Below are 72,089 nucleotides of genomic sequence, written 5' to 3' on the forward strand. Positions count from 1 at the left end.
CAGGAAAGTTTCCAGGCGCTCAAAGACAAGTTGACTTCTGCCCCCAGTGCTTGCTCCACTTGATACTAAGAAAGACTTCGTCATTTACTAAAGCGCTTCCCGTCAAGGATTAGGCTGTGTCCTAATGCAAGAGCGCAGAGTGATTGCTTATGCCTCTCGTCAACTACGCCCTCATGAAGAAAACTACCTAGTTCACAACCTCGAGCTTGCTACTATCATTCATGCACTGAAGCAGTGGCGACATTACCTTCTCGGTAATCATTGCGAGATCTTCACCGACCACCAAAGTCTGAAGTATCTGTTTACTTAGCCAGATCTGAACCTCCGTCAGCAGAGATGGATGGAGACTGTTGCACACTTTGACTGAAGGAAATATGCCCTAGAGGCAATAATAAAGTTATTATTTATTTCCTTATATCATGATAAATGTTTATTATTCATGCTAGAATTGTATTAACCGGAAACATAATACATGTGTGAATACATAGACAAACAGAGTGTCACTAGTATGCCTCTACTTGACTAGCTCGTTAATCGAAGATGGTTATGTTTCCTAACCATAAACAAAAGAGTTGTTATTTTATTAACGGGATCACATCATTAGGAGAATGATGTGATTGACATGACCCATTCCATTAGCTTAGCACCCGATCGTTTAGTATGTTGCTATTGCTTTCTTCATGACTTATACATGTTCCTATGACTATGAGATTATGCAACTCCCGTTTGCCGGAGGAACACTTTGTGTGCTACCAAACGTCACAATGTAACTGGGTGATTATAAAGGAGCTCTACAGGTGTCTCCAAAGATACATGTTGGGTTGGCGTATTTCGAGATTAGGATTTGTCACTCCGATTGTCAGAGAGGTATCTCTGGGCCCTCTCGATAATGCACATCACACAAGCCTTGCAAGCATTGCAACTAATGAGTTAGTTGTGAGATGATGTATTATGGAACGAGTAAAGAGACTTGCCGGTAACGATATTGAACTAGGTATTAAGATACCGACGATCGATCTCGGGCAAGTAACATACCGATGACAAAGGGAACAACGTATGTTGTTTTGCGGTCTGACCGATAAAGATCTTCGTAGAATATGTAGGAGCCAATATGGGCATCCAGGTCCTGCTATTGGTTATTGACCGGAGACGTGTCTCGGTCATGTCTACATTGTTCTCGAACCGTAGGGTCCGCACGCTTAAGGTTTCGATGACAGTTATATTATGAGTTTATGAGTTTTGATGTACCGAAGGAGTTCGGAGTCCCGAATGAGATCGGGGACATGACGAGGAGTCTCGAAATGGTCGAGACGTAAAGATAAATATATTGGACGACTATATTCGGACATCGGAAAGGTTCCGAGTAATTCGGGTATTTTTCGGAGTACCGAAGAGTTACGGGAATTCGCCGGGGAGTATATGGGCCTTATTGGGCCATACGGGAATAGAGGAGAGAGGCCAAAAGGAAGGAGGCCTGCGCCCCCCCTCTGGTTCGAATTGGACAAGGGGCGCAGCCCCCTTTTCCTTCTTCCTCTCCCCCTCTTTCCCCTTCTCCTACTCCAACAAGGTGGGAGTAGGACTCCCCTTGGCGCGCCCCCTCCTAAGCCGGCCGCCCCCTCTCCCTTGCTCCTTTATATACGGGGGCAGGGGGGCACCTCTAGACACACAAGTTGATCTTCGTGATCGTTCCTTAGCCGTGTGCGGTGCCCCCTCCACCATATTCCACGTCGGTCATATTGTAGCGGTGCTTAGGCGAAGCCCTGCGACGGTAGAACATCAAGATCGTCACCACGCCGTCGTGCTGATGGAACTCCTCCCCGACGCTTTGCTGGATCAGAGCCCGGGGATCGTCATCGAGCTGAACATGTGCCAAGAACTCGGAGGTGCCGGATTAACGGTGCTTGGATCGGTCGGATCGTGAAGACGTACGACTACATCAACCGCGTTGTCACAACGCTTCCGCTGTCGGTATACAAGGGTACGTAGATCACACTCTCCCCTCTCGTTGCTATGCATCACCATGATCTTGCGTGTGTGTAGGAAAATTTTGAAATTACTACGTTCCCCAATAGTGGCATCCGAGCCTAGGTTTTATGTGTTGACGTTATATGCACGAGTAGAACACAAGTGAGTTGTGGGCGATATAAGTCATACTGCTTACCAGCATGTCATACTTTGGTTCGGCGGTATTGTTGGACGAAGCGGCCCGGACCGACATTACGCGTATGCTTACGCGAGACCGATTCTCCCGACGTGCTTTGCACAAAGGTGGCTAGCAGGTGACAGTTTCTCCAACTTTAGTTGAACCGAGTGTGGCTACGCCCGGTCCTTGCGAAGGTTAAAACATCACCAACTTGACAAACTATCGTTGTGGTTTTTGATGCGTAGGTAAGATTGGTTCTTGCTTAAGCCCGTAGCAGCCATGTAAAACTTGCAACAACAAAGTAGAGGACGTCTAACTTGTTTTTGCAGGGCATGTTGTGATGTGATATGGTCAAGACATGATGCTAAATTTTATTGTATGAGATGATCATGTTTTGTAACCGAGTTATCGGCAACTGGCAGGAGCCATATGGTTGTCGCTTTATTGTATGCAATGCAATCGCCCTGTAATGCTTTACTTTATCACTAAGCGGTAGCGATAGTCGTAGAAGCATAAGATTGGCGAGACGACAACGATGCTACGATGGAGATCAAGGTGTCGCGCCAGTGACGATGGTGATCACGACGGTGCTTCGAGGATGGAGATCACAAGCACAAGATGATGATGGCCATATCATATCACTTATATTGATTGCATGTGATGTTTATCTTTTATGCATCTTATCTTGCTTTGATTGACGGTAGCATTATAAGATGATCTCTCACTAAATTTCAAGATAAAAGTGTTCTCCCTGAGTATGCACCGTTGCCAAAGTTCGTCGTGCTGAGACACCACGTGATGATCGGGTGTGATAAGCTCTACGTCCATCTACAATGGGTGCAAGCCAGTTTTGCACACGCAGAATACTCAGGTTAAACTTGACGAGCCTAGCATATGCAGATATGGCCTCGAAACACTAAGACCGAAAGGTCGAGCATGAATCATATAGTAGATATGATCAACATTGCGATGTTCACCAATGAAACTACTCCATCTCACGTGATGATCGGACATGGTTTAGTTGATTTGGATCACGTAATCACTTAGAGGATTAGAGGGATGTCTATCTAAGTGGGAGTTCTTAAGTAATATGATTAATTAAACTTAAATTTATCATGAACTTAGTCCTGGTAGTATTTTGCAAATTATGTTGTAGATCAATAGCTCGCGTTGTTGCTTCCCTGTGTTTATTTTGATATGTTCCTAGAGAAAATTGTGTTGAAAGATGTTAGTAGCAATGATGCGGATTGGATCCGTGATCTGAGGTTTATCCTCATTGCTGCACAGAAGAATTATGTCCTTAATGCACCGCTAGGTGACGGACCTATTGCAGGAGCAGATGCAGACGTTATGAACGTTTGGCTAGCTCAATATGATGACTACTTGATAGTTTAGTGCACCATGCTTAATGGCTTAGAATCGGGACTTCAAAGACGTTTTGAACGTCATGGAGCATATGAGATGTTCCAGGAGTTGAAGTTAATATTTCAAGCAAATACCCTAGTTGAGAGATATGAAGTCTCCAACAAGTTCTATAGCTAAAAGATGGAGGAGAATCGCTCAACTAGTGAGCATGTGCCCAGATTGTCTGAGTACTACAATCGCTTGAATCAAGTGGGAGTTAATCTTCCAGATAAGATAGTGATTGACAGAATTCTCTAGTCACCATCACCAAGTTAGTAGAACTTCGTGATGAACTATGATATGCAAGGGATAACAGAAACGATTCCCAAGCTCTTCGTAATGCAGAAATTGACGAAGGTAGAAATCGAGAAAAACATCAAGTGTTGATGGTAGACAAGACCACTAGTTTCAAGAAAAGGGCAGAGGGAAGAAGGGGAACTTCAAGAATAACAGCAAGCAAGTTGCTGCTCAAGTGAAGAAGCCCAAGTCTAGTCCTAAGCCTGAGACTAAGTGTTTCTACTGCAAAGGGACTGGTCACTGGAAGCGGAACTACCCCAAGTGATTGGCAGATAAGAAGGATGGCAAAGTGAACATAAGTATATTTGATATACATGTTATTGATGTGTACTTTACTAGTGTTTATAGCAACCCCTCAGTATTTGATACTAGTTCAGTTGCTAAGATTAGTAACTCGAAACGGGAGTTGCAGAATAAACAGAGACTAGTTAAGGGTGAAGTGATGATGTGTGTTGGAAGTGGTTCCAAGATTGATATGATCATCATCGCAGACTCCCTATACTTTCGAGATTAGTGTTGAACCTAAATAAGTGTTATTTGATGTTTGCGTTGAGCATGAATATGATTTGATCATGTTTATTGCAATACGGTTATTCATTTAAGTTAGAGAACAATTGTTGTTCTGTTTACATGAATAAAACCTTCTATGGTCATACACACCAACGAAAATGGTTTGTTGGATCTCGATTGTAGTGATACACATATTCATAATATTGAAGCCAAAAGATGCAAAGTTAATAATGATAGTGCAACTTATTTGTAGCACTGCCGTTTAGGTCATATTGGTGTAAAGCGCATGAAGAAACTCCATGCTGATGGGATTTTGGAATCACTTGATTATGAATCACTTGATGCTTGCGAACCATGCCTCATGGGCAAGATGACTAAGACTCCGTTCTCCGGAGCGAGCAACTGACTTATTGGAAATAATACATACTGATGTATGCGGTCCGATGAGTGTTAAAGCTCACAGCAAGTATCGTTATTTTCTGAACTTCACAGATGATTTGAGCAGATATGGGTATATCTACTTGATGAGACATAAGTCTGAAACATTTGAAAAGTTCAAAGAATTTCAGAGTGAAGTGGAAAATCATCGTGACAAGAAAATAAAGTTTCTACGATCTGATCACGGAGACAAATATTTGAGTTACGAGTTTGGTCTTCAATTAAAACAATGTGGAATAGTTTCACAAACTCATGCCACATGGAACACCTCAGCATAATGGTGTGTCCGAACGTCATAACCGTACTTTATTGGATATAGTGCAATCTATGATGTCTCTTACCGTTTTACCACTATAGTTTTGGGGTTATGCATTAGAGACAGCTGCATTCACGTTAAAAAGGGCACCATCTAAATCCGTTGAGACGACGCCTTATGAACTATGGTTTGGCAAGAAACCGAAGTTGTCGTTTCTTAAAGTTTGGGGTTGCGATGCTTATATGAAAAAGTTTCATCCTGATAAACTCAAACCCAAATCGGAGAAGTGCGTCTTCATAGGATACCCAAAACAAAATGTTGGGTACACCTTCTATCACAGATCCGAAGGCAAGATATTCGTTGCTAAGAATAGATCCTTTCCAGAGAAGGAGTTTCTCTCGAAAGAAGTGAGTGGGAGGAAAGTAGAACTTGACAAGGTAATTGTACCTTCTCCCTTATTGGAAAGTAGTTCGTCACAGAAATCTGTTCCTGTGACTACTACACCAATTAGTGAGGAAGCTAATGATGATGATCATGTAACTTCAGATCAAGTTATTACCGAATCTCGTAGGTAAACCAGAGTGAGATCCGCACCAGAGTGCTACGATAATCCTGTTCTGAAGGTCATGCTACTTGACCATGACGAACCTACGAACTATGAAGAAGCGATGGTGAGCCCAGATTCCGCAAAATGGCTTGAGGCCATGAAATCTGAGATGGGATCCATGTATGAGAACAAAGTATGGACTTTGGTTGACTTGTCCACTGATCGGCAAGCAATTGAGAATAAATGGATCTTCAAGAGGAAGACGGACGCTGATAGTAGTGTTACTATCTACAAAGCTAGAATTGTCGCAAAAGGTTTTCGACAAATTCAAGGTGTTTGACTATGATGAGAGTTTCTCACTCGTATCTATGCTTAAGTCTGTCCGAATCATGTTAGCAATTCCCGCATTTTATGAAATCTGGCAAATGGATAAACAAAACTGCATTCCTTAATAGATTTATCAAAGAAGAGTTGTATATGATACAATCAGAAGGTTTTGTCAATCCTAAAGGTGCTAACAAAATATGCAAGCTCCAGCGATCCATCTATGGACTAGTGCAAACATCTCGGAGTTGGAATATATGCTTTGATAAGTTGATCAAAGCATATAGTTTTATACAGACTTGCGATGAAGCCTGTATTTACAAGAAAGTGAGTGGGAGCACTACAGCATTTCTGATAAGTATATGTGAATGACATATTGTTGATCGGAAATAATGTAGAATTAATCTGCAAAGCATAAAGGAGTGTTCTTAAAGAAGTTTTTCAAAGAAAGACCTCAGTGAAGCTGCTTACATATTAAGCATCAAAATCTACATAGATAGATCAAGACGCTTGATAAGTTTTTTCAATGAGTACATACCTTGACAATATTTTGAAGTAGTTCAAAAATGGAACAGTCAAAGAAAGAGTTCTTGCCTGTGTTGCAAGGTGTGAAATTGAGTAAGACTCAAAGCCCGACCACGGCAGAAGATAGAAATAGAATGAAAGTCATTCCCTATGCCTCAGCCATAGGTTCTATAAAGTATGCCATGTTGTGTACCAGATCTATTGTATACCCTACACTGTGTTAAGCAAGGGAGTACAATAGTGATCTAAGAGTAGATCACTGGACAGCGGTCAAAATTATCCTTAGTGGAATAAGGAAATATTTCTCAATTATGGAGGTCACAAAAAGGTTCGTCGTAAAAACTTATGTCGATGCAAGTTTTGACACAGATCTGGATGACTCTAAGTCTCGATCTAGATACATATTGAAAGTGGGAGCAATAAGCTAGAGTAGCTCCGTGCAGAGCATTGTTGACATAGAAATTCGCAAAATACTTACGGATCTGAATGTGACAGACCCGTTGACTAAAATTATCTCACAAGCAAAACATGATCACACCTTAGTACTCTTTGGGTGTTAATCACATAGCGATGTGAACTAGATTACTAACTCTAGTAAACCCTTTGGGTGTTGATCACATATCGATGTGAACTATGGGTGTTAATCACATGGTGATGTGAACTATTGCTGTTAAATCACATGGCGATGTGAACTAGATTATTGACTCTAGTGCAAGTGGGAGACTGAAGGAAATATGCCCTAGAGGCAATAATAAAGTTATTATTTATTTCCTTATATCATGATAAATGTTTATTATTCATGCTAGAATTGTATTAACCGGAAACATAATACATGTGTGAATACATAGACAAACAGAGTGTCACTAGTATGCCTCTACTTGACTAGCTCGTTAATCGAAGATGGTTATGTTTCCTAACCATAAACAAAAGAGTTTTTATTTGATTAACGGGATCACATCATTAGGAGAATGATGTGATTGACATGACCCATTCCATTAGCTTAGCACCCGATCGTTTAGTATGTTGCTATTTCTTTCTTCATGACTTATACATGTTCCTATGACTATGAGATTATGCAACTCCCGTTTACCAAACGTCACAACGTAACTACGTGATTATAAAGGAGCTCTACAGGTGTCTCCAAAGGTACATGTTGGGTTGGCGTATTTCGAGATTAGGATTTGTCACTCCGATTGTCGGAGAGGTATCTCTGGGCCCTCTCGGTAATGCACATCACACAAGCCTTGCAAGCATTGCAACTAATGAGTTAGTTGTGAGATGATGTATTACGGAACGAGTAAAGAGACTTGCCGGTAACGATATTGAACTAGGTATTAAGATACCGACGATCGATCTCGGGCAAGTAACATACCGATGACAAAGGGAACAACGTATGTTGTTATGCGGTCTGACCGATAAAGATCTTCGTAGAATATGTAGGAGCCAATATGGGCATCCAGGTCCTGCTATTGGTTATTGACCGGAGACGTGTCTCGGTCATGTCTACATTATTCTCGAACCATAGGGTCCACACGCTTAAGGTTTCGATGACAGTTATATTATGAGTTTATGAGTTTTGATGTACCGAAGGAGTTCGGAGTCCTGGATGAGATCGGGGACATGACGAGGAGTCTCGAAATGGTCGAGACGTAAAGACCGATATATTGGATGACTATATTCGGATATCGAAAAGGTTCCGAGTGATTCGGGTATTTTACGGAGTACCGGAGAGTTACGGGAATTCGCCGGGGAGTATATGGGCCTTATTGGGCCATACGGGAATAGAGGAGAGAGGCCAAAAGGAAGGAGGCCTGCACCCCCCCTCTGGTCCGAATTGGACAAGGGTCGCAGCCCCCTTTTCCTTCTTCCTCTCCCCCTCTTTCCCCTTCTCCTAGTCCAACAAGGAAGGAAGGAGTCCTACTCCCGGTGGGAGTAGGACTCCCCTTGGCGCGCCCCCTCCTAGGCCGGCCGCCCCCTCCCCCCTGCTCCTTTATATACGGAGGCAGGGGGGCACCTCTAGACACACAAGTTGATCTTCGTGATCATTCCTTAGCCGTGTGCGGTGCCCCCCTCCACCATATTTCACCTCGGTCATATTGTAGTGGTGCTTAGGCGAAGCCCTACGACAGTAGAACATCAAGATCGTCACCACGCCGTCGTGCTGACGGAACTCCTCCCCGACACTTTGCTGGATTGGAGCCCGGGGATCGTCATCGAGCTGAACGTGTGCCAAGAACTCGGAGGTGCCGGAGTAACAGTGCTTGGATCGGTCGGATCGTGAAGACGTACGACTACATCAACCGCGTTGTCACAACGCTTCAGCTGTCGGTCTACAAGGATACGTAGATCACACTCTCCCCTCTCGTTGCTATGCATCACCATTATCTTGCGTGTGCGTAGGGAAATTTTGAAATTACTACGTTCCCCAACAGATCGTATCTTCTATACGACTAATGGTCGACCTTTCGGTCTTCCGTGTTCCGAGGCCATGTCTGTACATGCTAGGCTCGTCAAGTCAACCTAAGTGTTTTTGCTGTGTAAATCTGGCTTACACCCGTTGTATTCGAACGTTAGAATCTATCACACCCGATCATCACGTGGTGCTTCGAAACAACGAACCTTCGCAACGGTGCACAGTTAGGGGGAACACCTTTCTTGAAATTTTAGTGAGGGATCATCTTATTTAAGCTACCGTCATTCTAAGCAAATAAGATGTAAAACATGATAAACATCACATGCAATCAAATAGTGACATGATATGGCCAATATCATTTTGCTCCTTTTGATCTCCATCTTCGGGGCTCCATGATCATCATTGTCACCGGCATGACACCATGATCTCCATCATCATGATCTCCATCATCGTGTCTTCTTGAAGTTGTCTCATCATCTATTACTTCTACTACTATGGCTAACGCTTTAGCAATAAAGTAAAGTAATTACATGACGTTTATGTTGACATGCAGGTCATAAATAAATAAAGACAACTCTTATGGCTCCTGCCGGTTGTCATACTCATCGACTTGCAAGTCGTGATTCCTATTACAAGAACATGATCAATCTCATACATCACATATATCATTCATCACATCCTTTTGGCCATATCACATCCAAGGCATATGTTGCAAAAACAAGTTAGACGTCCTCTAATTGTTGTTGCAAGTTTTTACGTGGCTGCTATAGGTTTCTAGCAAGAACGTTTCTTACCTACGCGAAAACCACAACGTGATATGCCAATTTCTATTTACCCTTCATAAGGACCCTTTTCATCAAATCCGATCCGACTAAAGTAGGAGAGACAGACACCCGCTAGCCACCTTATGCAACTAGTGCATGTCAGTCGGTGGAACCAGTCTCACGTAAGAGTACGTCTAAGGTCAGTCCGGGCCGCTTCATCCCACGATGCCGCCGAATCAAGATAAGACTAGTAACTGCAAGCAAATTGACAAAATCGACGCCCACAACAACTTGTGTTCTACTCGTGCATAGAAACTACGCATAGACCTGGCTCTGATACCACTGTTGGGGATTGTAGCAGAAATTCAAAATTTTCTACGCATCACGAAGATCAATCTATGGAGTAATCAAGCAACGAGGGAAGGAGAGTGCATCTACATACCCTTGTAGATCGCTAAGCGGAAGCGTTCAAGTGAACGGGGTTGATGGAGTCGTACTCATCGTGATCCAAATCACCGATGATCCTAGTGCCGAATGGACGGCACCTCCGTGTTCAATACACGTACAGCCCGGTGACGTCTCCTACACCTTGATCCAGCAAGGGGAGAAGGAGAGGTTGGGGAAGACTCCATCCAGCAGCAGCACGACGGCGTGGTGGTGGTGGAGGAGTGCGGGACTCCAACAGGGCTTCGCCAAGCACTACGAGAGACGAGGAGGGATAGGGGTAGGGCTGCGCTAAGAAGGAGATGTTTTCGTGTGTATGGCAGCCCAAAACCTCAAGTATATATAGGGGGAGGGGAGGGGCTGCGCCCCACCTAGGTTTCCACCCCTAGGGGTGGCGGCCAGCCCTAGATCCCATCTAGGGGGCGGCCAAGGGGGGAGAGAGGGGGGGCGCACCACTAGGTGGGCCTTAGGCCCATCTGAGCCTAGGGTTTCCCCTTTTTCCTTTCTCTATTCGCCTTGGGCCCTGGTGGGGGGGCGCACCAGCCCACCTGGGGCTGGTCCCATCTCACACTTGGCCCACGCAGCCCTCTGGGGCAGGTAGCCCCACCTGGTGGACCCCCGGGACCCTCCCGGTGGTCCCGGTACGTTACCAATAGCACCCGAAACTTTTCCGGTGACCAAAACAGGACTTCCCATATATAAATCTTTACCTTCGGACCATTCCGGAACTCCTCGTGATGTCCGGGATCTCATCCGGGACTCCGAACAACATTCGGTAACCGCATACAAACTTTCCCTATAACCCTAGCGTCATCGAACCTTAAGTGTGTAGACCCTATGGGTTCGGGAGTCATGCAGACATGGCCGAGACATCTCTCCGGTCAATAACCAATAGCGGGATCTAGATACCCATGTTGGCTCTAACATGCTCCACGATGATCTCATCGGATGAACCACGATGTCAAGGATTCAATCAATCCCGTATACAATTCCCTTTGTCTAGCGGTACGATACTTGCCCGAGATTCGATCGTCGGTATCCCGATACCTTGTTCAATCTCGTTACCGGCAAGTCTCTTTACTCGTTCCATAACACATCATCCCATGATCAACTCCTTGGTCACATTGTGCACATTATGATGATGTCCTACCGACTGGGCCCAGAGATACCTCTCCGTTTACACGGAGTGACAAATCCCAGTCTCGATTCGTGCCAACCCAACAAACACTTTCGGAGATACCTGTAGTGAACCTTTATAGCCACCCAGTTACGTTGTGATGTTTGGCACACCTAAAGCACTCCTACGGTATCCGGGAGTTGCACAATCTCATGGTCTAAGGAAATGATACTTGACATTAGAAAAGCTTTAGCAAACAAACTACACGATCTTTGTGCTAGGCTTAGGATTGGGTCTTGTCCATCACATCATTCTCCTAATGATGTGATCCCGTTATCAACGACATCCAATGTCCATGGTCAGGAAACCGTAACCATCTATTGATCAACGAGCTAGTCAACTAGAGGCTTACTAGGGACATGGTGTTGTCTATGTATCCACACATGTATCTGAGTTTCCTATCAATACAATTCTAGCATGGATAATAAACGATTATCATGAACAAGGAAATATAATAATAACCAATTTATTATTGCCTCTAGGGCATATTTCCAACATTAAGGTGTCATCAGCATATTGGACAATAAGGTATGACATGGAAGCAGGTTGCTCAATGGGAGTATTGGTGTGGCCATTGTGCCAAGCTTGGTTAATCAAGATCGGTAGCAATTCTGCAGCAATAACAAATAAAAGAGGGGAGAGAGGGTCCCCTTGTCTTACTCCACATTTGCATTTGATTTTCTTCCTAGGTACACCATTTAAAATTACAGAAGCAGAGGCAGTCTATAGGATATTATTGATCCATCTAATCCATTTGTATCCAAACCCCAGGTGCTTGAGCATGAAAATAATGGCCCGATAGTTGATTTTCTCAAATGCTTTCTCAAAGTCCACTTTGAAAATGAAAATTTCTTTCTTAGACTTGTGGCACATATGGATGTACTCAAAAGACCATGCAAGACAATCCTGAATATTCTTGATTTTGATGAAACCATATTGATTCTTGCTTATCACAGGAATGATGCATTTTTGCACTTTGTTTGCAAGCAGCTTAGTAAGGATTTTGATAGGCATACTTACCAAGGAGATGGGCCTGAAGTCATTGGGGGTTTCTGGGTTTTCTTTCTTAGGGATCAGGGCAATATAAGCTGTATTAACTGGAGCAAGATCCACACTCTTAGATTGGAAATCCTGAAGAAATTTATAGATACTCTCTTTAATAATATGCCAGCATTTCATCATGAAAATTCCATTAAAACTACCAGGTCTAGGGTATTTTTCATTAGGCATAGAATTAATGACATCATCCACTTCTTTCACACAGAAAGGTTGTTCCAACTCCTCTTGATTAATTGATTTGGATAGATGATCAATGTTGAAGTACATCTGGGATGTGCCAGCAGTGCCAATCTTATTTTTGAATGAGTTCCATAAAATAGCTGCTTTCTGCTCATGATCATTAACAATCAGGTTATCAGTGTTGAGTAGGAAAGTGATATAATTACTTGTGAAAACATGTGTGGCAATAGCATGGAAAAATTTGGTGTTTTCATCACCCAGCTGAGCCCATCTAATATTGGCTCTAATTCTCCAATATTTTCTTTTGGCCTCAAGAAGTTTGTTAGTGTGCTTGATCAATAACTTCCTGAAGTTCTTCTCATGTTGAAAGAGATCTCTTTGATCTTCAATACCATCTAGGAGCTTAACATAGAAGCAGCAATTTTCAATGGTTTTATTGAGCTATGAAAGTTGTTTGCTCCAAATCTTCAGTCCTTTTCTAATGGATTTAAACCTAGCCACCAAGTTCTTTGCTGAGTAAGCATAGAAAATGCAATTATTTCAACAATTAGTGACAGTGTCAATAAAACCTTCAAAGTCCAACCAAAATTCCTCAAACCTGAATATGTGGCACTTGGGGATCATGCTGTCAATCTGAATATTTATGGGGACATGATGAGATGAGAGTTTGGCCATGGGGGTTGCAAGAGTATTTGGGAACTTGCTAGTCCAATCAGCACTGGTGAAAATCCAATCAAGCTTTTCCAGAAGAGGAGTATCCTACATATTACTCTAGGTGAACTGCCTGCCTTGCAGTGGGATCTCAACTAGATCAAGATTGATAATGATGTTGTTGAAATGGATCATATCATTGTGGTCACCCCCTCCTCTATTCCTATTCTCAGGACCTCTGATATAATTAAAATCTCTAACAATGAGCAACAATTGCATAGGTTGGATATTAACATTCAGTAGCCAATTAGAAAATTCAGTTTTGCCCTCCATAGAGTTTGGCCCATAAACATTAGTTATGAAGTAAACAGTATTATCCAGTTTTGATGTGATCTCAATAGTAATCTGAAAGACATCTTTGGATATTTCTCTGCCTTTGAAAAGGTTACCATTCCAGATGGTAATCCGACCACCTGAATTACCAGTAGAGGGCATGAAACTGTATTGGTTGAACCTTTAGGACAAAAATTCCTAATATATGCCAGGTCAAATTGTTCTCTCTTAGTTTCTTGGAAAGTCATAACACAACATGAGCTTTCATCAATTTTCAGCCTGATATCATCCCATCTATCATTTGAGTAAATCCCTCTAACATTCCAATTAAGAATATTCCAGCTTCTACTCATTATACATGTGTAAAGGAATGTAAGACATAGCATGGCTAGCATTACATGGGGGATTACTTCTTTTGTTATCTTCATTGGGAGGTAAGGACACATATGAGGTGGCATATAAATCAACATGCAGGTGAAGCAAGAAACAACAAAACAGCAGGCATAACTAGCATTACAGATCACATAAGATGGTCTATCTGAAGAGGTACATAACCACATGCCAAAGTACTTATTACAGCCCAAAATAAGCAAAGGTGCACATAGGCACATAACATAATAGACCATAAAGTAGGAAGTTTGATGATAACTGGAATTAAACCAAAGAAGACAGCAGTTAGGGGAGATGTCAAAACCCCCATAGCAGAGCAGGCATACTAATCATCAGAACTATCGTAGTTCAGGGCTGAGGATGACACTTCATGAGGTGCCATCTTTCATGGACCTGTCCCAATAGACTGGATAGTTTCCAGTGGTAGCACAGGAGGTGGAGGAGCATTTTTGTCCGTCACAACAGCCTCAAATCTTGCCCCAAGATTGATAGCATCCTCTGTTTTTTTATTTTCTCAGATGCTTTGTTCTACTTGGTTGCCTGCATGTTGGAGGTGCCAGCCTTGCCGATTGCAGCTACAGCAGCATCTTTGTCTTTGAAACCCATCTTGATTTGTGCAATTCTATTGCTCCTTCTACAAAAGGCCTCATCAACAATTTCTTTCTTCTTTCTCTTTGTGACGCCCGCAATTTAATCGTACACTAATCATAAACGCAAACGTGTACGATCAAGATCACGGACTCACGGGAAGATATCACAACACAACTCTACAAATAAAAATAAGTCATGCAAGCATCATATTACAAGCCAGGGGCCTCGAGGGCTCGAATACAAGAGCTCGATCATAGATGAGTCAGCGGAAGCAACAATATCTGGGTACAAACATAAGTTAAACAAGTTTGCCTTAAGAAGGCTAGCACAAACTGGGATACAGATCGAAAGAGGCGCAGGCCTCCTGCCTGGGATCCTCCTAAACTACTCCTGGTCGCCGTCAGCGGGCTGCACGTAGTAGTAGGCACCTCCCGAGTAGTAGTAGTTGTCGTCGACGGTGGCGTCTGGCTCCTGGACTCCAACGTCTGGTCGCAGCAATCGGGTGTAGGAAAGGGGAAAAGGGGGAGAAAAGCAGCCGTGAGTACTCATCCAAAGTACTCGCAAGCAAGGAGCTACACCACATATGTATGCGTTGGTATCAACTGGAATAAGGCTATCATATGTGGACTGAACTGCAGAATGCCAGAATAAGAGGGGGATAGCTAGTCCTTTCGAAGACTATGCTTTTGGTAACCTCCATCTTGCAGCAGGGGAAGAGAGTAGATGGTAAGTTCACCAAGTAGCATCGCATAGCATAATCCTAACCGATGATCCTCTCCTCGTCGCCCTGTTAGAGAGCGACCACCGGTTGTATCTGGCACTTGGAAGGGTGTGTTTTATTAAGTATCCGGTTCTAGTTGTCATAAGGTCAAGGTACAACTCCAAGTCGTCCTGTTACCGAAGATCACGGCTATTCGAATAGATTAACTTCCCTGCAGGGGTGCACCACATAACCCAACACGCTCGATCCCATTTGGCCGGACACACTTTCCTGGGTCATGCTCGGCCTCGGAAGATCAACACGTCGCAGCCCTACTTAGGCACAACAGAGAGGTCAGCACGCCGGTCTAAATCCTATGGCGCAGGGGTCTGGGCCCATCGCCCATTGCACACCAGCATGTTGCGAGGGCGGCCGGAAGCAGAACTAGCCCCCTTAATACAAGAGCAGGCTTACGTTCCAATCCAGCGCGCGCCGCTCAGTCGCTGACGTCACGAAGGCTTCGGCTGATACCACGACGTCGAGTGCCCATAACTGTCCCCGCGTAGATGGTTAGTGTGTATAGGCTAGTAGCCAGACTCAGCTCAAATACCAAGATCTCGTTAAACGTGTTATCTTGAAATAACCACGAACGCCGACCAGGGCCAGGCCCACCTCTCTCCTAGGTGGTCTCAACCTGCCCTGTCGCTTCGCCACAAAGATCCACTCGCGGGTACTCCTACGAGCTGACCCGTCTTTGGTCACCACAAGTATCATATATTATGTACAGATATATACCCGTGATCAACTCCCGAGTGATCACGGCCCGATAGTATAGCATGGCAGACGGACAAGAATGTATGGCTACTGATGATAAACTAGCATCCTATACTAAGCATTAGGATTGCATGTAAAGGTAACAACAGTAGTAGTAAGGATAGGCTATGCATCAGGATAGGATTAACGGAAAGCAGTAACATGCTACACTACTCTAATGCAAGCAGTATAGAGGAGAGTAGGCGATATCTGGTGATCAAGGGGGGGCTTTCCTGGTTGCTCTGGCAAGAGAGAGGGGTCGTCAACACCGTAGTCGTACTGGGTAGCAGCGGCGTCGGTCTCGGTGTCTAGCGAGAGAAGAGGGGGAAGAAACAATAAATATAATGCAAACTAATGCATGACGATGCATGACATGACAAAGCGTGATGCTAGGTGTGCCCTAACATGGTACGAGGTGGTACCGGTGAATGGGGAAAACATCCGGGAAAGTATTCCCGGTGTTTCGTGTTTTCGGACAGATGAACCGGAGGGGGAAAGTTGCGTGTTTGCTATGATAGGGATGCGTGGTGGACGAACGGGCTGCGTATCCGGATTCGTCTCGTCGTTCTGAGCAACTTTCATGTTGAAAATATTTTAATCCGAGTTCTGATTAAAAGATATGATTTTCTAAAGATTTTATTAATTTGTGGAATTTAATTAATTATTTAAATTAATTCAAAATTGGATTTATGACATCAGCATGATGTCATGCTGACATCAGCAGTCAACAGGGTTGACTGGTCAACCTGACCAGTGGGTCCCACTGGTCAGAGACACATGTTAATTATCCAAATTTAATTAATCTAATTAGAATTAATTATGGGTGGGCCCCACTGTCATTGACTGATTAATTAATTAATTAACAGTTTAATTAGTTTAGATAATTTATTAGTTTAATTAATCAAAACTAATTAAGTTAATTAATTATATTTATTTTTATTCTTTTTTTAAACGTTCTGTGGGTGGGGCCCATACGTCATAGGCCCTCGGGGCCTTTAGCGGCAATGGCCTTAGCGGGCAGAGGGCGTGCGGGCTCATGGGCGCGGCCACGAGCGCCCACCGGGGCAAGCCCAGGCACTGGCCTCGGGCGCGGCCGCCGGCGACAAGGAGGCAGCTAGGGGCGGCGAGGCAGCGAGCAGCGGCGAGTGGGAGCGGCCGGCGATGTGGCAGAGGCCAGGGAGAGGAACGGGGCACGGGGCGCGAGCAGCCGAGGCCCGGCGAGGCGCATGCCGCCGACCATGGCGCGGGCGCGGTGAGCGCGGGCGCGGTGAGCGCGTCAAGGGGAAGAAGGGGGCGGCCACGCGCGCGTGCAGCAGCGACGCGAGGCGAGCACGGCGCGGGGCACATGGTGAGCACGGGTGGGCGCGGTGGCGGTGACCGAGCGCGTACGCTACACGCGGCCAGAGCGGGAGAGGGCGGAGCTGCGCGGGCGTAGTGGGGCGCCGACGAGCCAGACGGGGTCGAGCGGGCGCAGGCAGAGGGGCGCGGCAGCTGCGGGCGCGTTCAGGCAGACGGAGGTGACGACGCCGGCGGGCAGAGGCGGCCAGTGGGCGAGACGAAGCAGCGGGCAGCCACGGTGCACGCGCGGGTGCGGTCCAGGGCGGAGAGAGGAGGGGCGCTCACGAGGGGGGGTAGGGTCCGGGGCAACGGTGCTCGAGGTGGGTGTCGGGGACGAGCGGCGGAGAGGAGGCAGGCCGGCGGGGCAGCTCCGGCGAGTGCATCGAGTGGCAGGGGCGAGGCGGTGATGGACGGCGACGGCGATCCGGGCGGCGGCGTCCTGGCACGGCGAGCCCCGATCCGATCTGGATCGGGGGGAGGAGAGTGGGCGGCGTGGGGGTGAGTGTGCGGTCTGGGTGGGGCTAGGGTTTGGGGACGGGGAGGATAAGGGAGAGTGGGGGCGGGTCGGCATGGGCCGGTGGGGAAAGTGGGCCAAGCAGCCCAGGAGGGGTCTTCCCCCTTCCCCCCATTTGCTTTGTTTTGTTTTGTTTTTATTTATTTATTTATTTACTTTTCTTTATTTATTCCATTTTAAATCATTTGGGCATTTTCTAAAAATATGTTTGCTGCACTATAATTACCCTCGTAATATTCGGCAACCACCGAACATTTATGTTTCAACTTTTTTTAAAAACTTTTGTTGTTTGCCATTTTTTCTTTTGAATTGATTTTGAATCGGTTTGAACTAACGAAAGCTTAGCAACAATAATCGAGGTGGCGTGGCATGATTAGCGTGGAATTACTGTAGCAAGATTATCCAGGCGTTACAAATCTCCTCCACTACAAGAAATCTCGTCCCGAGATTTAGGAGGTAGAAGGAAACAGTGTGGGGTATTCATCTCGCAGGCTGTCCTCGCGTTCCCAAGTGGCTTCATCTTCAGAGTGATTCGACCACTGGACTTTGAGGAACTTGATCGCCTTCTGACGTGTGTGGCGTTCAGCTTGGTCGAGAATGCGGACCGGATGCTCTTTATAGGAGAGGTCCTGTTGCAATTCGAGCACTTCATGATCCACTGCTCGGATTGGATCCTTGAAGCAACGGCGGAGTTGTGACACGTGGAACACATCGTGAACCTGAGAAAGGTTCGGCGGAAGCTCCAGTTGATATGCCACTTTTCCACGCCTTTCGAGAATAGTGAAGGGACCGATATAGCGAGGAGCTAGCTTGCCCTTGACCCCGAAGCGGTGAGCACCCTTCATTGGTGTAACTCGAAGATAAGCCTTTTCAGCAGGTTGATAGACCATGTCTTGGTGATGACGGTCATACTGACTTTTCTGACGTGACTGAGCAGTCTTGAGATTCCCGCGAATAATGCGAACTTGTTCTTCGGCCTGTTGGATAATATCCGGACTGAAGAGTGGACGCTCCCCAGTTTCTGACCAGTTCGGAGGGGTTTGACACTTTCGTCCATATAGCACTTCGAAGGGGGACATCTTCAGACTAGCTTGATAGCTATTATTATAAGAGAACTCGGCATATGGAAGAGACTCCTCCCATTTCTTGCCGAAGGAAATTACACAAGCTCGAAGCATGTCTTCGAGAACTTGGTTGACATGTTCAACCTGTCCTTGCGACTGAGGATGAAACGCCGTACTGAACGACAGGTGCGTTCCCATAGCTTCTTGGAAACTTGCCCAAAATCTTGAAGTGAATAAACTGCCATGGTCTGAACTGATAACAAGTGGAATACCGTGAAGTGAAACAATTCTGGACATGTAGAGAGTAGCAAGCTGACTAGCAGTGATTGTCTCTTTGACCGCCAGAAAATGTGCAACTTTAGAAAGTCGGTCAATGACGACAAGAATAGCATCATTACCTTTCTGCGATTTGGGAAATCCAGTGACGAAGTCCACTTCAACATGGTCCCATTTCCATTCAGGAATAGAGATAGGTTGCAGAGTTCCAGCGGGCCTTTGATGCTCTGCTTTGATATGGCGGCAAACGTCACACTCAGCAACATAACGAGCAATGTCCTGCTTCATATTAGACCACCAGAATCTTTGACGGATGTCTTGGTACATCTTTGTACTACTAGGATGAATAGACAAAGGCATATCATGAGCTTCTTTCATAACCCCTTTAGTCTGATCCAGGTTTTTCCTCGAACGTGGTACCACTAGGCGGCCTTTGAAGTACAAGGCGCCATCATCGGCGATAGAGAAGAAGGAGGGCTTTCCTTCTGCTAGATGACGTTTAATCTTATGGACTTCAGAGTCACAACCTTGAATAGTCTTTATACCAGCTACGAGATCTGGTACGACAGCCAGGGTATTTAGAGAACCCTTAGTAACAACAAGAAGATTCATCTTCTGAAACTCTGGGGGAGGGGGGCGAGTGCTCCAGGAGGAACAATATGAAGGTTCAGCTTTCTAAATTCTTCGACAAGCAAGGGCTGAACTTTGTGAACCCGGAGGTGATTGCAGTAAGACTTGCAGCTCAAGGCATCATCCATTACATTATCCTTGCCGGGGGTATAGGATATACCCACGTCAATGTTGGGGAACGTAGTAATTTCAAAATTTCCCTACGCACACGCAAGATAATGGTGATGCATAGCAACGAGAGGGGAGAGTGTGATCTACGTATCCTTGTAGACCGACAGCTGAAGCGTTGTGACAACGCGGTTGATGTAGTCGTACGTCTTCACGATCCGACCGATCCAAGCACTGTTACTCCGGCACCTCCGAGTTCTTGGCACACGTTCAGCTCGATGACGATCCCCGGGCTCCAATCCAGCAAAGTGTCGGGGAGGAGTTCCGTCAGCACGACGGCGTGGTGACGATCTTGATGTTCTACTGTCGTAGGGCTTCGCCTAAGCACCACTACAATATGACCGAGGTGAAATATGGTGGAGGGGGGCACCGCACACGGCTAAGGAATGATCACGAAGATCAACTTGTGTGTCTAGAGGTGCCCCCCTGCCTCCGTATATAAAGGAGCAGGGGGGAGGGGGCGGCCGGCCTAGGAGGGGGCGCGCCAAGGGGAGTCCTACTCCCACCGGGAGTAGGACTCCTTCCTTCCTTGTTGGACTAGGAGAAGGGGAAAGAGGGGGAGAGGAAGAAGGAAAAGGGGGCTGCGACCCTTGTCCAATTCGGACCAGAGGGGGGGTGCAGGCCTCCTTCCTTTTGGCCTCTCTCCTCTATTCCCGTATGGCCCAATAAGGCCCATATACTCCCCGGCGAATTCCCGTAACTCTCCGGTACTCCGTAAAATACCCGAATCACTCGGAACCTTTTCGATATCCGAATATAGTCATCCAATATATCGGTCTTTACGTCTCGACCATTTCGAGACTCCTCGTCATGTCCCCGATCTCATCCAGGACTCCGAACTCCTTCGGTACATCAAAACTCATAAACTCATAATATAACTGTCATCGAAACCTTAAGCGTGTGGACCCTATGGTTCGAGAATAATGTAGACATGACCGAGACACGTCTCCGGTCAATAACCAATAGCAGGACCTGGATGCCCATATTGGCTCCTACATATTCTACGAAGATCTTTATCGGTCAGACCGCATAACAACATACGTTGTTCCCTTTGTCATCGGTATGTTACTTGCCCGAGATCGATCGTCGGTATCTTAATACCTAGTTCAATATCGTTACCGGCAAGTCTCTTTACTCGTTCCGTAATACATCATCTCACAACTAACTCATTAGTTGCAATGCTTGCAAGGCTTGTGTGATGTGCATTACCGAGAGGGCCCAGAGATACCTCTCCGACAATCGGAGTGACAAATCCTAATCTCGAAATACGCCAACCCAACATGTACCTTTGGAGACACCTGTAGAGCTCCTTTATAATCACGTAGTTACGTTGTGACGTTTGGTAAACGGGAGTTGCATAATCTCATAGTCATAGGAACATGTATAAGTCATGAAGAAAGAAATAGCAACATACTAAACGATCGGGTGCTAAGCTAATGGAATGGGTCATGTCAATCACATCATTCTCCTAATGATGTGATCCCGTTAATCAAATAAAAACTCTTTTGTTTATGGTTAGGAAACATAACCATCTTCGATTAACGAGCTAGTCAAGTAGAGGCATACTAGTGACACTCTGTTTGTCTATGTATTCACACATGTATTATGTTTCCGGTTAATACAATTCTAGCATGAATAATAAACATTTATCATGATATAAGGAAATAAATAATAACTTTATTATTGCCTCTAGGGCATATTTCCTTCAGTCTCCCACTTGCACTAGAGTCAATAATCTAGTTCACATCGCCATGTGATTTAACAGCAATAGTTCACATCACCATGTGATTAACACCCATAGTTCACATCGATATGTGATCAACACCCAAAGGGTTTACTAGAGTTAGTAATCTAGTTCACATCGCTATGTGATTAACACCCAAAGAGTACTAAGGTGTGATCATGTTTTGCTTGTGAGATAATTTTAGTCAACGGGTCTGTCACATTCAGATCCGTAAGTATTTTGCGAATTTCTATGTCAACAATGCTCTGCACGGAGCTACTCTAGCTTATTGCTCCCACTTTCAATATGTATCTAGATCGAGACTTAGAGTCATCCAGATCTGTGTCAAAACTTGCATCGACATAAGTTTTTACGACGAACCTTTTTGTGACCTCCATAATTGAGAAATATTTCCTTATTCCACTAAGGATAATTTTGACCGCTGTCCAGTGATCTACTCTTAGATCACTATTGTACTCCCTTGCTTAACACAGTGTAGGGTATACAATAGATCTGGTACACAACATGGCATACTTTATAGAACCTATGGCTGAGGCATAGGGAATGACTTTCATTCTATTTCTATCTTCTGACGTGGTCGGGCTTTGAGTCTTACTCAATTTCACACCTTGCAACACAGGCAAGAACTCTTTCTTTGACTGTTCCATTTTTGAACTACTTCAAAATATTGTCAAGGTATGTACTCATTGAAAAAACTTATCAAGCGTCTTGATCTATCTATGTAGATTTTGATGCTTAATATGTAAGCAGCTTCACTGAGGTCTTTCTTTGAAAAACTTCTTTAAGAACACTCCTTTATGCTTTGCAGATTAATTCTACATTATTTCCGATCAACAATATGTCATTCACATATACTTATCAGAAATGCTGTAGTGCTCCCACTCACTTTCTTGTAAATACAGGCTTCATCGCAAGTCTGTATAAAACTATATGCTTTGATCAACTTATCAAAGCATATATTCCAACTCCGAGATGTTTGCACTAGTCCATAGATGGATCGCTGGAGCTTGCATATTTTGTTAGCACCTTTAGGATTGACAAAACCTTCTGATTGTATCATATACAACTCTTCTTTGATAAATCTATTAAGGAATGCAGTTTTGTTTATCCATTTGCCAGATTTCATAAAATGCGGGAATTGCTAACATGATTCGGACAGACTTAAGCATAGATACGAGTGAGAAACTCTCATCATAGTCAAACACCTTGAATTTGTCGAAAACCTTTTGCGACAATTCTAGCTTTGTAGATAGTAACACTACTATCAGCGTCCGTCTTCCTCTTGAAGATCCATTTATTCTCAATTGCTTGCCGATCAGTGGACAAGTCAACCAAAGTCCATACTTTGTTCTCATACATGGATCCCATCTCAGATTTCATGGCCTCAAGCCATTTTGCGGAATCTGGGCTCACCATCGCTTCTTCATAGTTCGTAGGTTCGTCATGGTCAAGTAGCATGACCTTCAGAACAGGATTATCGTAGCACTCTGGTGCGGATCTCACTCTGGTTTACCTACGAGATTCGGTAATAACTTGATCTGAAGTTACATGATCATCATCATTAGCTTCCTCACTAATTGGTGTAGTAGTCACAGGAACAGATTTCTGTGACGAACTACTTTCCAATAAGGGAGAAGGTACAATTACCTTGTCAAGTTCTACTTTCCTCCCACTCACTTCTTTCGAGAGAAACTCCTTCTCTGGAAAGGATCTATTCTTAGCAACGAATATCTTGCCTTCGGATCTGTGATAGAAGGTGTACCCAACATTTTGTTTTGGGTATCCTATGAAGACGCACTTCTCCGATTTGGGTTTGAGTTTATCAGGATGAAACTTTTTCATATAAGCATCGCAACCCCAAACTTTAAGAAACGACAACTTCGGTTTCTTGCCAAACCATAGTTCATAAGGCGTCGTCTCAACGGATTTAGATGGTGCCCTTTTTAACGTGAATGCAGCTGTCTCTAATGCATAACCCCAAAACTATAGTGGTAAAACGGTAAGAGACATCATAGATTGCACTATATCCAATAAAGTACGGTTATGACGTTCGGACACACCATTATGCTGAGGTGTTCTATGTGGCATGAGTTTGTGAAACTATTCCACATTGTTTTAATTGAAGACCAAACTCGTAACTCAAATATTTGTCTCCGTGATCAGATCGTAGAAACTTTATTTTCTTGTCACGATGATTTTCCACTTCACTCTGAAATTCTTTGAACTTTTCAAATGTTTCAGACTTATGTCTCATCAAGTAGATATACCCATATCTGCTCAAATCATCTGTGAAGTTCAGAAAATAACGATACTTGCTGTGAGCTTTAACACTCATCGGACCGCATACATCAGTATGTATTATTTCCAATAAGTCACTTGCTCGCTCCGGAGAACGGAGTCTTAGTCATCTTGCCCATGAGGCATGGTTCGCAAGCATCAAGTGATTCATAATCAAGTGATTCCAAAATCCCATCAGCATGGAGTTTCTTCATGCGCTTTACACCAATATGACCTAAACGGCAGTGCTACAAATAAGTTGCACTATCATTATTAACTTTGCATCTTTTGGCTTCAATATTATGAATATGTGTATCACTACAATCGAGATCCAACAAACCATTTTCGTTGGTGTGTATGACCATAGAAGGTTTTATTCATGTAAACAGAACAACAATTGTTCTCTAACTTAAATGAATAACCGTATTGCAATAAACATGATCAAATCATATTCATGCTCAACGCAAACATCAAATAACACTTATTTAGGTTCAACACTAATCTCGAAAGTATAGGGAGTCTGCGATGATGATCATATCAATCTTGGAACCACTTCCAACACACATCATCACTTCACCCTTAACTAGTCTCTGTTTATTCTGCAACTCCCGTTTCGAGTTACTAATCTTAGCAACTGAACTAGTATCAAATACTGAGGGGTTGCTATAAACACTAGTAAAGTACACATCAATAACATGTATATCAAATATACTTATGTTCACTTTGCCATCCTTCTTATCTGCCAATCACTTGGGGTAGTTCCGCTTCCAGTGACCAGTCCCTTTGCAGTAGAAACACTTAGTCTCAGGCTTAGGACCAGACTTGGGCTTCTTGACTTGAGCAGCAACTTGCTTGCTGTTATTCTTGAAGTTCCCCTTCTTCCCTCTGCCCTTTTCTTGAAACTAGTGGTCTTGTCTACCATCAACACTTGATGTTTTTCTCGATTTCTACCTTCGTCAATTTCTGCATTACGAAGAGCTTGGGAATTGTTTCCGTTATCCCTTGCATATCATAGTTCATCACGAAGTTCTACTAACTTGGTGATGGTGACTAGAGAATTCTGTCAATCACTATCTTATCTAGAAGATTAACTCCCACTTGATTCAAGCGATTGTAGTACTCAGACAATCTGGGCACATACTCACTAGTTGAGCGATTCTCCTCCATCTTTTAGCTATAGAACTTGTTGGAGACTTCATATCTCTCAACTAGGGTATTTGCTTGAAATATTAACTTCAACTCCTGGAACATCTCATATGCTCCATGACGTTCAAAACGTCTTTGAAGTCCCGATTCTAAGCCATTAAGCATGGTGCACTAAACTATCAATTAGTCATCATATTGAGCTAGCCAAACGTTCATAACGTCTGCTTCTGCTCCTGCAATAGGTCTGTCACCTAGCGGTGCATCAAGGACATAATTCTTCTGTGCAGCAATGAGGATAAACCTCAGATCACGGATCCAATCCGCATCATTGCTACTAACATCTTTCAACACAATTTTCTCTAGGAACATATCAAAATAAACACAGGGAAGCAACAACGCGAGCTATTGATCTACAACATAATTTGCAAAATACTACCAGGACTAAGTTCATGATAAATTTAAGTTAAATTAATCATATTACTTCAGAACTCCCACTTAGATAGACATCCCTCTAATCCTCTAAGTGATTACGTGATCCAAATCAACTAAACCATGTCCGATCATCACGTGAGATGGAGTAGTTTCATTGGTGAACATCGCAATGTTGATCATATCTACTATATGATTCATGCTCGACCTTTCGGTCTTAGTGTTTCGAGGCCATATCTGTATATGCTTGGCTCGTCAAGTATAACCCGAGTATTCTGCGTGTGCAACTGTTTTGCACCCGTTGTATTTGAACGTAGAGCCTATCACACCCGATCATCACGTGGTGTCTCAGCACGAAGAACTTTCGCAACGGTGCATACTCAGGGAGAACACTTCTTGATAATTAGTGAGAGATCATCTTATAATGCTACCGTCAATCAAAGCAAGATAAGATGCATAAAAGATAAACATCACATGCAATCAATATAAGTGATATGATATGGCCATCATCATCTTGTGCTTGTGGTCTCCATCTTTGAAGCACCGTCGTGATCACCATCGTCACCGGTGCGACACCTTGATCTCCATCGTAGCATCGTTGTCGTCTCGCCAATCTTATGCTTCTACGACTATCGCTACCGCTTAGTGATAAAGTAAAGCATTACAGGGCGATTGCATTGCATACAATAAAGCGACAACCATATGGCTCCTGCCAGTTGCCGATAACTCGGTTACAAAACATGATCATCTCATACAATAAAATTTAGCATCATGTCTTGACCATATCACATCACAACATGCCCTGCAAAAACAAGTTAGACGTCCTCTACTTTGTTGTTGCAAGTTTTACGTGGCTGCTACGGGCTTAAGCAAGAACCAATCTTACCTACGCATCAAAACCACAACGATAGTTTGTCAAGTTGGTGCTGTTTTAACCTTCGCAAGGACCGGGCGTAGCCACACTCGGTTCAACTAAAGTTGGAGAAACAATCACCCGCAAGCCACCTATGTGCAAAGCACGTCGGGAGAACCGGTCTCGCGTAAGCGTACGCGTAATGTCGGTCCGGGCCGCTTCGTCCAACAATACCACCGAACCAAAGTATGACATGCTAGTAAGCAGTATGACTTATATCGCCCACAACTCACTTGTGTTCTACTCGTGCATATGACATCAACATATAAAACCTAGGGTCTGATACCACTGTTGGGGAACGTAGTAATTTCAAAAAAATTCCTATGCACACGCAAGATCATGGTGATGCATAGCAACAAGAGGGGAGAGTGTGATCTACGTACCCTTGTAGATCGACAACGGAAGCGTTAACTTGGTTGATGTAGTCGTACGTCTTCACGGCCCGATCGATCAAGCACCGAAACTACGGCACCTCCGAGTTCTAGGACACGTTCAGCTCGATGACGATCCCCGGACTCCGATCCAGCAAAGTGTTGGGGAAGAGTTCCGTCAGCACGACGGCGTGGCGACGATCTTGATGTACTACTGTCACAGGGCTTCGCCTAAGCACCGCTACAATATTATCGAGGACTATGGTGGAAGGGGGCACCGCACACGGCTAAGAATATGATAACGTGGATCAACTTGTGTCTCTAGGGTGCCCCCTGCCCCCGTATATAAAGGAGCAAGGGAGGGGCCCTAGGAGGAGGGCGCGCCAAGGGGAGTCCTACTCCCACCGGGAGTAGGACTCCTTCTTTCCTAGTCCAACTAGGAGAAGGGGGGAAAGGAGGGAAGTGGAGAAGGAAGGGAGAGGGGGGCCGCGCCCCAAACCCCTTGTCCAATTCGGACTGGGCTTGGGAGGGGCGCGCGCCACCTCCTGGCTCCTTCCCACTAAAGCCCATTAAGGCCCAATACTCTTCCCCGTATTCCCGTAACTCCCCGGTACTCCGAAAAATACCCGAATCACTCGGAACCTTTCCGATGTCCGAATATAGTCGTCCAATATATCGATCTTTACGTCTCGACCATTTCGAGACTCCTCGTCCATGTCCCCGATCTCATCCGGGACTCCGAACTCCTTCGGTACATCAAAACTCATAAACTCATAATATAACTGTCATCGAAACCTTAAGCGTGCGGACCCTACGGTTCGAGAACAATGTAGACATGAACGAGACACGTCTCCGGTCAATAACCAATAGCGGGACCTGGATGCCCATATTGGCTCCTACATATTCTACGAAGATCTTTATCGGTCAGACCGCATAACAACATACGTTGTTCCCTTTGTCATCGGTATGTTACTTGCCCGAGATTCGATCGTCGGTATCCTCAATACCTAGTTCAATCTCGTTACCGGCAAGTCTCTTTACTCGTTCTGTAATACATCATCCGCAACTAACTCATTAGTTGCAATGCTTGCAAGGCTTAAGTGATGTGCATTACCGAGAGGGCCCAGAGATACCTCTCCGACAATCGGAGTGACAAATCCTAATCTCGAAATACGCCAACCCAACATGTACCTTTGGACACACCTGTAGAGCTCCTTTATAATCACCCAGTTACGTTGTGACGTTTGGTAGCACACAAAGTGTTCCTCCGGCAAACGGGAGTTGCATAATCTCATAGTCATAGGAACATGTATAAGTCATGAAGAAAGCAATAGCAACATACTAAACGATCGTGCTAAGCTAATGGAATGGGTCATGTCAATCAGATCATTCACCTAATGATGTGATCCTCGTTAATCAAATAACAACTCTTTGTTCATGGTTAGGAAACATAACCGTCTTTGATTAACGAGCTAGTCAAGTAGAGGCATACTAGTGACACTCTGTTTGTCTATGTATTCACACATGTATTATGTTTCCGGTTAATACAATTCTAGCATGAATAATAAACATTTATCATGATATAAGGAAATAAATAATAACTTTATTATTGCCTCTAGGGCATATTTCCTTCACGATCAACATGAAGATGTTCACCGATGTTGACTAGTCCGTCTCACGTGATGATCGGACACGACCTAGTTGACTCGGATCATGTTTCACTTAGATGACTAGAGGGATGTCTATCTGAGTGGGAGTTCATTAGATGAACTCAATTATCATGAACATAGTCTAAATTATCGTCGCAAATATGTTGTAGATAAATAGCTCACGTTGTAGCTCCCTGTTTCAATATGTTCCTAGAGAAAGATTAAGTTGAAAGATATTGTAAGCAATGATGCGGACTAGGTCCATAGTCCGAGGAGTGTCCTCACTACTACACAAAAGGCTTACGTCTTTGATGCACTGCTTGATGTGTAAACCCCTACAACGTCGTCTGTGGATGTTGTGAACACCTGACAGACACATCCTGATGACTACTTGATAGTTTAGTGCACCATACTTTACGGCTTAGAATCGGGATTCCAATGACGTTTTAAACGCCATAGAACATATGAGATGTTCCAAGAGCTGAAATTGGGTTTCAGGCTCATGCCCGTGTTGAGAGGTGTGAGACCTCTGACAAGTTCTTTTGCCAACAAGATGGAGGAGAATAGCTTAGCTAGTGAGCATGTGCTCAGAATGTCTGGGTGCTACAATCACTTAAATCAAGCGGGAGTTAAACATCCAGATAAGATAGTGATTGATAGAGTTCTCTAGCCACTATCACTAAGCTACTAGATCTTCGTGATGAACTATGGCATGCAAGGGATGGAGTTGATCCCGGAGCTGTTCGCGGTGCTTAAGACCGCAAAAGGTAGAAATCAAGAAGGAGCATCAAGTGTTGATGGTTTAATAAGACCACTGGTTTCAAGAAGGGCAAGGGCTAGAAGGGAAACTTCATGGATGGCAAACCAGTTGCCGCTCCAGTAAAGGAACCCAAGGTTGAACCCAAACCCGAGACTAAGTGCTTCTATTGTAAAGGGGACGGTCACTGGTAGCGGAATTACCCCAAATGCATGGCAGATAAGAAGGCTGGCAACTTCAACAAAGTATATACGTGTTATTAATGTGTACCTCACTAGTACTCCTGGTAGCACCTGGGTATTGGATACCGGTTCAGTTGCTATTATTGGTGACTTGAAGCAAAAGCTATGGACTAAACGGAGACTAGCTAAGGGCGAGGTGACGATGTGTGTTGGAAGTGTTTCCAAAGTTGATGAGATCACCATCGCACGCTCCATCTGCCTTCGGGATTAGTATTGAACCTAGATAAATGTTATCAGGTGTCTGCATTGAGCATGAATATGATTAGATCATGTTCATTGCAATACGGTTATTAATTTAAATTAGAGAATAATGGTTATTCTGGTTACATGAATGATACCTTTCATGGTCATTCACCCTATGTGAATGGTTCATTGAATCTCGGTCATGGTAATACACATGTTCACACCAAAAGATGTAGAGTTAATAATGATAGTACCACTTTCTCATGGCACTACCGCTTAGGTCATATTGGCATAAGATGCATGAAGAAACTCCATGTCGATGGATGTTTGGAGTCGCTTGATTTTGAATCGCTTGACACATGCGAGCCATGCCTCATGGGCAGGATGACTAAGACCCCGCTTTCAGGTACAATGAAACGGGCAAGTGACTTGTTGGAAATCATGCATGCTGATGCGTGTGATCCAATGAGAATTGAAGCGTGCGATGGATATCGCTATTTTCTCATCTTCACTGACGATTTGGGTAGATATAGGTATGTCTACCTATTGAAGCACACGTCTGAAACGTTTGAAAAGTTCAAGCGATTTCAGAGTGAAGTTAAGAATCATCATAACAATAGGATCATGTTCCTACGATCTGATCAAAAGGGTATTTTCTGAGTTATGAGTTTGGCAATCACTTAAGACATTGTGGAATTGTTTCACAGTTGAAGCCACCTGGAACACCACAAGGTAATGGTGTGTCCGGACGTCGTAATCGAACCCTATGAGATATGGTGCGATCTATGATGTCTCTTGCCAATCTACCGTTTTCATTTTGAGGTTATGCGTTAGAGACAGCTGCATTCACTTTAGATAGGACACCATCTAAGTCCGTTGAGACGACGTCGTATGAACATTGGTTTGGCAAGAAACCAAAGTTGTCATTTCTTAATGTTTGGGGCTGCGATGCTTAAGGCTTCAGCCGGAGAAGCTCGAACCCAAAGCGGACAAACACATCTTCATAGGATACCCAGAGGTGACAGTTGGGTACACCTTCTGTTGGGGATATTACCGCTGGGCATAAACCGGCCTATCTGGGCCGGGTCAACTTCATCAGTAGCTCCAAAAGTGATAAAGCCCAAGAAGGCAGATGAGGGCCTAAGGCCCGTAGCCGGTTCAAGACTGGTAGCTGTAAACCGGAATTTGTATATAAACTTGTATTGTAAGATAGGAATAAGGAGAGGTCAACCCGGATACGAATATCGACCGGAGTCGGGACTCTGTGAACCGACGGGAGTCACCCGTGTATATAAGGGGACGACCCGGCGGCGGTTCAAGGACAACAGACAACAACTCGAGACATAGGCGAAGCTTGTTTGCTCCCTAGTCATCGAAACCCCATCAATTCCATCACAACTAGACGTAGGCTTTTACCTTCATCGAAGGAGCCGAACTAGTATAAACTCTGTTGCGTCCCTGTGTCCGCTTTAACCCCTTCAAGCTAACCCGTCGCGATGGCTCCACGACTAAGTCCTTTCTCTAGGACATCTGCCGTGACAAAACCACGACAGTTGGCGCCCACCGTGGGGCTATCGCACGATGGTTTCCGGTTCTTGGAGGGCCGCGTTGAAGGACTCAAGGGCTACGCTATAGGCCGGATGACTAAGATTCGTCGCGGCAAGCTCTACATCGACGACGCAGGCTAGGGCCCCGAGGCCGGCTCAATTGAGTACGGGTATCGGGTCCCCTTTGGTAGCATTCACGTTTTCATCGGCAAGATCGGTGAACCGGGCCCTGAGCCGGACATCTGCACCGACCTCGTCGAGACGGCTCAGCGTGCGCGATCCGCCCGGGTTAAACCGGCCATGAAGCGTGCCTTCGTGGGAGTCATCCATGGAGGAAGTTATGAGGATGGATCGGAATCTCGCAGCGATGCCGTCGTTTGTTCCGATGACGAGTCATCGACCGGAGAAACCGAATCTCTTTATCAGCTTCAAGACGGTCGGATTTGGGGTTGTTCCGATGGCGACAGTATTCCGGACCCCTCTCATCTGCCCAACTGGGTTGGAATATTCATGACTGGCACACAAGCAGTGCTTCATTCTTCGACCGCTGCGGCAACAACCTCCGGTTCAGCAGTGGCAACGGCTGCCGGGGCAGGAGGTCCTGTGCGCCCACCGGCTCAGGTTCTATCAGAACTATTTGATGCGTTGGCTGTGCTTATGGCGGAGGTCAATCCGCCGGATCAGGATGTTCACAACGCAAAGATTGCAAAGGTAAAGGAACAGATCACCCAGGCCAAGGCGGATCTGGCGGCTGAGGACACCAGGATGGCTGCAGAGCGGGCCGCTTTAGACGCACAGGCCTACAGGCTTATGTTGGACCAGAGCGCGTCGCATGAAGTCATGAGGAGGAAGCACCGATCCCGCTTACCTCCGGTTTTTGAGGCCAGAGACCTTTTCAACACTCCAGGACCAAGAGCCGGCAATCTGCTAGAGGGAAACCGGGCAGAAGCCCCTGCGGCCGGTGCACCGGTTCAGCCTCGTCAGATGGACCCGCCTCATCAAAACACTGTTATACCTCAGGGTGCTTTAACACCTCCGAGTCACTACTCCAATCCAATGGACAATCTTCTTGCCGCTGCTGCACGGCTGGAGGCCATTCCAATTGAAGGTAACTCGCTGCAGGCAGTAGAGACGCGACGGGTCAAGGAACTTCTGAGGACAGCTTTGGCCCAACAGGAAGCGTACTCGTACAGCCGCGACCGGATCCACTCGACCCCCCGTCCAAGCCGGAGCTATAGCAGACATATGGATGAACCAGCAGTGTCGAGTAATGAACGACATGGGGCACCCCGTGACAACAACCCGGCGGGTGGTGCTGATAACGCTCAGGGAGTGGTGGACCGGGCCCGCGCGCAGGGAGGCCGAGTTAGCCACACAGCATCAGGCTCGGCAGCTGACGCCGGTTCGTCCAACCACCTCGACTGAACCTGGTGTTACTTCTAGTTCTTTGGGGGTGCCTTGCCTTATCCCCGCTTTACGCAACATACGCCTACCCAAGGATTTCATAGGCCCGCTCAAGGTACCAAATTACATGGCGGATCAACCTCCAGAGACATGGGTGGAGAGCTATGAGATGGCCATGGAGATGCTTGATGTGGATGACGCGGCGTGTGCGAAATACTTCACCATGATGCTTGAAGGAACGGCCCGTACTTGGTTAAAAAGCTTGCCGGCTAATTCTATCAGTTCATGGGCCCAATTACGAGCCCGGTTTATCAGCAATTTCAAGGATACCTGTAAACAGCCTATGTCGATAGTGGACTTAGCTGCATGCATCCAGGAAGAAGGAGAATCAATGACTCATTGGGTGCGCCGGGTTTCACAAGTGTTGCATTCCTCAGAGCGCATCGACGCCGACACTGCAGTATTAACCCTGGAAGGCAACTGCCGGTTTGGGCCCCTGAAGCTGAAATTGGGACGGATGAAGTGTCATTGCACTGACATGGGGACCCTCATGGCCGCTTTGGTGAAATATGTTGATTCTGATAGTACCAAGGACCCCGAATCTGATGATGACAAGTCTGGGAAAGGGAAGAAGAACAGCAGCTCCAAAGGTCAGCAGCATCACTAGGCAGGCAATGGTGGTGGAGGCAAGCGTAAAGCAGATGGTAACATGGACTTTGTGGCTAATACCAACGCATAGGACGATGGCCAGCGACGCAAGGGTAGACCGAAAAATCGTAATGGAGCACCAAACCCTAACCCAAACCGCCTAAACTATCTGCTAAGCCAGCCCTGTCCAAGACATGGGACGAAGGAGGCGCCAGCAAACCACCTTTGGAAGGATTGCTTTATTATGCAGGAGTTCAAGAATTCTAATAATTTCCGGTATGATCACGAATCTGGCGGTGGCTCAGGATCCGGGCCGGGTTACGGTGGAGGAAGTTCCGGTTCAGGATTCAATGGCAGTCCGGGCGGACATAATGGTCAAAATAGTCAGAACAACTAGGGTGGTTACAACCAACAGCAGCAACAGTCAGGTTACCAGAGCAACCCAAAGCAGTTGAGTAGTGGGCAGTACCATGTCTTCCCCACTAGCTTGGACAAGCGAGACCGGAAGGTTCAGAGGCGGGCAGTCAACTCTGTTGAACCGGCCATACCCCTTTATCTGCGTTGGTCTGAATAGCCAATCATATGGAGCAGAGAGGATCACCCACCCCAGGTCGATAATCCGGGTCAGTTGGCTCTGGTGGTGGCGCCTCAGGTGGGAGGTTATAAGTTCACCAAGGTGCTCATGGATGGAGGGAGCAGCATTAACATCCTGTACTATGAGACCTTCTGTCGTATGGGACTAACAGATAAGAATCTCAAACCGTCTAATACAGTATTCCATGGTGTAGTGCCTGGCAAATCAGCATATCCCGTTGGTAAGATAGCTCTGGAAGTGGCCTTTGGGGATGATCATGATTCCAGGTCGGAGACTTTAACGTTTGAAGTGGTGAAAATCGACAGTCCATATCATGCCCTGTTTGGGCGACCAGCCTACGCCAAGTTTATGGCTCGGCCCTATTATGTGTATTTGCAGCTCAAGATGTCAGGTCACAAGGGGTCAATAATGGTTCACGGAAGCCGCAAAATCGCTTTGGAATGCGAGGAAGGAGATGCGGCTTATGCAGAGTCGGTTTGTGCCACCGAGGAGTTGAAGTATTATAAAGACAATGTTGATCCGGCGGACATGACTCCGTTGAAGAAGCCAACTACGGAGCATGATCCGGCCCTGAAGTTCAAATCGACAGCAGAAACTAAGCTTGTTGACTTCATACCTGGTGATTCGTCCAAGCAGTTCAGCATCAGTGCCAACTTGGATCCGAAATAGGAAAGCGCGCTCATCGAGTTCATCCGTGAGAATTGGGACATTTTTGCATGGAAACCCTCTGACATGCCAGGTGTACCGAGGCAACTCGCTGAGCACACACTTAATGTGGATCCTAAGTATAAACCGGTGAAACAGTTCCTCCGCCGGTTTAACAAAGAAAGACGCAAGGCAATTGGAGAAGAGGTAGCCAGGCTCTTAGCAGCTGGTTTTATTGTTGAAGTTTTTCACCCTGAGTGGCTTGCCAATCCGGTGCTGGTCCTCAAGAAAAACGGCACCTGGCACATGTGTGTGGATTACACAGATCTTAATAAGGCTTGTCCAGCAGATCCTTTTGCCCTCCCTCGTATTGATCAAATTATTGATGCTACGGCGGGTTGTGAGCGTTTAAGTTTTTTGGATGCGTATTCTGGCTATCATCAGATTAAAATGGCAGTTAAGGACCAGGAGAAGACGGCATTTATAACTCCCTTTGGAGCTTTATGCTATGTGTCTATGCCCTTCGGGCTCAAGAGTGCCCAAGCAACTTACCAACGGTTGCCGGGGTTTCTGATCCACGGGCACCTATGGGACCGGCGGACCGAGTCCCTTTTGGTTTGGCGGGGGGCGGAGGTTGCGCAAAGAGAAGATCGAGGCGAAGCAAGCGGGCGGTTGGTCGTGCGAGGAGTAAATCAAGGTGAAGCACGCGAACGATTTACCCAGGTTCGGGCCGCAAGGATGCGTAAAACCCTACTCCTGCTTTGTGGATTGGTATTGATTTCTAGCTCGGGAGCGAGCATCAGTGTGTGGAATTCCTGAACCTCACGAGAGCTCTCGAGGTGGCCGACCCCCTCTACGTTGCACACGGGCCTCCTTTTATACTCAAGGGGTTACCGACATAGAGCAACGGGGGCCAAGGGCAAAAATGGAAAGGGTGCCGTGGGTAGGCACAGCTAGGTGCTGTAGTAGGCACAGCTAGCTGCTATAGTGTTATCATACCTAACCCTGACGGCAGGGGACAAGGGCATTAAATGCCCGTCTGTGTCGCCTAGACAGCACCGAAAGGGACCGCTAGGGACGCCACCGTCTTGCCACGATGGTTGTCTTGTCAGCGCCTGCGTGCCACCGCACGCCCCTAGCTGCACAGCCTCCTGCCACGTGCGCTCGGGAGGGGCCCCGGAGCGACACGTGGGTGGATGTGCTGGAGCGCGGGCGTGGAGTGGGGGCTTGCCGCGGCAAGTGCCTTGCCGCGGCCGTCGACTTGTCGCTTCCGGGAGCTTGTCGCTCAGCGAGCCTTGTCGGGGCGCGTAGCGCGCCGCGGCAAGTTCCTTGGAATGCCTCGGACAGCCTTCCCGGCAAGCGCCTCTTGCCGGGGTCTTGGGACGCTTCTGATGGCCTTCCCGGCAAGCTCCTCTTGCCGGGGTCTTGCCTTCTTCCCGGCAAGCTCCTCTTGCCGGGGTCTTGTCTTGAGTACTTTGTTCTTGAATGGTCTTCAGAGGGACCACAAGGAATCTTGGCGGCGAACTGGCAGGCCTTGCCGCGGGACGCTGCGACTGCCCGTGCACAAGTTCGGGGTACAAGGGTACCCCTACTCTAGTACACCGACAGGAGCCCCCGGGCCTGGGCCAGACACGGTGCCGAGCGCTGTTGGGCCAGGCCCAAAACAGTGCACGGGCACGCGCAGCCTAGGTCGCGCCGCACCTTCCTCCGCTTCCCCCGCGCCCTCCCCTCGAACGGCACGCGTTGAATGCGGCGTCGTGGGGGAGGTCGTGGGGGTTCCTTCTCTCGAAATGCGGAACGTCCGCCCCCTTCCCCCTTTAAGAGCAGGGGAAGCGGGGGCAGTTGGCCCATTCGCCCGTTGCCGTTCCCAATCTCGGAAATCTCTGCCGCCCTCTCGCCTCCCCAAAGCAGAGAGAGAGAGAGAGCAGCGCTCCGCCCTCCGCCGCCGCCAGCACCACCAACGCCGTCGACCCCCTCCACTGCTCCCGCCATGGCTCGGAAAGCCGACAGGGGGAAGACCGTGAAGACGACCGAGGCGCATCGGCTCGCGGCGCTGCGGAAGACGCGGGCTGTTTTCCCCCCCCAGGCTCGGCGCGATGGAGCTGAAGGCGGACTATTCTCTGTTCTGGTCAGCGGAGACGCGCGCGCATCCGCGCACAAGAGTTCTCCCCGCCGCCGCCTGTGAGACTGCCCCAAATGGGTATGCCTTCTTCGCGTTGTTCTTCTATTGCGGGCTCTGCCCGCCCTTCTCTGATTTTTTCTGCGACGTCATGAACACCTATGGGTTCCACCTCCTCGACTTCACCCCCAACGCCGTTCTGACGATGGCAGTTTTCGCGCATCTCTGCGAAAACTTTGTCAGAGTTCTTCCCAATGTGGCCCTCTTCCGCTATTTCTTCACTCCTCGAGTAGAGAGAGGAGAGCCTCTATCCGGCGGGATCGCCTGGATCTCGAGGCCCGGCAAGAAGGAGACCTATCTGGAGGGAGAGTTCCGCGGCAAGTGGGAGGAGTGGAGGGCTGACTGGTGCTGGATTGTCGAGGAGAGTCCGCAGCCTTTCACCGCCCGGCGCCAAGCCCCGGTGGCGCGCGGCGACGACTGGAGCGACCTGGCCCCGGAGGACGACAGGCTGGGGATCGCCGTCACCAGGATCCTGCGTCTCCGGAATGCCGGGCTCACTGTCGGCGCAGTTGGCGCAGACTTCCTTCGCCGCCGCATCGCCCCCCTGCAAGAGCGGGGGAGGCCAACTTGGGAGTTCAAGAACGCGGCAGACATTATGAGGCTGCGGCCGGGCCTCAACTACAACTTCACAGTTCTGGAACTCCACGCGATGCTGCAGGAGTTGTTCAGGTATGACCCCCAGCATCCCGAGGTGTTCAGGTTGCCGGGGGGCGTCGTGCCTTTGTGCAACAACTCCGCGCTCGACCGCATCCGTGCAATGATGCCGGAATGCGACTCGCACGGGATTGTGCCAACTTGGCAGGAGCCTGCCGACGAGGTCGTGCAGCACTTCTTTGAAAACTTGGTGGAAGTGGCTGTCCGCCTCGACGAGAAAGACGGCCTCACCCGCGACACCACTGATGCGGAGATGGCGCGCATCGCCACCAGGCTGGAGGAGGCGGCGGCAGCCGCAGCCGCGGGCGAGTTTGGGTTCACCACCGCGGAAGCAGACACGGCAGAAGTGGCGAGCTGTGGCGAGCAAGGGGAGTCCGCCGGCAAGGAGGGGCTTGCCTGGCAAGACGTCGAGCCGAGCGAGCCTACCAAAGATACGGGCAGCTCGCGGCAAGTCGACTCCTCTTCCTCCTTGCCTCCGGACGGCCCACCAGAATCAGAGGCCCCAACGCCGCCCAGGAGGCGTCTCCGCAAGGCTGGCGATGAGGCGGAGCGGCAAGCGGGTCAGCAGTCGCCACGCCGCGTGAGGCGCTCGACCACGGCAAACACCGTTGCCGCGGGAGCGCCTCATGCTACGACGGCAACTGGAGCGGGGTCCACCCGAACCACCGCTTCGGTCCCTGCCGCTTCCCGTGCCGTGCCGCCAGCCGGAGCGGGGTCTTCTCAGACCGTCACCACCGCACCCGCTAAGCGGCCAAGGGAAGCTTATCCTCCGCCTCCTCGCTCTAGGAGCGCGCCGGGCTTCGACTTCTCCGCGCTGAGCTCCGACGAGGAGGATGACGAAGAGTAAGCTTCTCTTGCTGCACTCGCACTTCTTCGGTTTTTGTTGTTGTTCTTGATTCTCAATTGCTTCTCCCTGAGCCTGCTCCTTTTTAGGACTCTGGCCCAGAGAGCGGCAAAGAGAGCTAAGGCCCCGGTGGTCATCGTCGAGGACGTGCCCACTGCGACAACAGGTGGCGCGCCCGAGACAACCTTGCCGGACCTGGCGACTTTCCTCCATGGCAGCCCCCAGCGTAAGTGTGTGAACTTTTTGCCGCGGTGAGGCGCGCATGGGTACTTGTCTTTGCTGATATTCGCTTGTTGCCTTGCGTAGGAGAAGAGCAGCCTCACCAGGAGCGTCCGGAGACAGCCCCCGGCATGCCATCTACTTCAACTACGCCGCCCACGGAAAATTCTCCGGCAAGAGATTCTCCGGCAGGGGGTGGCTCTCCGGCAAGGGGGAGCTCTCCGCCAAGGGATGGCGCCAGCATCCCCTCAGCGGCAGAGACCATGGCCACCGAGCCCGGCGCAGGTAATCTCCTTGCTTCAGATCTTCCCTTGGGTTCTCCTTCTTCTGGTCTCTTTGAGTTTTTGGTTGGATCTTGTTTGACTCTTTCCTCCTTTGCCGGCCATCAGACCCATCCGCTGCGGATCGGATGGAGACCGAGGTCGCCGCTGAGGATGCAGCCGGTGGCGGTGACGCCGCCAGCGCCGAGGCCGCCGAGGCTGGCGCCGCGGCGGCTGGCGAGGGATCTGGCGATCGTACTGACGGCCCAGAGGCCCCAGGAGCGCCAGGCGCTGCACCGACCGCCGACCCGTCCGCCGAAGCCGCAGCGCCAAGCATCGAGGAGCCCCAGCCGGGCGTTTACTTGAAAGCCGGTGAAGGCATCTTCGTCAACCTCCCCTGGGCATCAAGCTCCAGGGCGCCGGTCGAGGGGGAGGTCTTTGACGGGGAAGTGCTTGCCTCTGCGGGTCTGAAGCTGGTCGATGCGCCAAGCAGTAGTAGCAACGAGCCCGAAGAGGAGCGGCTGCTGCACAGGTTGATGTCGCTCTACCGCGCGCGACAAGCCAAGCTGGAGTCCCGCGAGGCGCTTGTCGCGAAGGCGGGAGCAGACATTGAGAAGCGCGCAGAGGAGCTCGCGGGTTTCCACCGGGAAGCCGTCCGATCCTTGGCAAAGGAGCGGGAGCAGCTCGCTGAGGCGAAGAAGGCCTTTCTCCTCGAGAAGGCCGAAGCCGAAGAGCTGCAGCGACTTGCCGCCATGAAGCTAGCTGCGGAAGTGGGCGAGCAGGCGCAGCGGAAGGTCAACCTCGACACTCAGCTAACTTACATTGTTGAGCAGGCTCAAAACAATGCAAGGGGGCGGCTAGTGTAGCAACTAGCCGCAGCTCACCTAATGTTGTTGAGCGAGCTCGAAACAACGCAAGGGCGCAGCCGGCTACGAGTCGGCTCCTCCGCGCACAGGTTTCCCATACAAAGTGCAGTCGTTCAAGGGAGATAACTTGAAATTTAAAAAATTTGGCTGCTCAAACTTTGGCAACTTAGCTTTTCTGTCGTTTGCTTCCCGGCAAGACGAAATTCTTGAACGACGCCTGGTCCATACCCTTTTCTTCTCCCTTTCCCCCCGGCAAACTTGTGGGCGAGGGATCCTTTCTTTCCTTGGAAGAAGGAAGAAAAGAAAGAAGAGAAAATAAGGATATAGAGCCTTGCGGCTCGTCATCGCTTACCGTGGGATTGGTGCTGCACAAATGTCAGATCATATATGCCAGAAATTAGAAAGCATAAAATCGACAAAATGTGCGGAGCACGCGGGCTCTGCTGCGCACGGGATCTGCGCCCGGCCTCGTACAAAGGATTACATGCAACAGCGGCAAGACTTTGTACAAGAGGTGGTTGCCGAAACGGGTTCCGGCAACCGCGCCTTACAGGTAAAACTCACGAAGATGCTCGATGCTCCAGGAGTTGCTCACTGGGATGCCATCTTCGGTCTCAGGGCGGCCGGTGCCGGGCCCAGTGACTCGTTTCACCCGGTAAGAGCCTTCCCATTCCGGCGTCAACTTTTTATGTTTTTACCCCACGCTTTTAGGGAACTTGCCGGCACAGGCATCCAGACCGCGAGCGCTGAGCGCGGAACTGGCAGTGCCGCTACCGGCAAGAAACCTTGTCGCAGCCAGCTGCAGCTCACTTAAGTTGCTGAGCGGGGCTCGAAGCAAAGTAAGGGCACGGCTAGTGTAGCAACTAGCCGCAGCTAACTTACGTTGTTGAGCAGGCTCGAAACAATGCAAGGGCGCGGCTAGTGTAGCAACCAGCCGCAGCTCACCTAATGTTGTTGAGCGATCTCGAAACAACGCAAGTGCGCAGCCAGCTACGAGTCGGCTCCTCCGCGCACAGGCTTTTCATACAAGGTGAGCCGATCCAGGGGAGATAACTCAAAAATTAGAGATCTGGTTGCTCAGGCTTTGGCAACTTATCGGTTCTGGGTGTGTTGACGTGCATGGTGACCATGGGCGCTCCGAGATCCACCAGCTCGATCTTGATCCAGCGAGTGCATGGTACCGTGAGTACCATGACGCTGCCGGTCCCGCGCCTCCTGAGATGGGCGCGGTGCATGCACGGACGCCGAGGTCTTGGAGTGCGCCCGGTCGTTGTGGGAGCCAGCCACGCCGCCGATGGGCAGCGCCGCCTTGCCCTGGGACCTGGCAGCACCAAGAGTTCCCTCGTCGATGCGTGCCCTTCCGCCGGCGCCTGCCCCACCGTCCGTTTGCTCCGGCGGTGGGTGGCTCGGCGCGGACGGAGCAGCTGCCTCCGAAACTTTCTTCTTCGGCGGCATGTTGATGAAGATGGTGAAGATCGATGAAGAAGATGAAGATCTAGCCCGCAAGAACGCCGGATCTGATTCACACAACTTCGACGCCCCCTACCTGGCGCGCCAGAGATGCCGGGGTTTCTGATCCACGGGCACCTATGGGACCGGCGGACCGGGTCCCTTTTGGTTCGGCGGGGGGCGGAGGTTGCGCAAAGAGCAGATCGAGGCGAAGCAAGCGGGCGGTTGGTCGTGCGAGGAGTAAATCGAGGTGAAGCACGCGAACGATTTACCCAGGTTCGGGCCGCAAGGATGCATAAAACCCTACTCCTGCTTTGTGGATTGGTATTGATTTCTAGCTCGGGAGCGAGCGTGAGTGTGTGGAATTGCTGAACCTCGCGAGAGCTCTCGAGGTGGCCAACGCCCTCTACGTTGCACACGGGCCTCCTTTTATACTCAAGGGGTTACCGACATAGAGCAACGGGGGCCAAGGGCAAAAATGGAAAGGGTGCCGTGGGTAGGCACAGCTAGGTGCTGTAGTAGGCACAGCTAGCTGCTATAGTGTTATCATACCTAACCCTGACGGCAGGGGACAAGGGCATTAAATGCCCGTCTGTGTTGCCTAGACAGCACCGAAAGGGACCGCTAGGGACGCCACCATCTTGCCACGATGGTTGTCTTGTCAGCGCCTGCGTGCCACCGCACGCCCCTAGCTGCACAGCCTCCTGCCACGTGCGCTCGGGAGGGGCCCCGGAGCGACACGTGGGTGGATGTGCTAGAGCGCGGGCGTGGAGTGGGGGCTTGCCGCGGCAAGCGCCTTGCCGCGGCCGTCGACTTGTCGCTTCCGGGAGCTTGTCGCTCACCGGGCCTTGTCGGGGCGCGTAGCGCGCCGCGGCAAGTTCCTTGGAATGCCTCGGACGGCCTTCCCGGCAAGCGCCTCTTGCCGGGGTCTTGGGACGCTTCTGATGGCCTTCCCGGCAAGCTCCTCTTGCCGGGGTCTTGCCTTCTTCCCGGCAAGCTCCTCTTGCCGGGGTCTTGTCTTGAGTACTTTGTTCTTGAATGGTCTTCAGAGGGACCACAAGGAATCTTGGCGGCGAACTGGCAGGCCTTGCCGCGGGACGCTGCGACTGCCCGTGCACAAGTTCGGGGTACAAGGGTACCCCTACTCTAGTACACCGACAACGGTGTGTACAAAATTGTCTTCACAAGCAGATTGGCCGTAATGTACATGCTTACGTGGATGATATCATGGTTAAGTCCAGGGAGAAGGAGACTCTGATTGATGATTTGAAGGAAACCTTTGATAACCTGAGAACATACAAGATGATGCTTAATCCGGACAAGTGTGTCTTTGGTGTACCGGCGGGCAAATTATTAGGCTTCTTGTTGTCCAATAGGGGAATTGAGGCTAATCCGGAGAAGATCACAGCAATCACCTCCCTCGCTAAACCGAAGTGTATCAATGATGTTCAGTGCCTGGCAGGCCGGATAGCTGCGTTAAGCCGGTTTATCAGTCGCCTCGGTGAGAAGGCAATCCCTTTGTATCAGATGTTGAAGAAGACGGATCAGTTTGTCTGGAGTTCTGCTGCTGATGAAGCGTTTGAGGACTTAAAACGGCAATTGGCCAATCCGCCTGTGCTCGCTGCTCCCATTGACAAGGAGCCGTTGCTGCTATATGTTGCTACTTGTAACATCCCAAATTTTCAATTTGGAATGTTATACATTAGGTCATCATGCATATCATATTTTATTCTGCTTTTGATTTTGATCCTAGAGAATCCTAAGCAACTCAAGGACCCACGGAGAGAGTTCGGGATTTCGTTGTTTACATATTTGAGTTTTCTCAAATTATGTAAACAAGATCATTTGATTTTATTTATTTTATCATCAATTATTTCTATTGCAAAAATATGAGAGATGGAATAAAATGACTTTCCCAAAATATAGAAATATTGAGGATTTAATAAAAAATCAAATAAGATTTATTTCGGTATTTTTATTTGAATTTAGGAAAAATGCGCGTTTTTCAAAGTTGTAGTTTGGGCCCAGATAAATGTTCACTTTATCGGGCTTGATTTTAGGAACCCGGCAAAATTTATTTCGTGATTTTTGGAGTCCGTTTAGTATTTCTTTTTATTTTTCTTCCGAGCGGAATTATTTAAAAAAAAACCGGAACCGACTACGGGCCGTACTCGGCCAGGACTCCCTGGCCGGGGCCTTTATAAGTCGCCACCCCGGGGCAAGAGAGAGCCGAGCCAGCCCACCGTCGAAACCCTAGCCCAGCCGCCGCCCTAGACGCCGCCGCCGCCGGAGCAGCGCGCCGCCCGAGGTTCGCCGCCGCCTCGTTTTCCGTGCTGTTTAAAAAAATCTGTTCGTCGTTTTTTTCTTTTTCGTTGGATTTTTTGCGGTTATTTTCTGATCGCGATTTCTGATCCGATTTTCGTTTTAGTATAACTTTTCGCTCGTTTATCGGAATCAGGCGATTCAAGCGCCTGGAGTTTCGTCTCGAAACCCTCTTTCCGAATAATCAACTTAAACAAGTTTTTGCTACTCTAAAATTTGCCCTGGGTCCATATTAATAGAACGAAGTTGTTTTCTTTCGCTGTTTGATTTCTTTTGCTTCGTTCAAATTGTTTCTTTTGGCAAACCAGGGTTCTTAAGTTGAACTTTCTGGTTAGATCTTCTATTTGAGTTTTACGTGTGCATTAGATGAGTACTTATTGTATGCTTGTTGTTTGTCTGCGATAGAATACCCGGAGTGCGCCGCCTGTTACTTCGAATCTCTAGGTTACGCGGATCATCAGCAAGGCAAGTAACACCTTGATCATACCTTTTCTACAACCCAGTTTTATTGCATTAGATCAATCCTCACACATTGCATGATTAGGATCTAATTAAATTGTGGGATGGGAAGTAGATGAGGTACTGCCTATTACCTTTTTATTATCAAACCTTTGGGAGTTACTTCTACGTTTGCTTATTATGCCATGCTATGCTAGTAGACGTGGATTGGGTGAGTGAAATCCATGACAGATGTGAGATTTATAATTAAGGGTTTATCTAAGGTGGCAACCTAACACACATCTGGGTGGATTGAGGCACCTGGGGTTTCCAGGACTTGCCTGTTTTCTTTTGGACCGCCACCCAGGCTCAAAGGGATCATGAGATTATTCATACTAGAAACTTCCATGTGCAGCCACAAGCCATTATGGGCTCTGGGATAGTTGACTAAGTTGTGCGAACTCTTACAGGGTAGACTAACAGATGTAGGGGAAAGTAGGTGTACCGGTCTATCCGTCGTAAGGTGCTAGCGCTTCTGAAAGACTGTGTCTCGGTCATCCGTTTCTCAAACACCATGTAGTGCAAGAAATCCAACGGAGGCGATCGAGTCTTGTGGGGAAAAGTGCACAAACCTCTGCAGAGTGTAAGAAACTAATCATGATTAGCCGTGTCCCTGGTTATGGACATCTTGAGTATCTAGTACCTCGATTATCATGTGAATCTCAACATGTTACTCTAAAATTAATATTGTTGGGTTTTAATGATGTTACTTAATTGGGATTGAGGATGCTGTCAACCATTCTCAATGTTTAACAACCACCATGATAGTAATTAATTTTATTCCTTTGAAGTAGGGAAAATTTGGCTTTACGCAAAAACTGTAACCATAGAGCTTTCCACTAGCCAAATATGCATATAGTATAGTTGTTGCATTCCATTACTCTCTATGTGTTATCTTGCCAGCATATTCCATGTGCTGACCCGTTTCGGGCTGCAACGTTAATGTTGTAGACTTTTCAGACGACGATTGAGGAGTTTTAGGTCGTGGTTCTATACTCAGTGATGCCGTTGGAGTTGATGGACTCACTTATCTTCCAAGCCTTCTGCTGTTATCGTCATTAGATGGCCTTAAGCCATATTTATTGTAATAAGTTCTCTTTTGAGACACTCAATGTAATAAGTGTGTGATTGCTACTCTGCTATAAATCCTCCGAGTACTGTGTGGTGTCAGCATTACTGATCCAGGGATGACACCGGAGCACATAGATCAGACTGTTTGAGGTCTGGTCGCTACAGAGATGGTATCAGAGCACACGCTGACTGTAGGACACGACCACTAAGCTAAAGACCTAGATCACTGCTCACTCTCTCCTCTTCTGACTTCTCATCTTTTCTACTCTTTAGGATGGCGGATGCAAGGAACAAGTTCACACAACCGGATGAAGATACACCCTTTGGACGCCACTTGAAGGAAGTCACTAGATACCTGAACATAGGAATACCAAGCTTCACGGGAACCTACAACGCCACTTTACCTGAAGAAGAGCGCTGGATGATTCAAGTTCAAGTTCCAGGAAGGACGTTCATGCCAGTCACTGAGCCCACAGAGTTTTCTTTTGATGCACCAACTTGGAGTCTAGGAAAGAGCATGGCAGCTCACATCGCCATGGGACGCATTGGAGAAGTCTACCGCAAGGATCTTAAGGATACTATCTACCAGATTTGTGGGCGCCGAGATGAACACTGGGAGATGATCAGCACCAGGAAAGATAGATCAATTGCAGCTTTTATTCAGGAGTTAAACCAGCACATTCGACGACAGGAGAATCAGATGTGCGCCGACATGATAGATCTGAAGAAGGCTAAGACTAGAATCAAGGGACTGGAGGAAGAACTCAAGGCTACACGCGAAGATTATGAAGAAGAAATTGAAGTATTGGTGGAGAAGAATGATGATCTGATTAAGAAGATTGGAATATTTATGGAAGGCTCGACACCAGTAGATGAAGACGAGGAACCCAAGGAGATTAGCCCGGAAGACTACATCATCATTGACGGCACCGACTCGGAACAAGATAGTAGCGATGATGACTATGTGGATGAAGCAGGAGCAGATATCATGGAGTCTACAACCGTAGAATATTTCTAGTAGACCACCTCATCAGTAGTAGTAGTCCACCATGTAAATATAGTAGTCTGAGCACTTTTTGCGATAGTTAGATCGATTGTATGCCTTGTTTGATTGATTGAAGTGAATTGTTTGTTTTTGCCTCATGTGCATATGGGTAGTGTTTTCCCTTTAGACCCCCTCTATTCTTATATCTCATCTTTTCAAAAACCTCAGATGCCTCCGAGACGTGACCCCGGAATTGCCTTTCCGCCGGAGCTCACCCAGTTGATCCAGCAGCAGAACACCTTGATGCAGTTGCTAGTTCAGAATCAGAATCAAGGGAACAACAACAACAACCCACCACCACCACCACCACCTGTTGACCACTTAGCCCGTTTTCTTAGGCTGAATCCGCCGGTGTTTTTTCCAGTAGCAGATGATTGGCTCCGCAAGATAGCTAGGGAGTTGACCACAGCAGGATGCACAGATGTGGAGAAGGTTAAGTTTGCCGCACATCAGTTAGAAGGACCCGCAGCATCTTGGTGGGAGAATTTCACAGCCACCTTCCCAGTTGACACTGTCACATGGGACCAGTTTCAGCAAGCTTTCCGTACTGCCCATGTTTCAGCAGGAGCAATGGCCATGAAGAAGCGTGAGTTCCGTAACTTACGCCAAGGAGGACGGACAGTTGGCCAGTATGTGGAGGAGTTTAGTAAGCTAGCACGTTATGCCCCAGATGACGTTGCTACGGATGCAGCTAAGCAGGAGAAATTCCTGGAAGGATTGAATGATGAGTTGAGTGTGCAGTTGATGGTATCCACCTTCAACAACTACCAGGAGTTGGTAGATCGTACTTTTATGATTGAAGGGAAGCAGCAGCAAATTGAGAACCGCAAGAGGAAGTATGGACAAGGAAAGTATAATTCGGGAGCTCAGCAGAAGCCACGTTTTACCCCTAGACCGGGAGGACAATTTCAGCATACCCATGGAGTAGGTAGCTCGCACAATCACAATGGCATCAAGAATGGTAATGGGAATGGAGGAAGCAATGGCCAGAACCGCAGCACCCCATCAACCCCAGCCAAGAAGGACTTGAGCCACGTCACTTGCTATAAGTGTTCGAAGCCAGGACATTATGCAAATGACTGTCCTGAAGGACAAAACGGCAATGGAAGCTCTGGAAAGAAGCCGAACCCTTTCAACAGGGGACAGGTGAACCACGTTAATGTGGAGGAGGTTGAAGCTCAGCCCGATGCAGTAATAGGTAAGTTTTTGGTTAAGTCATTTACTGCACTCGTTCTTTTTGATACTGGTGCATCGCATTCATACATATCAAGGGGATTTGTTGAAAAGTATAGCCTGCCCACTAGGATTCTTAAAACACCTATGCTAGTAAACTCACCAGGAGCGGAGTACATGGCCAGTCAAGGATGTTTTCAAGTGCCATTAAGTATAGGAAGGCATGTTTTCCCAACGGATTTAATTATTTTGGAATCCCAAGGTCTGGATGTGATTCTTGGTATGGATTGGCTGTCGATGTATGGGGGAAACATCGATTGCGCCAGTAAGACAATTATGCTCACAACGCCAGAAGGAAGAAGGATCAAGTATGTATCCCGACATGCGCCAAACAGGACTCAAGTAAATTCCTTATCAGGAGTTGTGCAGGAGGAAGTACCAGTGGTAAAGGATTTTCCTGATGTATTTCCCGAAGAGTTGCCAGGCATGCCACCGGATAGAGACATTGAGTTTTTGATTGAGCTATTGCCAGGCACTGGGCCAATATCAAAGAGACCATATAGGATGCCAGCAAAAGATTTGGTGGAAATTAAGAAGAAGATTAAGGAGTTACTGGATAAAGGTTACATCCGCCCAAGTTCTTCGCCTTGGGGATCACCAGTACTTCTAGTAGAGAAGAAGGATGGATCGTTAAGGATGGTTGTTGACTATCGAGGATTGAATGAAGTAACAATCAAGAACAAGTACCCGCTACCAATGATCAATGATCTGTTTGATCGATTGCAAGGAGCCAAAGTGTTTTCCAAGATCGATTTGCGATCAGGATACCACCAGTTGAAGATTCGAGAACAGGATATTCCTAAGATAGCTTTTACCACCAGGTATGGGCTGTATGAGTATACCGTTATGTCATTCGGACTGACTAACGCACCTGCCTATTTTATGAACATGATGAACAAAGTGTTTATGGAGTTTTTGGATAAGTTCGTTGTAGTGTTCATTGATGATATCCTGGTATATTCGAAGAATGAAGAGGAACATAAGGAGCATTTGCGTTTGGTACTTGGAAAGCTCAGAGAACATCAATTATATGCCAAGTTCAGCAAATGTGAGTTTTGGTTGAAGGAAGTAGGATTCCTCGGACACGTTATATCTGGAGAAGGTATAGCAGTAGATCCCGCTAAAGTTGAAACCGTGACCAAGTGGGAAGCACCAACAACAGTTGGAGAGATCCGGAGTTTTCTTGGACTCGCAGGATACTACCGAATATTTATTGAGAATTTCTCAAAGATTGCGAAGCCTATGACGGATTTGTTGAAGAAGGATACTAAGTTCAAATGGACTAAGGAGTGTGAGGCAAGTTTCCAGAAGTTGAAGAAACGTTTGGTTACCTCACCAGTGTTGATTTTGCCAGATCAGACCAAGGATTATGAGGTGTATTGAGACGCTTCACGTCGAGGACTTGGAGCAGTGCTTATGCAGGAAGGGAGAGTTGTTTCGTATGCTTCACGACAACTGAAGCCCCATGAATTGAATTATGCCACGCATGATTTGGAGTTAGCAGCCGTAGTGCATGCGTTGAAGACATGGAGACATTTCTTCATTGGAAACCATTGTGAGGTGTACACGGATCATAAGAGTTTGAAGTACATTTTCACGCAGAAGGAGTTGAATCTCAGACAAAGGAGATGGTTGGAGCTCATCAAGGATTATGATATGAAATTGCATTATCATCCCGGGAAGGCTAATGTAGTAGCTGACGCATTGAGCCGTAAGAGTCATGTCAATACACTAATGACGGGATAAATACCCAAGGAGTTAGCAGGAAATTTTCATGAACTATGTATGGAAATAGTTCCGAGAGGCTATGTAGCAGCATTGGAAATTCAGTCAACTTTGATGGATAGAATCAGAGAAGCTCAGAAAACTGACAAAGAGATTGCCGCTATAAAGGAGAAACTGAGCAAAGGAAAAGCTAAAGGATTTCGTGAGGATGAGCACGACACCCTATGGTTTGAAGACCGCGTTTACGTGCCCAACAACCCGGAAATCAGGAAGTTGATTCTGCAAGAGGCACATGATTCACCGTATTCGATTCACCCAGGAAATACCAAGATGTATTTGGATTTGAAGGATATTTTCTGGTGGACCGGAATGAAAAAGGATATTGCGGAGTATGTAGCAGTTTGTGATGTATGTCAGAGAGTAAAGGCAGAGCACCAGAAACCAGCAGGATTGTTGCAACCATTGCCGATACCCGAATGGAAGTGGGATAAGCTAGGCATGGATTTTATCACGGGATTACCAAGGACTCGTTCAGGCTATGACTCGATTTGGGTTGTAGTTGATCGATTGACGAAGGTAGCTCATTTCATCCCAGTAAAGACCACTTACACCAGTGCTAAGTTGGCAAAGATATACATGACCAGGATCGTATGTTTGCATGGAGTTCTGAGGAGCATCGTATCAGACAGAGGAACCCAGTTTACCTCAAAGTTCTGGAAGCAGTTGCATGAGACTTTGGGTACTAGGTTAGAATTTAGTACAGCTTTTCACCCGCAGATAGATGGACAATCTGAGAGAGTCAATCAGATTTTGGAGGATATGCTGAGAGCTTGTGCGCTAGATTATGGATCTAGTTGGGACGATAATTTGCCATATGCAGAGTTCTCTTACAATAATAGCTATCAGACCAGTTTGAAGATGGCCCCTTTCGAAGCTTTGTACGGAAGGAGGTGCAGGACACCGTTGTCATGGGACGAAGTTGGAGACCGCCAGTTGTTTGGACCAGATCTGATTAAGGAGTCTGAACAGAAGGTGAAGTTGATTCGCGATAGGCTCAAGGTAGCCCAGTCCAGGCAGAAGAGCTGCGCAGATTCTAAACGCAAGGAGACAGTTTACGAAGTCGGAGATAGAGCTTATCTTCGAGTATCCCCACTTCGAGGGATTAAGCGTTTTGGAGTTAAGGGGAAGTTAGCGCCACGATTTGTAGGACCATATCGAGTTTTGGAGCGTATGGGAGAAGTGGCCTACAAGTTGGAATTGCCAGAAGGATTGGCCGGAGTGCATGATGTGTTTCACGTTTCTCAGTTGAAGAAGTGTCATGCGGAGATGACTGACATACCTTTGAGAGACACAGTGCCATTAGAAGCAATTCAGTTGGATAACAATTTGACCTATGAGGAGAAACCCGTCAAGATTCTCGAGTTTGCCAGCCGAGTTACTCGCAGCAACGTTATCAAGTTTTGCAAAGTTCAGTGGAGCCACCATACGGAGGATGAAGCCACCTGGGAGCGAGAGGAAGATTTGCTCAAAGACCACCCTCACCTATTTTCTAGCCAACCCGAATCTCGAGGGCGAGATTCATCTTAAGGGGGGTAGGTTTGTAACATCCCAAATTTTCAATTTGGAAAGTTATACATTAGGTCATCATGCATATCATATTTTATTCTGCTTTTGGTTTTGATCCTAGAGAATCCTAAGCAACTCAAGGACCCATGGAGAGAGTTGGGGATTTCGTTGTTTACATATTTGAGTTTTCTCAAATTATGTAAACAGGATCATTTGATTTTATTTATTTTATCATCAATTATTTCTATTGTAAAAATATGAGAGAGGGAATAAAATGACTTTCCCAAAATATAGAAATATTGAGGATTTAATAAAAAAATCAAATAAGATTTATTTCGGAGTTTTTCAGTATTTTTATTTGAATTTAGGAAAATGCGCGTTTTTCAAAGTTGTAGTTTGGGCCCAGATAAATGTTCACTTTATCGAGCTTGATTTTAGGAACCCGGCAAAATTTATTTCGTGATTTTTGGAGTCCGTTTAGTATTTATTTTTATTTTTCTTCCGAGCGGAATTATTTTAAAAAAACCGGAACCGACTACGGGCCGTACTCGGCCAGGGCTCCCTGGCCGGGGCCTTTATAAGTCGCCACCCCGGGGCGAGAGAGAGTCGAGCCAGCCCACCACCGAAACCCTAGCCCAGCCGCCGCCCTAGCCGCCGCCGCCCGCCGCCGCCGCCGCCGGAGCAGCGCGCCGCCCGAGGTTCGCTGCCGCCTCGTTTTCCGTGTTGTTTAAAAAAAATTATGTTCGTCGTTTTTTTCTTTTTCGTTGGATTTTTCGCGGTTATTTTCTGATTGCGATTTCTGATCCGATTTTCGTTTTAGTATAACTTTTCGCTCGTTTATCGGAATCAGGCGATTCAAGCGCCTGGAGTTTCGTCTCGAAACCCTCTTTCCGAATAATCAACTTAAACAAGTTTTTGCTACTCTAAAATTTGCCCTAGATCCAGATTACTAGAACGAAGTTGTTTTGTTTCGCTTTTTGATTTCTTTTGCTTCGTTTGAATTGTTTCTTTTTGCAAACCAGGGTTCTTAAGTTGAACTTTCTGGTTAGATCTTCTATTTGAGTTTTACCTGTGCATTAGATGAGTACTTATTGTATGCTTGTTGTTTGTCTGCGATAGAATACCCGGAGTGCACCGCCTGTTACTTCGAATCTCTAGGTTACGCGGATCATCAGCAAGGCAAGTAACACCTTGATCATACCTTTTCTACAACCCAGTTTTATTGCATTAGATCAATCCTCACACATTGCATGATTAGGATCTAATTAAATTGTGGGATGGGAAGTAGATGAGGTACTGCCTATTACCTGTTTATTATCAAACCTTTGGGAGTTACTTCTACGTTTGCTTATTATGCCATGCTATGCTAGTAGACGTGGATTGGGTGAGTGAAATCCATGACAGATGTGAGATTTATAATTAAGGGTTTATCTAAGGTGGCACCTAACACACATCTGGGTGGATTGAGGCACCTGGGGTTTCCAGGACTTGCCTGTTTTCTTTTGGACCGCCACCCAGGCTCAAAGGGATCATGAGATTATTCATACTAGAAACTTTCGTGTGCAGCCACAAGCCATTATGGGCTCTGGCATAGTTGACTAAGTTATGCGAACTCTTACAGGGTAGACTAGCAGATGTAGGGGAAAGTAGGTGTACCGGTCTATCCGTCGTAAGGTGCTAGTGCTTCTGAAAGACTGTGTCTCGGTCATCCGCTTCTGAAACACCATGTAGTGCGAGAAATCCAACGGAGGCGATCGAGTCTTGTGGGGAAAAGTGCACAAACCTCTGCAGAGTGTAATAAAGTAATCATGATTAGCCGTGTCCCCGGTTATGGACATCTTGAGTATCTAGTACCTGGATTCTCATGTGAATCTCAACATGTTACTCTAAAATTAATATTGTTGGGTTTTAATGATGTTACTTAATTGGGATTGAGGATGCTGTCAACCATTCTCAATGTCTAACAACCACCATGATAGTAATTAATTTTATTCCTTTGAAGTAGGGAAAAATTGGCTTTACGCAAAAACTGTAACCATAGAGTTTTCCACCAGCGAAATATGCATATAGTATAGCTGTTGCATTCCATTACTCTCTATGTGTTATCTTGCCAGCATATTCCATGTGCTGACCCGTTTCGGGCTGCAACGTTAATGTTGCAGACTTTTCAGACAACGATTGAGGAGTTTTAGGTCGTGGTTCTATACTCAGTGATGCCGTTGGAGTTGATGGACTCACTTATCTTCCAAGCCTTCCGCTGTTATCATCATTAGATGGCCTTAAGCCATATTTATTGTAATAAGTTCTCTTTTGAGACACTCGATGTAATAAGTGTGTGATTGCTACTCTGCTATGAATCCTCTGAGTACTGTGTGGTGTCAGCATTACTGATCCAGGGATGACACCGGAGCACAGAGATCAGACTGTTTGAGGTCTGGTCGCTACACTGCTAATGCTCGGGCGGTCAGCGTGGCTATTATGGTAGAGCGAAAGGAGGCAGGTAAGGAGCATCCGGTTCAACGTCCGGTCTATTATATCAGCGAGGTGCTCATTGAGTCCAAGAAAAGGTATCCACATTGGCAAAAGCTGGTGTATGGAGTTTTTATGGCAAGCCGGAAGCTTAAACAATACTTCCAAGGGCATCCAATTACAGTGGTCAGTTCTGCTCCTTTGGGAGATATCATCCAGAACCGGGAAGCAACTGGCCGGATTGCAAAGTGGGCTATAGAGCTGGGGCCGTACGGTTTGAAGTACGTGCCTCGGACAGAGGTTAAGTCTCAAGCACTGTTGATTTCATCAATGATTGGGCGGAAATGCAAGCACCTGAAGAAAAACCGGATCATACGTATTGGACCATCCATTTTGACGGATCTAGGCAATTGGAAGGCTCAGGGGCTGGAGTCGTATTAACTTCCCCACGAGGTGATAAGTTTTGTTATGTTCTCCGCTTAATGTTCCCTTGCACTAACAATGCAGCTGAGTATGAAGGAGATTGTGGTCACCACGCCGGTTCAAAGTCTCTGGTGGCTAAAGCGTTTCGCCATGCCTTCTATTGGTTAACTGCTCATGCTGATGCGGAGGATCTGGTCAGACGATGTGATGGTTGCCAAAGGTTTTCAAGACGTGCTCATGTACCGGCTCAATAATTGAGAATGATTCCAATTACTTGGCCGTTTGCGACTTGGGGGCTGGATATGGTTGGGCCTTTCAAAAGGTCCAAAGATAAGAAGACCCACCTCCTGGTGACGGTTGACAAGTTTACAAAGTGGGTGGAGGCAGAACCTGTCAGCAAGTGTGATGCGGCCACGGCGGTTCAATTTATTAAAAAAGTGATTTTCCGGATTGGCTTTCCACACAGTATCATCACAGATAATGGTACCAATTTGTCCAAAGGTTATATGAAGGAGTTCTGTGAATGGGAGCACATCTGGCTCGACGTTTCATCAGTGGCACATCCACAGTCCAATGGTCAAGTAGAAAGAGCTAATCAAAAGATCTTGAGAAGCATCAAGCCCCGGCTCATGGTACCTTTGCAGAGAACGCCGGGCTGTTGGGTAGAAGAATTACCATCTGTGTTATGGAGCATCAATACAACGCCCAACAGATCAACATGATACACACCGTTCTTCATAGTTTATGCAGCGGATGCGGTTCTCCCCAGTGATATCCGTCATGATTCACCTCGTGTAACGGCTTATATTGAAGCGGACAACGAGACAGCATGGCAAGATGCTTTGGACCGGTTGGATGAAGAGCGTGATATCACAGCCGCCCGGTCGGCGATTTACCAGCAGGATCTTCGTCGTTATCACAGTCGCCGGGTCAGAACCAGAACCTTTCAGGAGGGAGATTTGCTGCTTCGGCTCATCCAAGATCAGACTGATATGCATAAGTTATCCCCACCTTGGGAGGGGCCTTTCGTGGTCAGCAAGAATCTGCACAACGGGTCATACTATCTGATCGATATTCGAGAACATAAGGACTCACGTACATCGGAGGAGGAGACCAACAGGCCGTGGAACATAGCTCATCTTCGGCCTTATTATACCTGAGCCATTGGTTCTACTTATGTACATATTACAACGATGTATATATTAACTATAATAAACCGGAACCTCAGCTAAAAGCGGGGTATATGTTCTTTTACATCATGTGTGGTTACACGGAGTTATTCTAAAGCGGCCTCCGGTTTACCCCTTGAGTTCGCTTTGCTAAAAGCATCGTGTTATATCACTTGGAGGATTGGTCGTGTCCGAACCAATACCATGCCTCTTGATAGGCGAGAGCCACCAGATCACTTGGGGACTTGGTCATGTCTGAACCAATCATGCCTCTTGATCGCCCTAAGGCCACAGAATCACTTGGGGGCTTGGTCGAACCCAAACCATGACCATGCCATTTGGTCGGCATAAATGCCACGGTTTCATTTGGGGAACTGGTTGACTAGAACCATAGTTACACCTAACGGGAGCTTGGTCGTGTTTCGGCCATGGTAACACCATTTGATCAGCTTAAATAAACCTTTTTTGGCAAACGGTTTTGTCATTGCTTTTGCTTCACACTTTTCTTTGAAGGGTTTTTTTTGCTTTTTATTGCGGTTTTTTTAAACCGACAAAGTTTTTTAAATCAATTGACGGAACACAGTTCACGTCAATCCGGGGGCTATTTACCTGGTTTGATCCTTGTTGTTAACATCCTCCTATCGAGTAACACGGTGTTTATTATAATCCGGCACGGTTTACATGGTAAAACCAGCGTCATATATATACAGGAGCTGTTATCTCCTCCAACAGTGTGGGTTTGCAAAAATCTGCTTCAAGATTGGCCAAGCCAACTTCACGCTCAACGATGGCAAGTATTATGTATCTCAAAAATTTGATCATATACTTCAAATTTTGTATTGGATGTTTTGATTTCATATATGCAGACATCATATTCCGCCTGACAGTACAACCGCGGTGGCACTTGACGAATTTTTCATTTCAGAAAGTGTTTTGGAAGGTTCATTACCACAGGAAGAACAAATTAGGCACGAAGGCATATCAACATCAAAGGTATCAGCTAGCCTATTACAAGGCAACATGGTGCCCATAATAATATAATTGTTTTTCGCAAAGGAGAGGCAGTTTTCAAACCGGCTTCCGGTTCAAGCTTGGTCACCAGCCTTGCCTGAAGGTTGTGGGTCATCCTGCGCCGCTTCAGCCTCCATTTCTCTACCCAGTGGCTGGAAATCCACAGTTGTCCAGTCGATTCCCATTAACGCTTGAAAAATAGCTTCATCATGGATCAGCAATGACGGGTCAATATCGGGAGCGTAAGTATGCTTACGGATTGGAGGGATTAGATTTCCGATTCATGGATTGGTGCGGCTATTCGCTTGTTCTGGCTGTCATATTGGGCTTGATAATGAGACAAGTCTGCTTCCTCAGCCAATTGACAAGCTAGCGGACGTACCACCCGGTTTATTGCTCGCAGATCCGCTTCACCAAATTCTGACCCGTCTTCCTTCAAGCTGGGATAGCCCTGATCCGCTTCAATAGGATCAAAATCTGGCACCCAGGCTTTTGCCCGGATTAAGGCATTGATTGCACTGGTTCGAGCAGCAGATTTCTTCTGCTCTTCAACCCGGGCAGGAAGCACTGACAGTTTTATCAGAGTATCTTGAATCAAAGTGGGCGCCGGTTTGTTATGAGATGCGGTACAGATGATCCGTTGGGCACCAGTATACAATTGTTCAACCAATGTATAGGCGGCTTTCAGTTTCTTCCGCACATCTGACCCCAAGTGACCAATGCGTGACCTGAAATACCATAAAGTGCTAATAAACCGGCGACTCTGTAAGGAGGCAGAGCCAATTCAGAAGGCAAAGTGGCTTACCAAAGATAGCAATAGTCATGGCATGCATGTGCCACTTTATGCTGGTCAGTTCATCCGCCACTGGTTTTAGTGTAGCCTCGGCATCCTCTGCTCGTTTGATCAAAGCGGACTTTTCAGTGGCCCAATCCGCCCGCTTCTTCTTGAAGCTCTCCTTAAGCTGTTCCATGGCGCTTAAAGCGCTGTCCAATTCCTCTTTTGCTTTGGAGGTTTCAGCCTGTTGGGTTTTCAGGTTTTCTTGGAGATCGGTGACTTGGTTTTCTTTCGTCTTCAGCTCCGTCTGCACGCATATAGATATATGCTTCAACAACTCGGTATAAGGATTCAAGTACCAATCACATAACAAGTTATGCACTTAGTACTTGGGGGCTAATGCATATTCGATCTTCATCTTTCAATTGCTTACAAAGTCCCAAGATCAATACAAGTATTCAACTTGGCACTTGGGGGCTAATGGCTATTTGCTCGTATATATTCTGATGCGGCAATTTCAATTACTTGAAGTACCGGTTTAACTACGTTAAGTTGAACCGGCCCTTGGGGGCTACATCAGCGAATTTCAAAGCATCAAGATTTATATTGGTAAGTCCCGATTTGAAAGAATATTACAAACCGGCCTTTGGGGGCTAGGAGAATCAGCAAGAATGGAAGCATACAAGCAGGAAGGAGCATATGGAAGTTACCTCGTATTTCTCTTTCATCATATTAACCAGACCGCCTTCATAATCACGACTGGTATACAACCGGTTCAGATAGCCGGAATGGATATCTTGGGTGTTCAGAGCAGCATAAGTTGTCAGATCAGCGTTCCACTTGCCTTTGCCAAAGGCAGCAAATCCTTCCTTGGCAGAATGTTTGGATAAAGCGACAGGATTGCTTGGCTCAGTATGGCCAGTGCCAGTAATGACAACCTCATCATCCTGGGTACCGCCGGTTTGCACTGGGGCTGTTGGCTTGTTAGTGGGTTTTGCTGGACCGGTGGAGCTTTCAATATGGATGGAACCTGTGGGCTGATTGACTGGACCTGAGGCGTCAGTAGGTCTCTCTTCAGCAATAAGATCATCGTCCTGCTGCGGTGGATCATTGGGTATATCCTCAGGAATAGCCGCTTCAAGATTGGGTGTCTTGCCTGGTTCAAGAATGACATCTTCTTCGGCCGCTTTGTCCAGGCGGGCCTTCTTGCTTGGCCTAGGTTTGGCCCTGAGGAGAATAACAAAATCAAATACAACATATGTTCTAAGGCGATGTACTGCAAACATCACAATAAGTATAGCTTACCCAAGCACCGTTTTGAGCGGTGGGAGCTGAGTAGCCGATGACTCGCCAGAAGATGAGTGGGAAGTAACCTGGTAATCGGAGTCAGACGGATTAAGAGGTTGACGAAAGCAGCCCGCTTTAGGACAAGCACTCACAAGCAAATTAGAGACCTCTGAATGGCGTTTCCGAACCGGACTATTCGGTAAACCGGTGGAGGTAACTACCTGGCCGCTGTGCCGGGTGGTGCGACGAGCTTCGTGTTGTTGGGTCTTCATAAGAAGTTTAGGATCCAAATAAGCAAGAGGATGAGAAAATTTAACTTTCCCGTTTGCCTGACGGATTTTTTGTGAAGGTAAAGTTTCTGAATCGGAAGAGAGAATAATTACCTCTGCAACATCCGCGTGGCTGGCTTCGGCATCATCCTGACAAATATCATCATCAATAAGACGCATGAAAAATAAACCAAGTGAGTCAAGCTCTATCTCAAAGTCCGGATTATCCACCTCATCATCAGGGGCCGGATTAGAAGATGCAGTGGTTCTTTTCCTGTGGGTAGTCTTCTTCATAGCTTTAGTCTTTTGCTGTGTTGCTCTTTCCGGTTTGTCTGGTTTTTCTGGTTTCTCCTGCGGCAGTTTTTTGCTCCAAAACGGATCATTGCCCTGATTACACAGACACTGATATTAAACAAAGACCAGATATATCGTTAACAGATTCAGCAAAAAGAAAAATCAAAGTCTTACAGCTGGCGGTTTGTTGGTGGCACAGAAGGGAAGCAGGCCGTTTCTAGCACAGGCGTGTTCTGGTTCATTCAACATCTTATTCACAGCTTCTGTGACTTCTTCATCGGTGAGCTGGATTTTGGAATGTCGCAGTGGGTCATCAACACTGCCAGTATACTCGCACATCAAACTGGAGCGCTGACTAAGGGGCAGTATGCTCCATGATATCCAACAGCGAGCGAGATCAACCCCTGTTAAACCGTTGGCCATAAAGGCTCTGAGCTTTGACAGTTGAGGAGCATATTTACTTCTCTCATGTGCAGTCAATCTTTGTGGAAAAGGGTGTGTACTGCTGAGCCACTCGGGTCGAAAGCCAGGCAAGGGATTCTCACCAGCAGGGAGGTGTCTTTGCAGTAGAACCATGTCTGATTCCATTCTTTGGGGTGGCTATGCAGTTTGGCGTGAGGGTATGTGACCTCTTTCCTCTTCTGAATCGCCACGCCACCCAACTCCGTATTGGAGCCGTCAGTAAACTCAGTATGGCGGTTTAGATGGAAAAGGTCTCTGAACAATTCCACTATGGGATCCTCTTGAAAGAATGCTTCACAGAGCACTTGGAAGTGACACATATTTGTAACAGAGTTGGGGCCAGTATCTTGTGGATGGAGCTGGAAATCGGCTAAAACATCCCGGTAAAATTTGGAACCGGGCGGTTTAAAGCCCCGGGCTAAGTGATCTACGAAAACAACAACCTCTCCTTCTCGAGGTGTGGGAGGGCATTCTTTGCCAGGAGCCCTCCAATGGATGGTATCTTTGCTGCCTAAAGCACCAATCAGGACTAAATCGTCCAGTTCAGCCTCTGTGACGCGAGAAGGAACCCAATTGCACTCATACACTTGCTTGGCCATGATGGAATCTACAAGGTAGAAGATCCCGGTTCAAAAATGCATTTGATCAAGATACATTGGTATGGGCACTGTTAAACCAGAAACAGAACTATCTGAACCGAAGTTTTTTTTGAAGCAACAAGCATCTAGCGGTTTAATAAGGGGACTAATGGCATATACTGGTTTGGAAAAAATTTCTATGAGGTTAAACCGCCTGATCTAGGCATTGCGAATGGACAAGTACGCAGAAACAGGTTTCACAAGATTTCCTTATGGCATTGGATCTGAAGCAAATTTAGAAAAGAGATAAAAACTTAGAGGTTCAAAGGAGCAGTACCGAACCAATGAGCAAAACGTTCATATAGATCTATGGTTTTGAGATGCATAGGTGAAGGCGAAGGTCAAACAACTACCATTGCACAGAGTAAAGATTTGCGGATTCAGCTAAAGACCTATCGTATGAGCAAGAGGTAGAAGATGAACACTGAAGAACTACGAAACCCTAGGTCAGATCTGCGGGGGAAAGGATAGAAGATTTACCGAAGCTGAGGAAGATGCGGAAGGTTGCCGCGATGCTCTGGTGCGTTCAGGTTGATGCAGCGGCCAAGGATGAGGCAGAGGTCGACGGCGGCGGCGGAGCTCCGAGGCGGGCGACGCGAGGAAGACGAAGAAGGAACGGAAGGAGAAAAGAAATGACCCTTCGGTTCTATTTATAAGGCAAAAGAACATGAGTCAGGCGCGGCAATCAAGGGGCCACGAAACCGAGCTGTCGCCTCGATTTCCGCCGATCTATTAAACAAAGAAGCGTAATGGATAGCTTCATTATGACAGATGACGTCACTCCAGTTTGCAGTAATCAGAGAAGATGACATCATGGCGGTTTACCAATTTAAGAGAAGACGTTGAAGATGAAGTTTTTGTTAAAGGATTGACATGAACCCGTTCAAATCAATCTGGGGCCTAATGTTGGGGATATTACTGCTGGGCGTAAACCGGCCTATCTGGGTCGGGTCAACTTCATCAGTAGCTCCAAAAGTGATAAAGCCCAAGAAGGCAGATGAGGGCCTAAGGCCCGTAGCCGGTTCAAGACTGGTAGCTGTAAACCGGAATTTGTATATAAACTTGTATTGTAAGATAGGAATAAAGAGAGGTCAACCCGGATACGAATATCGACCGGAGTCGGGACACTGTGAACCGACGGGAGTCACCCGTGTATATAAGGGGACGACCCGGTGGCGGTTCAAGGACAACAGACAACAAATCGAGACATAGGCGAAGCTTGTTTGCTCCCTAGTCATCGAAACCCCATCAATTCCATCACAACTAGACGTAGGCTTTTACCTTCATCGAAGGAGCCGAACTAGTATAAACTCTCTTGCGTCACTGTGTCCGCTTTAACCCCTTCAAGCAAACCCGTCGCGATGGCTCCACGACTAAGTCCTTTCTCTAGGACATCTGCCGTGACAAAACCACGACACCTTCTATCTCAGATCCGAGGGAAAATTGTTTGTCGCTAAGAACGGGTCCTTTCTCGAGAAGGAGTTTCTCTCGAAAGAATTGAGTGGGAGGAAGATAGAACTTGATGAGGTTGTCGAACCTTTACTTCAACCAGAGAGTGATGCAACACAGAAAGATGTTTTCTGTGGTGCCTACATCTGTTGAATAGGAAGTTAATGATAGTGATCATGAAGCTTCGGATCAAGTTGCTATCGAGCCTCATAGGTCGACAAGGATATGTACTACTCCTAAGTGGTACGGTAATCATGTCTTAGATATCATGTCGTTAGACAACAATGAACCTACGAGCTATGGAGAAGCGATGGTGGGCCCGTATTCCGACAAATGGTTAGAATCCATGAAATCCGAGATAGGATCCATATATCAGAACAAAGTATGGACTTTGGTAGACTTGCCCGACGGCAAGCCATTGAGATAAATGGATCTTTAAGAAGAAGACGGACGTGGGCGGTAATGTTACCGTCTATGAAGCTCGACTTGTGGGAAAGAGTCTTTTCACAAGTTCAAGGAGTTGACTACGATGAGAATTTCTCACCCGTAGCGATGCTTAAGCCCGTCGGAATCATGTTAGCATTAGCTGTATTTTTCGATTATGAAAACTTACAGATGGATGTCAAAACAAGTTTTCTTACCAGTTTTCGTAAGAAAAGTTGTATGTGATATAATAAAAGGTTTTGTCGATCCTAAGGATGCTAAAAGGTATGCTGGCTCCAGCAATCCTTCTATGGACTAGAGCAAGCATCTCGGAATCGGAATATATGTTTTGATGGAGTAATCAAAGCTTTTAGGTTTATACAATGTTTGCTAGAAACTTGTATTTACAAGAAAGTGAGTGGGAGCACTACAATATTTCTGATAAGTATATGTGGATGACATATTGTTGATCTAAAATAATGTAGAATTTCTGGAAAGCATAAACGGTTGTTTGAAGAGTGATTTTCAAAGGAAGACCTGGATAAAGCTGCTTACATATTGGGCATCAAGATCTATAGAAATAGATCAAGACGCCTGATGATACTTTCAAAGAACGCACACCTTGACATGTTTTTGAAAGAGTTCAAAATAGATCAGTCAAAGAAGGGGTTCTCACCTGAGTTGTAAGGTGTGAAGTTGAGTAAGACTCAAAGATTGACCACGGCAGAAGAAACAGGAAGGACGAAGGTCGTCCCCTATGCTCTTGTCATAGGCTCTATACGGTATGCCATGCTGAGTACCGCACCTGATGTGTGCCTTGCCACATGTTTGGCAAGAGGGTGCAAAGGTGATCTAGGAGTAGATCACCAGATAGCGGTCAAAATTATCCTTAGAGGAATAAGGAAATGTTTCTCGGTTATGGAGGTGATAAAGAGTTCAACATAAAGAGTTACGTCGATGCAAGCTTAACACCTATCCGGATAGCTCTGAGTAGAGATACTGAATACGTATAATGGAGCAACAATTTGGAATAGCTCCAAGTGGAACGTAGTAGCAACATCTATGATATAAAGTTTTGCGAAATACATAGGGATCTGAATATGGCAAGACCCGTTGACTACAACCTCTCTCACAAGCATAACATGATCAAACCCAGAACTCATTGAGTATTAATTACATAGTGATGTGAACTAGATTAGTGACTCTAGTAAACTCTTTGGATGTTGGTCACATGGCGATGTGACCTGTGAGTGTTAATCACATGGCGATGTGAACTAGATTATTGACTCTAGTGCAAGTGGGAGACTGTTGGACATATGCCCTAGAGGCAATAATAAATTGGTTATTATTATATTTCCTTGTTCATGATAATCGTTTATTATCCATGCTAGAATTGTATTGATAGGAAACTCAGATACATGTGTGGATACATAGACAACACCATGTCCCTATTAAGCCTCTAGTTGACTAGCTCGTTGATCAATAGATGGTTACGGTTTCCTGACCATGGACATTGGATGTCGTTGATAACAGGATCACATCATTAGGAGAATGATGTGATGGACAAGACCCAATCCTAAGCCTAGCACAAAGATCGTGTAGTTCGTTTGCTAAAGCTTTTCTAATGTCAAGTATCATTTCCTTAGACCATGAGATTGTGCAACTCCCGGATACCGTAGGAGTGCTTTGGGTGTGCCAAACGTCAAAACGTAACTGGGTGTCTATAAAGGTTCACTATAGGTATCTCCGAAAGTGTCTGTTGGGTTGGCACGAATCGAGACTGGGATTTGTCACTCCGTGTAAACGGAGAGGTATCTCTGGGCCCACTCGGTAGGACATCATCATAATGTGCACAATGTGACCAAGGAGTTGATCATGGGATGATGTGTTACGGAACGAGTAAAGATACTTGCCGGTAACGAGATTGAACAAGGTATCGGGATACCGACGATCGAATCTCGGGCAAGTATCGTACCGCTAAACAAAGAGAATTGTATACAGGATTGATTGAATCCTTGACATCGTGGTTCATCCGATGAGATCATCATGGAGCATGTGGGAGCCAACATGGGTATCCAGATCCCGCTATTGGTTATTGACCGGAGAGATGTCTCGGCCATGTCTGCATGACTCCCGAACCCGTAGGGTCTACACACTTAAGGTTTGATGACGCTAGGGTTATAGGGAAAGTATGTACGCGGTTACCAAATGTTGTTCGGAGTCCCGGATGAGATCCCGGACATCACGAGGAGTTTCGGAATGGTCCGGAGGTAAAGATTTATATATGGGAAGTCCTGTTTTGGTCACCAGAAAAGTTTCGGTTGCTATCGGTAACGTACCGGGACCAGCGGGAGGGTCCCGGGGGTCCACCAGGTGGGGCTACCTGCCCAGAGGGCTGCTTGGGCCAAGTGTGAGAGGGGACCAGCCCCAGTTGGGCTGGTGCTCCCCCCCCCCCCCAAGGACCAAGGCGAAGAGGGATGGGAAAAATGGGAAACCCTAGGCTCAGATGGGCCTAAGGCCCACCTAGTGGTGCGCCCCCCCTCTCTCCCCCGTTGGCCGCCCCCTAGATGGGATCTAGGGCTGGCCGCCACCCCTAGGGGTGGAAACCTAGGTGGGGGCACAGCCCCTCCCCTCCCCCTATATATACTTGAGGTTTTGGGCTGCCATACACACGAAAACATCTCCTTCTTGGCGCAGCCCTACCCCTCTCCCTCCTCGTCTCTCGTAGTACTTGGTGAAGCCCTGCTGGAGTCCCGCGCTCCTCCACCACCACCACGCCGTTGTGCTGCTGCTGGATGGAGTCTTCCCCAACCTCTCCTTCTCCCCTTGCTGGATCAAGGTGTAGGAGACGTCACCGGGCTGTACGTGTGTTGAACACGGAGGTGCCGTCCGTTCGGCACTAGGATCATCAGTGATTTGGATCACAACGAGTACGACTCCATCAACCCCGTTCACTTGAACGCTTCCGCTTAGCGATCTACAAGGGTATGTAGATGCACTCTCCTTCCCCTTGTTGCTTGATTACTCCATAGATTGATCTTGGTGATGCATAGAAAATTTTGAATTTCTGCTACGATCCCCAACACTTAATTATTATGCCAGCTGTGCCTCATCAGATTTTTCACATGTTATGGAGACTCTAAAGACATTTTCAGATTTCACTGGACTTCAGGTGAATTTCCACAAGTCATCTCTTGTACCCATTAACATCTCTGATGAAAAAGCCACTCAACTTACTAATATTTTGGGCTGTAAAAAAGAAAGCATGCCTTTCACTTATCTGGGACTGCCAATGGGGTCCACCAGACCAAGAGTTGAGGAGTTCATGCCAATGGTTTCTAGATTGGATAAAAGGTTATCTGGGATTGCAATAATGATGTCATATTCAGGTAGACTCACTCACCTCAAGGCTATTATCACTGCTTTACCTATATTTGCCATGTGTTGTATCAGGGTGCCCTTCACCATCTTGGATCATTTTGAAAAATCTGGCAGAAGTTTTCTTTGGTATGGTAAGGACATCAATAAATTTGGCAAATGCCTTGTCAAATGGGAACAAGTTTGCTTACCCAAGGATGCTAGTGGTCTTGGTGTTCTAGATCTTAGAGCACACAACAAAGCACTCTTGACCAAATTCCTACATAAGCTCTTCAATAAAATGGATATCCCATGGGTGCAGCTTATTTGGAGCAAATACTATGGAAATGGTGAACTACCACACTTCCCAACTAGGCTTGGCTCATTCTGGTGGAGAGGTTGCTGCTCTATTCTTGAGAAATACAAAGACCTCACAACTTGTATTGCTGGTAATGGTGACACCATTTCATTATGGCACGACAAATGGAATGACAACCCAATGAAAGACAATTTCCCACACCTGTACTCCTATGCCATAAACAAGGACATGTCTCTTCAGAAGGCTTGCATTAAAAGTGAGAATGATTTCTATAGCATGTTCCACCTACCTATGTCTTCTGTGGCTGTTCAACAAAGCACTGAGCTCATGGCCCTCATTAATGGTGTGATGAGTAACAATGAACCTGACATCTAGAAGTTTAAATGGGCCTCTGGACATTACAATGCTAAGAAGGTCTACTTTGAATATTTTGGATGCCCTGAGAAAGCTCCCAAACCTTTCCAATGGATTTGGAAGTCTGGTTGCCTTCCTAAACAGAAATTCTTTTTCTGGCTCCTTCTTCTGGACAGATTAAACACCAGAGATCTTCTCACCAGGAAAAACTTCTACATTTAGAGCTCCATATGTGTATTATGTGATGATGAGCCTAATGAATACATGAAACATCTCTTCTTCTCATGTGATTTTAGCCAAAACTTTGGTTATCACTTGGATTTGAATGGAACTGTGATTTGAACTGCAATGATATGCTTATTGAAGCCAAAAACAGAACTCAAATTCAGCCCTTTAAAGAATGCCTAAATGATGGTTGTTGGACAATCTAGAAACACAGAAACAACATCATTTTTTATAACAAGGAAAGAGACTTGATCTACTGTATTTCTTGCTTCAAGGAACATTTTGGCACCATCATGAAAAGAGTCAAACCTAGTTTAAAGGAGGGAATGCAAAGTTAGTTGGACTATTTGTAAACTTTTCTTTTTTATGCTCCCCTCCTTTGTTGTAATCCATCTGTGTATAACACCCCCCATATCAATGAAAAATAGAGTTACAGTAGGGTTTTTACCCTACTGTGCTTGCTAAAAAAAGGTGCTCCACCAGATCCTGCTGCAGTTGTTGATGCACATGTGGGTCTCGGATCTCCTGACGTATATTGAAGAAGGCAGTCCAGATTGCCGGTAGCTGGTGATCAACTTGCGCAAGAGGACTCTGCCTGTAATATGGTTCGGTGTCAAACACTGGCTCTTCCTGCTCGCTCTCAATGATCATGTTCTGCAAGATGACACAACAACTCATGATCTCTCACATTTGATCATTTGACCAGGTCTGAGCGGAGTGTCGGACAACAGCAAATCGAGATTGAGCACACCAAATGTCCACTCGACATCCTTCCTGCAAGCCTCCTAAACCTTCGCAAAGTGAGAGTTCTTGCCTCCTGCATAGGGTTTGAGATAGTCTTCACAAATGTAGACCATCTCGAATAGATGCCATCAGCTAGGTAGTATCCCCTGTTGTAGTGCCGCCCATTGACTTTGAAGTTCATCGGAGGAGAATGACCTTCAACAAGCATGGCAAAGACAGGGGAGCACTGCAGCACATTGATGTCATTGTGAGTTTCTGACATACCAAAGAAGGAGTGACAAATCCAGAGGTCCTGTGTGGCCACTGTCTCAAGTACCACACTGCAACCACCTTTGGCGCCTTTTTATATCCCCTGCCAAGAAAATGAACAGTTTTCCATTTCCAAATCATGTAGTCAATGCTTCCAAGCATCCCAGGAAATCCTCTTGCTACATTTTGTGCTAGGATCCGAGCAGTGTCTTCAGCATTGGGTGATCGCAAGTATTGTGGTCCAAACACTGCCACCATTGCCCTACAGAACTTGTAGAAACACTCAATGGTCATGGACTCGGCCATGCGCCCATAGTCGTCGAGTGAATTGCCAGGGCTCCGTATGCAAGCATCCTCATAGATGTCGTGCAGTTCTGGATAGAGGTGAATCCAAGTTTGCCGGTGCAATCCTTCTTGCACTTGAAGTAGTTGTTGAACTCCCGGATGGAATTCACATTCCTGAGGAAAAGCTTTCGGCTCATCCGATAACAGCGCCGAAATACTTTGTCGTCGTGAAGTGGAGCGTCAGCGAAGTAGTCGGAGTAGAGTATGCAATTGTTGGGGAACGTAGTAATTTCAAAAAAATTCCTACGCACACGCAAGATCATGGTGATGCATAGCAACGAGAGGGGAGAGTGTGATCTACGTACCGTTGTAGATCGACAACGGAAGCGTTAACTTGGTTGATGTAGTCGTACGTCTTCACGGCCCGACCGATCAAGCACCGAAACTACGGCACCTCCGAGTTCTAGCACACGTTCAGCTCGTTGACGATCCCCGGACTCCGATCCAGCAAAGTCTTGGGGAAGAGTTCCGTCAGCACGACGGCGTGGCGACGATCTTGATGTACTACTGTCGCAGGGCTTCGCCTAAGCACCGCTACAATATTATCGAGGACTATGGTGGAAGGGGGCACCGCACACGGCTAAGAATATGATCACGTGGATCAACTTGTGTCTCTAGGGTGCCCCCTGCCCCCGTATATAAAGGAGCAAGGGAGGAGGAGGCCGGCCCTAGGAGGAGGGCGCGCCAAGGGGAGTCCTACTCCCACTGGGAGTAGGACTCCTTCTTTCCTAGTCCAACTAGGAGAAGGGGGAAAAGGAGGGAAGTGGAGAAGGAAGGGAGAGGGGGGCCGCGCCCCAAACCCCTTGTCCAATTCGGACTGGGCTTGGGAGGGGCGCGCGCCACCTCCTGGCTCTTTCCCACTAAATCCCATTAAGGCCCAATACTCTTTTCCGTATTCCCGTAACTCCCCGGTACTCCGAAAAATACCCGAATCACTCGGAACCTTTACGATGTCCGAATATAGTCGTCCAATATATCGATCTTTACGTCTCGACCATTTTGAGACTACTCGTCATGTCCCCGATCTCATCCAGGACTCCGAACCCCTTCGGTACATCAAAACTCATAAACTCATAATATAACTTCATCGAAACCTTAAGCGTGCGGACCCTACAGTTCGAGAACAATGTAGACATGACCGAGACATGTCTTCGGTCAATAACCAATAGTGGGACCTGGATGCCCATATTGGCTCCTACATATTCTACGAAGATCTTTATCTGTTAGACCGCATAACAACATACGTTGTTCCCTTTGTCATCCCTATGTTACTTGCCCGAGATTCGATCATCCGTATCCTATACCTAGTTCAATCTCGTTACCGGCAAGTCTCTTTACTCGTTCTGTAATACATCATCCCGCAAATAACTCATTAGTTGCAATGCTTGCAAGGCTTAAGTGATGTGCATTACCGAGAGGGCCCAGAGATACCTCTCGACAATCGGAGTGACAAATCCTAATCTCGAAATACGCCATCCCAACATGTACCTTTGGAGACACCTGTAGAGCACCTTTATAATCACCCAGTTACGTTGTGACATTTGGTAGCACACAAAGTGTTCCTCTGGCAAACGGGAGTTGCATAATCTCATAGTCATAGGAACATGTATAAGTCATGCAGAAAGCAATAGCAACATACTAAACGATCGGGTGCTAAGCTAATGGAATGGGTCATGTCAATCAGATCATTCACCTAATGATGTGATCCTGTTAATCAAATAACAACTCTTTGTCCATGGTTAGGAAACATAACCATCTTTGATTAACGAGCTAGTCAAGTAGAGGCATACTAGTGACACTCTGTTTGTCTATGTATTCACACATGTATTATGTTTCCGGTTAATACAATTCTAGCATGAATAATAAACATTTATTATGATATAAGGAAATAAATAATAACTTTATTATTGCCTCTAGGGCATATTTCCTTCAGTCTCCCACTTGCACTAGAGTCAATAATCTAGTTCACATCGCCATGTGATTCAACACTAAGAGTTCACATCACCATGTGATTAACACCCATAGTTCACATCGTCATGTGACCTATACCCAAAGGGTTCACTAGAGTCAATAATCTAGTTCACATCATTTATGTGATTAACACCCAAAGAGTGCTAATGTGTGATCATGTTTTGCTTGTGAGATAATTTTAGTCAACAGGTCTGTCACATACAGATCCGTAAGTATTTTTGCGAATTCTATGTCTACAATGCTCTGCACGAAGCTACTCTAGCTAATTGCTCCCACTTTCAATATGTATCTAGATTGAGACTTAGATTCATCTAGATTAGTGTCAAAACTTGCATCGGCGTAACCCTTTACGACGAACCTTTTTTTCACTTCCATAATCGAGAAACATATCCTTATTCCACTAAGGATAATTTTGACCGCTGTCCAGTGATCTACTCCTAGATCACTATTGTACTCCCTTGCCAAACTCAGTGGTAGGGTATACAATAGATCTGGTACACAGCATGGCATACTTTATAGAACCTATGACCAAGGCATAGGGAATGACATTCATTCTCTTTCTATCTTCTGCCGTGGTCGGGCTTTGAGTCTTACTCAATTTCACACCTTGTAACATAGGCAAGAAACTCTTTCTTTGACTGTTCCATTTTGAACTACCTCAAAATCTTGTCAAGGTATATATTTATTGAAAAACCTTATCAAGTGTCTTGATCTATCTCTATAGATCTTGATGCTCAATATGTAAGCAACTTCACCGAGGTCTTTCTTTGAAAAACTCCTTGCAAACACTCCTTTATGCTTTGCAGAATAATTCTACATTATTTCCGATCAACAATATGTCATTCACATATACTTATCAGAAATGTTGTAGTGCTCCCACTCACTTTCTTGTAAATACAGGCTTCACCGCAAGTCTGTATAAAACTATATGCTTTGATCAACTTATCAAAGCGTATATTCCAACTCTGAGATGCTTACACCAGTCCATAGATGGATCGCTGGAGTTTGCATATTTTGTTAACACCTTTAGGATTGACAAAAACTTCTGGTTGCATCATATACAACTCTTCTTTAAGAAATCCATTAAGGATTGCAGTTTTGTTATCCATTTGCCAGATTTCATAAAATGCGGCAATTGCTAACATGATTCGGACAGATTTAAGCATAGATACGAGTGAGAAACTCTCATCGTAGTCAACACCTTGAACTTTGTCGAAAACCTTTTGCGACAATTCTAGCTTTATAGATAGTAACACTACTATCAGCGTCCGTCTTCCTCTTGAAGATCCATTTATTTTCTATGGCTTGCCGATCATCGGGCAAGTCAACCAAAGTCCATACTTTGTTCTCATACATGGATCCCATCTCAGATTTCATGGCCTCAAGCCATTTTGCGGAATCTGGGCTCACCATCGCTTCTTCAAAGTTCGTAGGTTCGTCATGGTCAAGTAGCATGACCTCCAGAATAGGATTACCGTACCACTCTGGTGTGGATCTCACTCTGGTTTACCTACGAGATTCGGTAGTAACTTGATATGAAGTTACATGATCATCATCATTAGCTTCCTCACTAATTGGTGTAGTAGTCACAGGAACAGATTTCTGTGATGAACTACTTTCCAATAAGGGAGAAGGTACAATTACCTTATCAAGTTCTACTTTCCTCCCACTCACTTCTTTCGAGAGAACCTCCTTTTCTAGAAAGGATCCATTCTTAGCAACGAATGTCTTGCCTTTGGATCTGTGATAGAAGGTGTACCCAACAGTAACTTTTTGGGTATCCTATGAAGACACACTTTTCCAATTTGGGTTTGAGTTTATCAGGATGAAACTTTTTCACATAAGCATTGCAACCCCAAACTTTAAGAAACGACAACTTTGGTTTCTTGCTAAACCACAGTTCATACGGTGTTTTCTCAACAGATTTAGATGGTGCCCTTTTAACGTGAATGCAGCTGTCTCTAATGCATAACCCCAAAACGATAGTGGTAGATCGGTAAGAGACATCATAGATTGCACTATATCCAATAAAGTACGGTTATGACGTTCGGACACACCATTATGCTGTGGTGTTCCATGTGGCATGAGTTTGTGAAACTATTCCACATTGTTTTAATTGAAGACCAAACTCGTAACTCAAATATTTGTCTCCGCGATCAGATCGTAGAAACTTTATTTTCTTGTCACGATGATTTTCCACTTCACTCTGAAATTCTTTGAACTTTTCAAATGTTTTAGACTTATGTTTCATCAAGTAGATATACCCATATCTGCTCAAATCATCTGTGAAGTTCAGAAAATAACGATACTTGCCGTGAGCCTTAACACTCATCGGACCGCATACATCAGTATGTATTATCTCCAGTAAGTCAGTTGCTCGCTCCGGAGAACGGAGTCTTAGTCATCTTGCCCATGAGGCATGGTTCGCAAGCATCAAGTGATTCATAATCAAGTGATTCCAAAATCCCATCAGCATGGAGTTTCTTCATGCGCTTTACACCAATATGACCTAAACGGCAGTGCTACAAATAAGTTGCACTATCATTATTAACTTTGCATCTTTTGGTTTCAATATTATGATTATGTGTATCACTACGATCGAGATCCAACAAACTATTTTCATTGGGTGTGTAACCATATAAGGTTTTATTCATGTAAACAGAACAACAATTTATTCTTACTTAAATGAATAACCGTATTACAATAAACATGATCAAATCATATTCATGCTGAACGCAAACACCAAATAACACTTATTCAGGTTCAACACTAATCCCGAAAGTATAGGGAGTGTGCGATGATGATCATATCAATCTTGGAACCACTTCCAACACACATCGTCACTTCACCCTTAACTAGTCTCTGTTTATTCTGCAACTCCCTTTCGAGTTACTAATCTTAGCAACTAAACTAGTATCAAATACTGAGGGGTTGCTATAAACACTAGTAAAGTACACATCAATAACATGTATATCAAATATACTTATGTTCACTTTGCCATCCTTCTTATCTGCCAATCACTTGGGGTAGTTCCGCCTCCAGTGACCAGTCCCTTTGCAGTAGAAACACTTAGTCTCAGGCTTAGGACCAGACTTGGGCTTCTTCTCTTGAGCAGCAACTTGCTTGCTGTTCTTCTTGAAGTTCCCCTTCTCCCCTCTGCCCTTTTCTTGAAACTAGTGGTCTTGTCTACCATCAACACTTGATGTTTTTCTCGATTTCTACCTTCGTCAATTTCCGCATTACGAAGAGCTTGGGAATCGTTTCCGTTATCCCTTGGATATCATAGTTCATCACGAAGTTCTACTAACTTGGTGATGGTGACTAGAGAATTCTGTCAATCACTATCTTATCTGGAAGATTAACTCCCACTTGATTCAAGCGATTGTAGTACTCAGACAATCTGGGCACATGCTCACTAGTTGAGCG

This window comes from Triticum urartu, chromosome 7, assembly GCF_003073215.2.
Source record: "Triticum urartu cultivar G1812 chromosome 7, Tu2.1, whole genome shotgun sequence".
NCBI classification, from domain to species: domain Eukaryota; kingdom Viridiplantae; phylum Streptophyta; class Magnoliopsida; order Poales; family Poaceae; genus Triticum; species Triticum urartu.